Here is a 72,089-nt window from a genome sequence, read left to right as displayed (position 1 = left end):
TTGATAGTAGCAACCGTCTTTTGTCCTGGGTTATTTTGCATCCAAGGTAGATGAATTCGTTAACTTCGTCTACCCTGTGATCACCAATTTCGATAAGTTTTTGGCTATTTACTCGACATCCACATTCAGTTATTTTCAAACAACGGATTCTGTCATTCGTCTTTAACTTCCCTGAGAATAGAAATGTCACCAGAGAATTTTAACCATTTTTGTTGAATGTTCATCCCCCATTTGATTTATTTTATACACACATCAAAAAATGTTTTGCATCACCTCGGTTCCGAGAGTTCCGAACCGGTACAGAAAACTGGAATATAGGTGAACATAAACGTCATTTCCGCCCTTTTTATTTCTCATGAAAACCACACATTTGCATGTTGTATCGACATAAAGCGAGACCATCATAGGTGCTGGTCCAGATTGCTGTACACACCGGTACCTCTAATGCACATTAGCACGCGCTCTTGCATTGATGTATGCCTGTATTCGTCGTGGCATATTATCCACATGCTCTTCAACGGCGATTCGACGTACATTCCTCAGAGTGATTGGTGAGTCATGTCGTCCATAAATAGCCCTTTTCAATCTATCCCAGGCATGTTCGATAGGGTTATTGTCTGGAGAACTTGCTGGCCACTCTAGTCGAGCGATGTCGTTTCCTGAAGGAAGTCATTCACAAGATGTGCACATGGAGCGCAAATTGCGTTCATGAATGCCTTGCCAAAAAGTGGCCAATGTGGTTGCACTATCGGTCGGAAGATGGTGTTCACGTATCGTACAGCCGTTACGGCGCCTTCCATGACTACCAGCGGCGCAGGTCGGCCCTACATAATGCCACCCCAAAACCGCACGGAATCTCCACCTTGCTGCACTCACTGGACAGTGTGTTCAGTGTGATCGGGATGTCTCCAAACACGTTTACGACGATTGTCTGGTGAAAGCATATGCAACACTCATCGGTGCAGAGACCGTCATGCCAATCCTGAGCGGTCCATTCGGCATGTTTTTGGGAACATCTGTACCGCGCTGCATTGTGTCGTGGTTTCAGAGATTGACCTCAACAAGGACGTCCAGAGTGATGTTCGTTATCATGCAGGCTATTGCGCACAGTTTGGCTGCACGAAAGCATTATTGTACATGGTGGTGTTGCTGTCAGGGTTCCTCCGAACCATAATCCTTAGGTAGCGCTCATCCACTGCAGTAGTAGCCCTTGGCCGGCCTGAGAGAAGCATGTCATCAACTTCCTGTCGCTCTGTATCTCCTCCATGTCCGAACAACATCGCTTTGATCCTCTCCAAGACCCCTGGACACGACCTTTGTTGAGAACCCTTCTTGCACAAAGTAACAACGCGGACGCGATCGAACCGCGGTATTGACCGTCTATTCATGGTTGAATTGCAGACAACACGAGCCGTGTACCTCCTTTCTGGTGGAATGACTGGAACTGATCGGCTGTTGGACCCCCTCCGTCTAATAAACGCTGCTCATGCATGGTTGTTTACATCTTTGGGCGGCTTTAGTGGCATCTCTTAACAGTCAGACTATGTCTGTGTTACAATATCCACAGTCAACGTCTATCTTTAGGAGTTCTGGGAACCGCAGTGATAAAAACTTTTTTTGATGTGTGTATATATCCTGCAGTTATATTCCCAGAAATACCTCTTTCCTTTGTTACCTAAAATATGTTTGTAGTAAAGCGTATCTCACCATTATTCTATCTCCTATTTAGCAGTTAGATTACTTTGTTTTAAAATACATTTTTTGGAGGTGTCACAGGTAAACTGTGCTTTCTATGAAAATAGAATATTGACATGCTAAAAGCTCTAAAAATTGAAAGATGCTCTAGGAACCTCGCATGGTTTTAAGACTTTCATTTTAGTTTGAAATAGTATAGATTTTAATTGTAAATCACACAGCCTGTATTACCAAACAAAGGTTTCAGTCAAAGATGTAAAGCAGTTCTCCATATTTTATCACATGTATGTCGTGATGTATTACGAGAACGGCATGCCCACTTTAACTCAGGTAGTGTCACAGAGGCACTATTTTATACTGCCTCTCGTACACAAACAATGTCAAACTTTCAATCGAAAAAGACACTGACCACAACTAGAAATTTATTATTTGTGTAGTGTATAAAGAGCATGACCTAATAACATTAAAACAAAATTTTAATGTTCAATTGCAATTAGGGTGAAATACCACGAGCGATAAAAGTTGTTACTATTAACGAAATATCAGAAGATTTAAAGAATTTTAACTATCTAATATGCCACTTGTATGTGAACGCGATAGAGGTGTAGACAAGAAATTACCGAAATTTTTACATATACTTATGCAGCCCTTGCGACATCCGTCGTCAGCTATTTACTGGATGTATCCCAATCACTTTCTCCCTATACCGTTTTTACCCTCTATAGCTTCCTCCAAGTGCCATGGCAGTTGTCCCTGATATCTTAACATGTTTCCTACAATCCTTTTCCTCCTTCTTGTCAGTCATTTCCATTTATTCTTTTCCTCGTCAATTCTCAAGAGAACTTCCTCATTCATTACCGTATCAGTTCACCTAATTTTCAAAACTGTTCTGAAACACCAAAGCTCAAATGATTCACTTCTCCTCTTTTCTGGTTACCCCACAGTCCATGTCTGACTACATTACAATACTGTGCCCCAAACGTACTTTCTCAGAAATTTATTCCTGAGATTGACTCCTATGTTTGGACAGGAATACAATTTTTGCCTGTGTTGGTCTACTTTTGATGTCCTCCTTCCTCTGTCCTTCACTGGCTATTTTCTGCCCATGAGGCAGAATTCCTTAACTTCATCTACTTCGTGAACATCGATCCTGATGATACGTTTCTCACTGTTCTCATTTTTGCTACTTCTCATTACTTTCGTTTTACTTCGATTTACTCGCAATCCATATTCTGTACTCATTGGACTGTTCATTTCACTCAGCAGATCATGCAGTTCTTCTTCACTTTCACTCAGGATAGCAATGTCATCTGCGAATGATATCATTGATATCCTTTCGCCATGAATATTAATTCCACTCCTGAACCTCTCTTTCTTTTATTTCCGTCATTGCTTCTTCGATGTACAGGCTGAACAGTAGAGGCGAAAGACTACATCCCTGCCTTATCCCATTTTAATCCGAGCTGTTATGGCCGTCTGCTACTTGTTACGACTTCTGCACCACTTGTTAGCAGCAGACACAGTGGCTGCGCCAAAGACTGAGACGGCGTGGAGTTTTACAATTATTTATTGAACTTTCTTTACAATGTCTCCCTCGTCGTCGCTGCCCAGCCCTGCGGATCCCTCCGCCTGGCTGCTGCTGTGTAAATTCTCCGACAATGCGCGCAACGAGCGCCGCTGATCGCACTCGGTAGCATTAGGCTACTGGTGCTCCGCTGAAGCCAGGATGCCCTGTGGTTGAGATGAACTCGTCGCCGCTCGGCTCCCTGCTGCACCGGCGGCTGAGAAGCCGTCAGTCGCGATGTCCGCGAGCTCCCATCATGGACGGACAATGTGCCGTGGGGCCGGGTTGCCGTGGAGTCCGGGCGTCAGTGCCCGGAGACGCCTGTGACCAAGACCACGCTGCGGCCGGTCCTGCGGGAAGTTCTCGCTATAGTTAGTCAGCCATGGTGCCGACCGAACTAACTCGGGCCGACTTCCAGAGCTGAAGTTGACATCTGGCGGCGAACGGATGACTCCTGAGAGCTGGAACAGACTTTCGGAATCGCCACCTACGAAGATTGAATATTCGGACACGGACCACGTCCGTCCTCAGATCCGAACTGCTTCCGAATGGCTTCTGTCAGTTGCTGCCTGCGCTCCACTATTTATATCCGACAGGAGGACGTTTTTTGCGCTCGGTGGCAGCTTCTTGTTATTACTCCCGCAGTATATATTGCAGCGTAACTTAGCGTGCTGGCCTCACTTCTCCTTACTCAGCACTCTCCAGGCTTCGCTATGCGCTCGGTCTGTGTGCGTCCTTGCGACACCTTGTTGGTAGTCTGCAACTGTCAGCAAGGCTATGTGTGCCGCGCTTACTTCGCAACGCCTCGATCGCCGGCTGCCTCTGTTTTGCCATTCTCCACTGCATGAATCAACGCTTACTACATTTGCCCGCAACACTGCTTCCTCCTAAAATTTAAATTCGTCCCTGGATTTACCATATGCGTTAACTCTAGTTCTATCCTATATTCTGCTTCTTCCCGTCCAGGTAGCCCTGACTCATGCCCTACTGGTAATCCATTCTACAGGAATCTCATGGAGCGGTCTTGCATTAACATGCTGAATCCTCTGTTTTAATAAGAGATATATCACAACGATAAATACAATCAACACGTAAATAGTACTGGTTGAGATACCAGTGGTCACTATGCTACGTTTCCGCCTGGTATCGTACACCTCCACATTCGTTAATAATTGCTGAATTGAAATTTGACCTTTCTCCGAATCTCCTAGTTTATCTATCCAAGGTGTTAATATACGTCAAATTTTCTCCTGCAGCGATGTTGAATGACGCATCTGGCCAGTAAAACGTCAGATGAGTATCTGTAACCTTGGTGACTCCCGTGACTGTCGCTGGTAAGCTGATACGATCCCCTACTATTTCACAATTTGTCCTGTTGATTAGAAAACTACCGTCCCGTAATTCCATCTCCGTAGTTGCTGTCCAATTCCCATTGTCATAACACTTGGCTGATACCCTCTCTGTAGCGAATACAGAATACAACCAATGCCTCCCAACTTGATGAAAATGTGGCGTAGGCTCCACTATTATTCTCCGAAACTCCAAAGCTTCTGCTTCTGCCCTAAATAACTGGATCTCACATAACCCCTTGTCTGTGAAAACAACTTGTGATGGACAAATGGAAACTGACTCCGTTAGACATCTAAACTCTATACTCGACATAGAAGTATGAGTATCCCCCTCCTTAGAAATTAATAAAACCTCCTGTGTCCTGAACTGTACGCCCTTCCCCATGCGCTCCCATCTGACCGGATAAGGATGCACTGTGTAACAATGATACTGTCTCCCCACACTAGTTACTGGAAATCTAATCTCTATATACATCTTAACTAGATGCGTTGTTACCTTAATCCTAGACATATGATAAAAAAGTTACATACTACACTATCGGCACTACGTGCTCTACCCCCTCTGGAAACTCTCCCTGTGCCTGCTTCAGACTCCGTCTGAATTTTTCTGGTGACATCAACGTCACACTCACCTGCCCGTGCAATGCATAATGTACTGCCTCTTGCAATTCATCCATTCTCACTCGTGCATCACCAATGCCGTTAACCAGTTCCCGCAGCAATTTACCCATTTCCAGCTTCCTTTCCACTATATCCAATCGAGTTTGTACCTGTTCCAGATCCGTATCCAATAATTTCTGTGTTTGTTGTATATAGCTCGTAACCCTGAAGCCATCCCACACACCACGCGTGTCACATTCAACATCTCTGTACCTAATCCCCGTATCTCTGTTGTGTGTATATCCACTAACTTCCCTATGCTTTCCTCCCTGTCGCGAATAACTGTTAAAGAATTATTCAAACCCTGAATATCGTCTCAATCCGCTGTTCCAAAAAATTGTTTTCAGCAACTTCCCACCTGCATTCAACCAACCCCTCTTTACTCTCTTTCCCCTCCCTGGAATCATGCTCACGACTTGGCGCAGTTGTTCCCTTATTTCCCTACATGACCTATCCAAAGCCTCGTACTCTTCTTGCACGTCCCGTAATATTCCGTTCTTAGATGCAATCGTTTCCACACTCGATACCACCTCCTGTAGCTGCCGCATCTCGTTTCTTACCTGCAGGGTATTGAGTGCCAGCCGAAGCGTCCACTCGTGACTCGTGAGGACCACATCCGGTTGTTTTCCGAACAACACCCCACTTCGCAACGGCATATCCTGTACCTGGCCAGCTTGTGTCAGCTGCCAGAAGACTACGCCCCATACTATCCACTTGTACCCCATCCTGCGTCACCTACAGAATGGAGAGAGAAGGAAAAAACTCCCATCAATACCCCTTGATACCAATAAAATAACGTTAGTCCGTGCACGAAAATAATACACACATGATAATTTCTGCTAACTACACATCCCTCGACCGCAACTTATACTTAATACCCGGTTTACTTCTGCTTCTGGCGCTTCTTTTCGCTTTCTGCCAGAAGGAGAAGTACATATACACGTATGTACTATCCCCTGGAACTGCTTAACTGTACTAACGTGAACCACCGTCGTCTTTGTAGGCAATTGTAATTTTACATTGACAGCTGATGTCATTTCCACTACCTGGTACGGTCCCTGGAACTTGTTTGTGAACTTCTTGGTTCTCCCTTTTGGAACATAGGGATTAGCTAGTAGCACCCATTGGCCTACTGTGTACTGTGGCAACTTCCTCGTCGTACCTCCCATCCGTTGTTGTCGTTCCAACGCTTTCGTGTTAGCTCGTGTAACTCTCTGCCATACTTCCTTAATGGTTTTCGCAAATCGACTTACCTGCTCGCGCTCCGCTCCCAGCCTTGGACGAAGCATGTCAAAAGGTGATGGCATCTTCCGCCCATGCACCACTTCGTACGGCGACAATCCTGTCGACGTATGTACCTTATTATTATATGCACTGGTTACGAATTGCAAGTACACATCCCAGTCGGTGCGTTGACTATTTACATAGTGACTCAACATCTTAGCCATCGTGCGATGCACTCTCACCGTTCGTCCGTTTGCTTGCGGATGGAATGGACCGGTCCGTAGTTTCTTTACCTTCAGTAACTTACACAGTTGCTTCATCAGATCAGACGTGCAATTAGTACCTTGATCCGAGATTAAGGACTGAGGTATCCCATATCCGAGTAACCGATTATTGACTAAAGCTTGTGCCACCGTACTTGCTTTCTCATCTGGTAATGCGACCATGACTAAATACCTATAAAAGTGGTCAATCACTGTTAACACATACTTACTCCCTGCTGCACTCCTATTTAATGGCCCTAATACATCAATTACGATTTGTTGGAAAGGTCTGTCTGCCTCTGGTAATCTTTGAAGCTGAATCTTTTGATGGCTCAAGTCCGAACGCTGTGAGCATGGCACACAATTCCTGACGTACTCGTCCACGTCTTGACGTCGTGTCCTCCACCAAAACACCTCCGCTATCTGCCTGTCCGTAGCTCCTCTCCCGCCATGTCCTGAAAGAAAATGGTCATGCGCCTGTTGCAAAACTTCAGATCTTAACGCTGTTGGTACGACGACGCGCGGGCCGCATTTCGTCGACCTGCAAAGTAACCCGTCCAGTACTAGGAACTGCGGTTGCTTTCTGAACAACCACTTGGCAATCACTATCCACGGCTTGTGCCCTTCCGTCACCCCTGTTACTTGTAATACTGCCACTTTCCTGCTCAATGCGTCAGCATTGGCATGTTTCACACCTGGTTTGTGTGTTACCTCATAATCGAACTCACTGAGTTTCAGCGCCCCTCTCACTTGCCTACTCGCTGAGTCTTTCAGACCCAATAACCATTTCAGAGCTGAATGATCCGTTACAACCTTAAATCTTCTACCGTACAGACAGCATCGAAAGTACGAAATCCCGTAAATTACCGCTAACAATTCCTTCTCCGTCGTGGAGTAATTTTGTTCCGCCTTGTTAAGTTGACGAGACGCGAACGCAATCGGATGTTCTTTGCCATCAATTTCTTGCCAAAGTGCAACCCCAAGAGCGTGATTGGACGCGTCACATTTTAGTTTAAGTTCCTTCGAAAAGTCTGGAAACTTCAAAACTGGATCTGATGTCAGTATCCGTTTCAATTCTTGAAATGATTTCTTGCGCTCTGACGTCCATTGGAAGGTAACACCTTTTCTTAGCAACTTAGTAAGTGGCCTCGCTATTTCTGCAAACCCCTGTACGAATTTTGGATAATAGCTCGCAAGACCAATATACGATTGCAGTTGTTTAACCGTTTGCGGAACCGGAAAATGTCATACTGCAGAAGTGAGACGAGGATATGTCCGTACTCCCTCCTGACTGGTAACATGCCCGAGATAATTTACTTGTGCTTGTGCAAAATTGGATTAATGTTAGCCGTGCTGCCTCTAATCTTTTAAATACCTCCTCCAACCGTTCCACATGCTGCTCTGTATCTCTTCAAAAGACTATAATGTCATCCATATACACCATGCATTTTTTCTGTTTCAACCCGCGAAGGACTGCATCCAACAACCTCTGAAACGTTGCTGGAGCGTTTTTTTTTTTTTTTTTTTTTTTTTTTTTTGTCCAAACGGCATTCTTTTAGACTCGAAGTGACCACAATGCGTCGTAAATGTTGTTTTTGGGCTGTCCTCCGGACATACTTCAATCTGGTGATAACCGCTTCACAAATCCATAGTGGAGAAATATTTACACTGCCCTAGGTCGTATAACGTTTCTGTGATATTCGGAATCGGATATACGTCCGCCACTGTCCGTTCATTCAAATGTCTGTAATCGCAACAGAAGCGAAATTTTTTCGACCCGTCCGTTGTCTTCTTCGGAACTGGGACCACGATACTAGACCAACGACTATTGCTGTGCGGGATTATCCCATCTTCCAGTTGCTGCTCTATTAATTGCTCTACTACTGGTTGTAATTGTTTCGGTAGTCTATATGGCTTACGATACACCGGAGGGTGATTCCCTGCCGGAATACGATGCTGTGTTATCGGTGTAGCTGGTAACGTAGCCTGTGCTTCAAACAATGCTTTATACTTTAGTAATTATGCTTCCATACCCGAACGATCATTTCCTCTCAAATGTTTTACCTTGTTACGAAGTGCGAACGTGCTGACGGTTTGCTTTACATCATAGTCTAGCCTCGAACTATCAATGTCCTCTTCTCCATTAACTCTACTGTGGCTATTACTAATCCCTTCGGCAGATCAACATCATCCCCCCCCGAAGTTATCTAAACTCACCGGAACAATAAACCACCCGTCTCTGTCAGTTACCCGTGATACACTCCTACGAATAAAGCAATGCTTTTTTTCTAAAACCTCATTACTCAGTAGTGGATCTACCAAGAATAACCCCTGCTGTGGCACATCGACATCCACCTGTACCTAGATCAACTTCCTGTACCTCTCCGTACTTTGTCACACGAAATCACCTTTAATGCACTTGTACGCGGTATAGTTGGTATCACCTTAGCTATCGGTGCACCTTGCGACACTGAAACATTTGCAACGGCTGTACTCATTGAGAATAAGTTTCCATCGAGTTCCAGCGTACGTTGCGAAAGGTCAATTTTGGCGTGATTTTCAATCAGAAAGTCCAATCCAAGTATCGCTGAAAATCCTTGTCAAGTACCTCCATTTGCTCCCGGAAACACACGTTCTCTATCTTAAACTTGAGCTGTGCTGTCCCTAGTGCATCTATTTTTGTATGACCTACAGCGCGCAGTCTGTATATCGGAAGTTCCAATCCTTTCTTGCCCACGAGGTCCACACTGACAACTGATACATGCGCTCCAGTATCCACCAAAACTCTTCGTCACTTATCTATTATCCAAACCATCAAACTACAATCCGCCTCTTCGTGCACTCACTGAGTACCTCTTTTTACTGTGAATGCCTCCCGACGGCAGGAACACTCCCTTTTCCGTTTAACAGTTTTTTACCTGCTGTATCATTAACCCGTTTTTTGGCTTTACACTGCCATGCATTATGCCCTGTTTTCTGACAATTGAAACACTGTGGTTCCCAACATTGTCCCTTATAATGACCTTGATTCCCACAACGGTAACAATCTTTGGAAGACGAAAAATTTTTCTTGTCATTGCGTCTTCTAGTGGCGCTATCCACGTCCTGCAAATGTGTAGCTACGCGCAACGCCCCTGCTAAGTCACTTGGATTTTCCATCCGTATCCGGCGTGAAAAATCCGGCGAGACCCCTCGCAAATATGCGTCTAAATCTCTATTCTCCGCTTCTTTCAATAGAACTTCATTTGCACTCGCATCTTGCGTTAACTCATATGTGTGCACATTCGTTCTCCTAATTCTGTCAGAAAATTCTTCTACCGTTTCAACCGTTTTTTTCATCATCCTCCCCAATTTTTCTCTAAAAAATCTGGCACTGTTTTGTTTCCTAAGCCTTTGCAATAATCCCTCAGCCAACTCCGTGAACTTAGTAGCTTCCTTTAACTCTTCGTGGTATGCCACATAAGTCCTTGCGTCACCTACTAACCGTAACTTCTCCTTTTGCAAACACATTTCATCCAACCAGTCACACAGCCTAGCCGTACTACGTACGTCACCAATGAAAACATTCACATCCTCTGATGTTTTATCCAAGAAGGAAGGTATCAAATTACCCGCTGAACAATCTGCCACACCGGTAAAGACAGTACCATGGCATTCTACACTATCGATTCCTGAGCCTGATTGAGTATTTTGCAGCAATTGTTGCTCCATCCCCTGCATTTGCCATTTTTGCAACTTATTTTCTTCAATCAGTTTCTTAACTTGCTCTGTCAATGCGACTATGGCGTCACTTGTCCCGGCTGCACGTGTCTCTGGCATTTTCCGTGTGGTATACCTCACCCCACAAAAATAAAATTATATTACCCAGAAGCAAGTTAATTCCTAGCACGTCTAAAGGCAAGCAATCTAGACTTACCACATTGCCCCGTTACATGACCGTAGGAGCCACACACATCACAAGTGCTTGGTACAAATTTCTCGCAAGGAGCGATGTGACCTGTTAATCCACACACTACACATTCAGATGGTACTAAGTTAACGTGACTATCATTCCCGCGAAACTGCGATATGTCTGCAGGGCTGCTAGGCCTTTCAAATTACATTCTCACATCCCTTAACGTTACCCTCGACAAGTCTAGCTACACAGAAGGCAGTTGCTGGACACCCTTTCGGTGTTTCTCGGTTTCTCCGCACGGTGCTAGTCAAAGTCGTGGCGTGGGTGCGCCTGACACCACTTGTTATTACAGATGGCCACTTCTTAGCAGCAGACACAGTGGTTGCGTCAAAGACTGAGAGGGCGTGGAGTTTTACAATTATTTATTGAACTTTCTTTACAATTCCTCCCTCGTCATCGCTGCCCAGCCCTGCGGATCCCTCCGCCTGGTTGCTGCTGTGTAGATTCTCCGACAATGCGCCGCTGATCGCACTCACAAGGGAACCTCCCCTTCGCACCCCCCTCAGATTTAGTTATAAGTTGGCAGAGTGGATAGGCCTTGAAAAAGTGAACACAGATCAATCGAGAAAACAGGAAGAAGTTGTGTGGAACTATGAAAAAAATTAGCAAAATATACGAACTGAGTAGTCCACGTGCCATATGCAACTTTAAGGGCAATATACAGTCAGGAGCGCCGTGCTCCTGTGGTTAGCGTGAGCAGCTGTGCAGTGAGTGGTCCTTGGTTCAAATCTTCCCTCGACTAAAAATTTTAATTTTTTGTTTTCAGACAATTATTATCTGTCCGTCTGTCCGTCCGATGCGATCACTTTTTTGGGAGTGATAATCACATCCACAAGAAAACAGAATCGGGCAAGGTAGAAGAATCTTTTTACCCATTCGCCAATTGTACGAGTTAGGTGGGTCGACAACATATTACTGTCATGTGACGCACATGCCGTCAACAGTATCGTATAGAATATATCAGACGTGTTTTACTGTGGAGGAATCGGTTGACCAATGACCTTGCGATCAAATGTTTTCTGTTCCCATTGGAGAGGCACGTCCTTTCGTCTACTAATCACACGGTTTTGCGGTGCGGTCGCAAAACACAGACACTAAACTTATTACAGTGAACAGAGACGTCAACGAACTAACGGACAGATCATAACTTTGCGAAAATGAAGAAAGTAAGTCCTTTGCTCGGGGCAGGACTTGAACCATGGACCTCTCATTCCGCAGCTGCTCACGCTAACCACAGGACCACGGCGAGCCTGACTGCTCAATCCCCTATAAGTTACATATGTTGCATGTGGACTACTCAGTTCGTATATATTGCTAATTTTTTTCGTAGTTCCACACAACTTCCTGTTTTCTCGATTGATCTGTGTTAAGTTTTTCAAGGCCTATCCACTGTTCCAACTTATAGCTAAATCTGAGGGGGGTGCGATGGGGAGGTTCCCTTGTCAGTAACCTTAGGGCACTGGTGCTCCGCTGAAGCCAGGATGCCCTGTGGTTGAGATGAACTCGTCGCCGCTCGGCTCTCCAGTACGTGATGTCAGCTGCCTATGCCTGCTACACCGGCGGCTTGGGAAGCCGTTAGTCGCGATGTCCGCGAGCTCCCGTCATGGACGGACCTCGTGCCGTGGGGCCGGGTTGCCGTGGAGTCCGGGCGTCAGTGCCCGGAGACGCCTGTGTCCAAGACCGCGCTGCGGCCGGTCCTGCTGGAAGTTCTCGCTGTAGTTAGTCAGCCACGGTCCCGACCGAACTCGGGCCGACTTCCAAAGCTGAGGTTGACATCTGGTGGCGAATGAATGACTCCTGCGAGCTGGAACAAACTTTCGGAATCGTCACCTACGAAGATTGAACATTCGGACACGGACCACGTCCGTCCTGAGATCCGAATTGCTTCCTAATGGCTTCTGTCAGTTTCTGCCTGCGCTCCACTATTTATATCCGTTAGGAGGACTGTTTTTACCCTCGGTGGTAGCTTCTTGTTATTACTCCCGCAGTATATTGCAGCGTAACTTAGCGTGCTGGCCTCACTTCTCCTTGTTCAGCACTCTCCAGGCTTCGCTCGGCTCTCAGACTGTGTGCGTCCTTGCGTCAGCTTGTTGGTAGACTGCAACTGTCAGCAAGGCTATCTGTGCCGCGCTTACTTCGCAACGACTCGATCGCCGGCTGCCTCTGTTTTGCCATTCTCCACTGCGTGAAGCAACGCTTACTACATGTGGCCGCAACAGAGCACTTCGTTCTTGGTCGTCCACTGGTATTATTCCCTCTCGTCTCTTTTACATATTGTATATCATATTACAAGATCCTAGTCTTTCTCAGAAATTCTAACATTTTGCACCACTTCACCTTGTCAAACGCTTTTTTCAGGTCGACAAATTCTATCAACGTGTATTGATTTTTCTTTAGTCTCGCTTCAATCGTAACGTCAGAGTTGCCTTTCTGGTGCCTTTACGTTTCCTAAGGCCAAACTGATTGTCATCTAACACATCCTCAATTTTCTTTTCCATTCTTCTGCATATTATTCTTGTCAGAATGTTGGATGCATGAGCTGTTAAGCTGCTTGTACGATATTTTTCGCACCTGTCGACTCTTGCAGTCTTCGGAATATTGCGGATCATATTTTCCCGAAAGTCAGATGGTATGTCGCCAGACTCACACATTCTAGGCAGCAACGTGAGTCATCGTTTTGTTGTAACTTCCCCCAACAACTGCAGAAATTCTGATTGAATGTAACTATCCATTCTGCCTCATTTCATCTTAAGTCCTCCAAAGCTCTCTGAAATTTATATCCTAATACTGGATCCCCTATTTCTTCTAAATCGACTCCTGTTTCTTCTTCTATCACAAGAGACAAATCTTCCCCCTCATAGAGGCCTTCAGTGTACTCTTTCCACCTATCCACACCTATCATCTGTCTGCTATGCATTTAACAGTGGGATTCTCGTTGCGCTCTTAATATTACCAGCCTTTCCCTTAATTTTACCGAAGGTTATTTTGACATTCCTATATGCTCAATAAGTCCTTCCGACACTCATTTCTTTTTAGATTTCCTCTCATTTTTCATTCAGCCGTTTTACAGTTGCTTCCCTGCACTTCCCATCGATTTTACTTTCTAAGTAACTTATATTTCCGTATTCCTGAATTTCCCTGAACATTTTTCTAGTTCCTTCTTTCATCGGTCAGCTGAAGCGTGTTTTTTTATTTTTTTCATTATATTTTTTTATGCACGGTTCCTTTTCAGTTAACCTCCTTGTACCTGTATTTCTCTTTCCAATTTCCATTACTACTGTTCTCAGATATGTCCATTCCTCCTCAAATGAACCGCCTGCTGAGCTATTCCTTATCGCAGTATTTATAGCGTACCTCCTTATTCCTTAGTACTTTCGTATCCCACTACTTTACGTATTGATTACTCCTGACTATTCGCTCAAACTCATCACTACGAAACTGCGATGTGAGTTTATATGTGCTCCCGTGTACACCTTCAATCCAGTCTCTCATTTCTGCCTGACTATGATGTAATCTAACGGAAATCTTCGAATACCTCCCAGCCGTTTCGAACTATAAGTCCTCCTCTTGTGATTTTTCAGCAGATTATTCGCAATTACTGGCTAAATATTATTTCAGAATTCAATTAGTCTTTTTCCCCTCTCATTTCTAGTATCAAGCTCATATCTTCCCGCAACCCTTTCTTCCACTCCTTCCTCTGGAACCCCATTCCAATCCGCCATGACTGTTAGATTTTCATCTTTTTAGGTAGTGAACTACCCGTTCAATATGTTCGAATGCATTCTCTATCTCTTCTTCTTCGGCTTCCAACATCCCCATGTATACTTGAATTATCGTTGTAGGTGTTGGTTTCCTGCCGATTCTAATAAGGACATTCTTGTCACTGTACTGTTGACGGTTGCTCCTTCTCTGTCTTACCTTGCTATTCACAACAAATCCTACTCAAAGTGTTTTCTGCTGTCGTTGATACAAGCTGTACTATTCTGACCTCTTTGCATTTCAGTTCCCTGACCCTCACTGCATCTAGACTTAGTCTTAGCATTTTCCTTTTCAGATCGTTGCATATATACAGCAATTTACAATAAATAGATGATTGAAAACGAAACCACGATAAGAGACTCAACTGAAATCATCGAAACCTGTGGACGTTCGTAATTTTTTTGTATGCTTAAGTTAGTCGTAGTTCAAGAGACAAGAGAGCAGAATAAAGGGAAGGGAAATTCGATTTTTCAGAGACGTAGAAGGATGTAGTAGACTATACATAATTAAGAAAGACGACATTGGGAATGGATTGAATATCTATAAATTACGAAATAAAATCCATTACAAAGGAACAAAACTTAATTAACACAGCAAGATGTCGAGTAGCCGAAGATTACCTCTGAAAACCATATGATAGAAATATAATCATCAAAGAATTCAAGGAAGACCAAGAAAAATTTGTTTATGGTAACAGGCGTATACCTATCGCTTGAGATGTAGAAGACGATGAAAAGGAATTCCATTGAACATGTTTGACGACTGTAAAAATATTAGCTACCAATTTCTCTTTAGTGTTGCGTTCCAGTCCTGCTGCCTGGTCCCACTGTTTATATTTCTTACTCCAAAATACAACATGTGACACATGCAGCACTGAAAGAAAAGGGAGGCAATAATATCGACGAGAAAGTAGGTGACTGAGAAACATAACTGCTAGTGAAAGTGAAGAACCGCGTAAAGATTTGACTCGGAAGGCCTTGACACTGCTGAGCGAGACACAGATAAGGGTAGTGTGTGTGTGTGTGTGTGTGTGTGTGTGTGTGTGTGTGTGTGCGGGGGGGTGGGGTGGGGGGGAGAAGGGCGTTGGACTAGCCTCGGAAGGGGGAACGGGGCGCTAGTGATGCCGCCTCCGACGCCGAGGGCTTGGTGGCGCTTAGCGCCTGGGGGCGGCGTCGGATGTGATTTGCCTAATTCGCAGGCGACAGCGGCGTCGGCGAACTGCGCCATGACAGTTTTAGTGCTTCTGGTGCGGCCCCCACAGGAGGCGCCGGCGCCGGGCGCAATCAGATTGCGGCGTCGACGTCGGCGGTGGATGCCGGAACGGTGGCGGTGAGTCGCAGCGTGGTTTGTGCTGCAGACCGAGGCGTTGGCAGACACATCGACTCCACTAGTATATGTCAGTTTCCTCCCTCTCTTCGTCCCCTAAGTTAATGTACAGTAAAATGCAACTAATTTGGAATTCACGGCCGGCCGAAGTGGCCGTGCGGTTAAAGGCGTTGCAGTCTGGAACCGGAAGACCGCTACGGTCGCAGGTTCGAATCCTGCCTCGGGCGTGGATGTTTGTGATGTGCTTAGGTTAGTTAGGTTTAACTAGTTCTAAGTTCTAGGGGACTAATGACCTCAGCAGTTGAGTCCCATAGTGCTCAGAGCCATTTGAACCATTTTGGAATTCACGATAACTAGGACTTTTCTTTTATCATTAATTGGAAACCGCCTTACTGTACTGCACATTATTCACACGAAACTAAGAAAAAAATCTTCTCGATAGAAAAATAGCCCACAGTTGAATTAAATTATGTTTATTTTAAACCCTGACCATGGTTTCAGCTATAATAATATAGCCTTCTTAAGAAGTCCTAAAAATGATCAAAATAACATCTAGACAAGTGTTACAATCTACACATAAACATCAAAATTACGTAAGTGATAACTTTTGTGTTGGCAGAAGAGCAAACACCGTGTTACCAGTGGAGGCCGAAATGCACGCGTTTTAGCGCACGCAGGCTGGCGTGAGGAGGGAAGAACTATATTGACGTGAGGTCTGGAACATAACAGGGAATGAGAATTCAGAAAGCGGACGTAATTAGTTTCATACCGAACTTTAATCCATTAATGATGAACGTCGTTCTTGACGGTACAAGATTCACAATATTATCTGTTCAGAATACATTCTTCAAGTAATTTTAGTAACTGAATATGGCGCCTTGCTAGGTCGTAGCAAATGACGTAGCTGAAGGCTATGCTAAACTGTCTTCTCTGCAAATGAGAGCGTATGTAGACAGGGAACCATCGCTAGCAAAGTCGGCTGTACAACTGGGGCGAGTGCTAGGGAGTCTCTCTAGACTAGACCTGCCGTGTGGCGGCGCTCGGTCTGCAATCACTGATAGTGGCGACACGCGGGTCCGACGTATACTAACGGACCGCGACCGATTTAAGGGCTACCACCTATCAAGTGTGGTGTCTAACGGTGACACCAAAATAACATATTACTTACGTACACACTAATAAATGAAAAATGTCTTAGCCCAGCGGCTGCGTCAAGACCAATAAAATAACTTCAACAGACATAAGCCTGTTTCGAACAGAAGTAAAATTACATATGGCACCGTATGTCCACCGCCACTACCCCTGTCAAATGTGCTGCACCCAGCGCACCATAGGTGAGCTACATCGCGCAGTTTATCAGGCAACTGGTCAATATATACGACAATAAATTAATAACAAACCTAAATGTTCAAATAAAGGACCATACACTTATTAATACGAATGTCCAACAGATGAAATACTGTTGCATACTATCATTAGAGCGGTAGAACATTAAAAATTCCATGTAACGAAGTTTTTCGTATCACTATTTGATGCATGATTCAGAAATGAGGCTCTCATATGCAAATATAATTCCACCTTATATTATACGCTCTAATAGATTATAGGGCTAATTCTACCAGCCGACCGTAGTTGTTGTACATAGCCATACTACCAGTGATTGACATTAGTTCTACGACTAGCACCCTAGTGGTTGAGTGCGGTAACGTGGTAGAAGATTACAAAGGGCACATTACATATCTGTCTCAACACAATTCACTGTCAGCATAAAAGCCCGTAATGGGCGTAGCAGATAGGCATTAGTAGTTACTCTACTGTGCCATATGATTGTGTGATTATCTTTTGAGATAAACTAATATTTTACGACAATGCTCCAGTAGGAATTTGTCACAAAGAGTCGTGAGCTGCTTTTATGTTATACCGCTCTATTGATCGTATGCAACAGTATTTCATCTGTTAGAAATTCGTATTAATGACTGTGTCGTCCTTCATTAGCACATGTAGGCTTGTTGTTAATTTGTTATCGTATATATTGACTAGTTGCCTGATAAACGGATCGATGTAGCTCACTGTGGTGAGCGCCACCTATGGTGAGCTGGGTGCAGCACATTTTGACGACCGTGCGCCCAGTATAACGGGCGGGCGGGTAGTGGCGGAGGACATACTGTGCAATACGTAATTTTACTTACGTTCGAAACAGGCTTACGTCTGTTGAAGTTATTTGATTGGTATTGACGCAGCCGCTGGGCTAAGACTTTCTCATTTATTAGTGTGTATGTAAGTAATAAGTTATCACTTACGTAACTTTGAAGTTTATGTGCAGATTGTATCACTTGTCTAGATGTTATTTTGAAAATTTTTAGGACTTCTTAAGAATGCTATATTATTATAGCTGAAACCATGGTCAAGGTTTAAAATAAACATAATTTAGTGCAACTGTAGGCCGTTTTTCATTCGAGTCATATTCGTAGCGGTTGCTGTTGTCGCTGCCACGATGAAAATAAAGAAAAGAATCGTGTGGCCATAAATTATGGTACAGTCGTACGAAGAACTGCCACGAACAACATACCAAGTATCACCACCGATGGAGTGTGAACACAGTACTCAAGGTTTGGGGGGCTTTAAAGATAGTTCTTTACGTTTTTCATCAGTGAAAATGTTTACTCGTACAAAATTTTGCCTCTTTAAGTGTACTGCGAAATAGGTCCCATACGTTTCTTTCTCCAGGACTAATATTCTCCGCGTTGCACGACACAGAAAATAGCAGATTATTAAAAGTAGGGTTTCAGTCTTACAAAATTCTTGTTCATTGTAAATGAAATTGGCTGATAACAAATATGTAATGTGTATTTCATGTCTAAGAGCAGTAAAGCAGTAATAGGGGATAAATTGTGTTCAGGGTTGTGTAACAAATTGGAAGGGCAGAGGGGGTGGGCGTCGTCACCGGATTCTGGACATGCAATTCCGCCCTTCATAGATCTGCAAACTGTAGAGCTAGCAGGTGATTCCCCACTGTATATACCACACTATATCTCAAGAAGCAACTACAGGGTATTTCACGAAGTTATACTGACACTCCGCTGCATACCTTACGGATCACTGGTTACATAGTGTGCAGACGTGCCTGGGGAATGTTTATTTTCTACAAAGTGAGAAATGTATGGGTTACTAATAACAGCAACACAAGAAACGCACATATATCTCAGAATACTGTTTGTAGTCTTTGAGGGTAAGGCAGCTGTAGCGCTTTTCCAGTGAATGCAACTTCCCATACTACAAACGCTGTTCGCTTTCCAGTTTACATCCAACTATACGTCCCTGGCATTTTCTGTCCAGTCCTCTTATGTAAGATGACAAAATAGCTTCACTTAGCTTGCGTTTATGTAAAGGAGTTGTTTCCAGTTTATTAAGTGAGTAAATCTGTGCAGTTGTTAAGAGAGCTTTTACGAAAGCACCTGCCTATGAACAAAGGGTGAGATGTGTATAATTTCAGTTATGTCGTCAGTAGTGTTGATGGGAAAGGGCTGTTATCATCGAGAGCGTATTTTAGTCACTTACGTGTGAAGTTACTGAACTTCTTTTACTATTAATTGTGTTCCTGGCAGACTGCACACATCTCTTCCACTAAAGAATTGCCAGCATATGCAGAGCAGGCTGCACTGAGTTGAGCCACCAGGTATGCGCGGTGATGAAATTCTATCTGGGATTAACGCACTTCGTGGAAAGTACCCACACCCCGGGGCAAGTGTCACAAGTGATTCATAAGGCATGCTGTGGAGGGTCGGTATAATTTTGTGAAGACCCCAGTAGTTGCTTCTTGTGACGTAGTGGGTTTGATGGAGTGGGGAAACACCTCATCGCTCAACAGTTTGCAAAAAAATGTTCAAATATGTGTGAAATCTTATGGGGCTTAACTGCTAAGGTCACCAGTCCCTAAGCTTACACACTACTTAACCTAAATTATCCTAAGGACAAACACACACATCCATGTCCGAGGGAGGACTCGAACCTCCGCCGGGATCAGCTTCACAGTCCATGATTGCAGCGCCCTAGACCGCTCGGCTAATCACGAGTGGCCACAGTTTGCAGATCGGTAAGGTAGGGTAGTACGTGGCTTTTCTTCCCTCACGCAGCTACTTGCTACCCCGCACCTTTCACCCTGTTACACCCCCAGAACACAATTGATACCTTAATAGTACTCTATGGCACTTAGAAGAGGCACACACATTTAACCTACTTCGTCTAACGCATGCAAATATGGTAATACTAAAAATATTTTAATTATCTTCATTTTTCCACCCCGCGCAGAGCGTTAATTGGTCATCCTAGAAAAAAATTAATGTCACGAGGTTTGTAGGAAAATCAGTGTATTTAAATGTTCCATTGGGAATCATTTTTGCTAGGAGCTGCGGTTAGTTACCCAAGAAAAACTTAAAGAAACAACCCTTAAAGGTCCCTTCCTCCCAAGCTCAATCCCCATCGGTGTGGATTCTTAGTATTCTGTTCGTGACGCTCCCTCCTACCACTGCACAAAATATTGTTACTATGTGTTTTTTCCCCTTTCGACATTTCTTATCCTTCATTGACAGGGATAGTAATACTGTGTTGTCAGCAGAGAAGCAGTAACACGAGAATGAGTCGGTCAGTATAGCTCTGTGTCCTCGAATGCCCAGTTTTCATTCGATGTCACCTGAGTGACCAAACCGTCTGCGTTATTTCATCACTTCCAAAAGTGGCAAGTCGACTGTTGGCGAAGTGACTGTGAAGTGGAAACTGGAAGGGATGATTACAGCTGAACCAATATCAGGAAGACCTCATGTACTGACGAACAGGAATCATCAAAAATTGGGAAGTATGTCGGAAAACGTTACATGAAATCAGCGGAAGGGGTCACTTGTGAGTATCAAAGTACTACAGTGACTCCAGCTAGCACACTGACTGTTCATAGGAAGTTAAAAATGTAAACTCACTACTCAAATTTTAAAGTCTTTTTTGTGGACCTCATTGAGAAATGTAGCAGCAGCTACTGAGGCACGGTATGGCTACAAGCGGGTTATAACAACACTTATGCTAAAGGATTTTCAGGCGGACCATCAGAGCTTGGAGACAGCTGCACTGTGCAGCGGTAAAAAACTGAAGATCCATGTTGTGTGCTATGTGACAAGGGCGACTAACAACAATGCATCAGCGCGTGTAACATTTTTCTGGGGTGGAATCCACCCGCCTGCGAGCCGGGCAGGTTTGAAAGAGTAGGGTTTCTGCCTCACATTCCTAACCATGTGAAGTACACTGAAGTGCCAAAGAAACTGACACACCTGCCTAATATCGTGTAGGGCAACGCGAGGACGCAGAAATGCCACAACACGACGTGGCCTGGACTCGACTAATGTCTGAACTAGTGCTGGAGGGAAATGACACCATGAATCCTCCAGGGCTGCACAAAAATTCGCAAGAGTACGAGGGGGCATCCCAGATATGTTCAACAATGTTCATGTCTGGGGAGTTTGGTTCGCCAGCAGATGTGTTTAATCTGAGAAGAGTGTTTCTGTAGTCATTCTGTAGCATTTATGGACCTATGGGGTATCGCATTGTCTTACTGGAATTCTCCAAGACCGTCGGAATGCACAATGGACATGACAGGATGCTTACGTACGTGCCACCTGTCAGAGTCGTATCCAAACGTATCAGGGGTCCCATATCGTTGCAACTGCACCCTCTCCACACCATTACAGAGCCTCCACCAGCTTGAACAGTGCCTTGCTGACATTCAGGGTCAATGGATTCATGGGTTGTCACCATACAAGTACATGTCCATCCGCTCGATACAATTTGATACGAGACTCGTCCGACCAGGGAACATGTTTCCAATCATCAACAGTCTATGTCTGTGTTGACGGCCCAGGCTAGGCGTGCAGCTTTATGTCGTGCAGTCATCAGGGGTACAAGAAAGGGCCTTCGGCTCTGAAAGCCCATATCGATGATGTTTCGAGGATGGTTCGAACGCTGACACTTGTCGATGGTCCAGCATTGAAATCTGCAGCAAGTTTGCGAAAGGGTTACACTTCTGTCACGTTGAATGGTTCTCCTCAGTCGTCGTTGGTCCAGTTCTTGCAGGATCTTTTTCCAGCCGCAGCGATGTCAGAGATGTTCGTGGTACACTCGTGAAATGGTAGTACGGGAAAATCCCCACTTCACCGCTACCTCGAAGATGCTGTGTCCCATCGCTCGTGTGTCGACTATACCAGCACGCTCAAACTTACATAAATCTCGATAAACTACCATTTAGCAGTAGCAACCAAACTAACAACTGCTCCAGACACTTGTCTTAACATAGGCGTTGCCGACTTCATCTCCGTATTCTGCCGGTCTACATATCATTGTATTTGGATACGCATGCCTGTACCAGTTTCTTAAGCGTTTCAGTGTATATCTGAAGTTGGATAAAGCATTTCTGTCGGCCACCTGAGTGTTATTTGGCCCACAAGTCCACCACTCCACAATTCACCCTACCGACTGCCGTCTCACTTCAACAGACAGACTCATATCCAGTGTTAGACAGCTCCTCAGCAGCCACACACTTCTCTGCAGTCAGCGATATGTTACCCTTGGTGTATAAAGAGCGAAGCCACTGGAGAGTGGACGACTGGAAACAAGTGATTTAGAGTGATGAATCACGCTATGCCCTATAGCATGTGACGGAGGTTTTTGTGTTTGGCGAATGATGTGTAGTGCCAACAGTGAAGTACAGAGAAGAGACTTTTACACTGTGGGAGTGGTTTTCATGGTTAGAATGTGGTCCTTTATTGCTCTTAAGAAATTCTAAATGCGGAAGTTTATGAACATATTTTACCGCACTAAGTACTGTGTACTGCACAGGTACAATTGAGAGATGATAATTCTAGCCGGATGTGAATACAATAATGTGACCAAACAGCATCAGTGAAGCAAAGGTTTTAGAACTGAACTTCCCTACCTAAACCCCGAACTGAATCCAATGGAACAATTTTGAGAACGTCGAACTACTTCCAGACTCTACAGCACAACAACATTACTCTCACTGGCTCCGTGTCTTGAGACAAATGGGCTACCATTCTTTCTGTATCACTGCTACCACTTTTTGGGCATTACTGCAGTAACTAGCAGCTCAGCTGCAGCACTTGAAGGATCGATAAGCAGCCAATGAAAGCTAAGGTTTCGGCGTGCTGCCTCCAGCAGTAGAGATGTTTGTACATTTTGAGGCGAGCAGTAAAACGGAGGTCTGATAGCCCAATTCGTGAGAGTAAAGTGTTTATTAACTTTGACTGTGCGTTTTCTAAAACCACAATTTTATCACCAGCTGATGACACTTCATAGTCTGTCTTGCACTTTGTAAGCTGTTGTGGATACACATCTGTGTTCTTTCCTAACACCAGGTACGCAGCTAAACAATACTACACCTGATGGAGACAAGGTGTCAGACACCGAAATACATTGTGCCAAAATTAATAAGTGTCTGATGGGGAAAACGAGTTTGTTTGCGTGGCAATGCTCCGCAGAAGGCACAGAAAAATTCTCTTCGTCAATAAAAAAAAAAGTTTTCTCTTGCTGCACTGTATTTTATTTTCCCAGACGCGTTTCGCCTTTCTCACTTTAAGACATCAACAGTGGCATCTATAATGGTACAGTTATGATACACTTTTATTTTAATATGTATTATTCGTAAATCTGTCATTAATTATGGTTCTTCCGGTTTTTCGTTGGTATCAGTGTTTCCTCTCATCTATTTTCGAAAAACATATATTTTTATGTTTTGAATATTTTTCGTCCCACTTTTCATTTTGTTTGCACTTGTTGTTAGGACACACTGACGGCCTTCTGTCATTAATATGGACATAAAACTAATACAGACATAACTACTTTGTGTTCACTGTGTATCTCATCATGTTTGGTTTGTTTATGTACAGTCTTAGACGTAAAAAGTGACCGCCAGCCGGCCGCCACAGAGACGAAGTCCGACTCGTTCACTTAGGTGGTCAATAAAACTGACCGTCTGTGACATCTACACAATCTGGCAACACTGTAAGGTGCGAAAGTGTCAGAAGGAAGTGTTGTCTACTTCTGAAAAGTTGTCGGACTGTGTGAGCCCATGGTCTAGTGGTAGCCGGCACGGTAACTCAGCGTGTTCGGTCAGACGGTTAGCTGCCCTCTGTAATATAAAAAAACTGAGGTAATGGATCAACCACGAACTGAATCGGGTGTCTTCCGACGTCTACCCCGAGCAGATACAACGAACGAAACCGAACAAAATGAGACGAAAAAAAAGTGGTAATCGTCGTGCATTCAAACCTTATAGTCACCTGTTCGCGTCCAACTGTATGTATATATTTTTTTTCTTTTTCCCACATATCGGCGCTCTTCAAAAGTTATTAGTTTCATTGAACATCGAAGATAGTTCACTTCACATTCTCCCCACCAGCAATTACAAGTACTTTCAGAAACAATGCCGCAGGACAGCTCCTGGCTGCGTCGCAATCACAACAGCCTACGCTCGAGCGTTTCCTCGCGCTGCAGCGGCTACCAGCCACCGGCCAGACGCCACCCGCCGCCTGAAATCCGGCGCCGCCCGGTGAACGCGGCTCGATGCTGTCCGTGTATGTATCAAATGTCATTTTCGAATTTGAAGTTCCAGTTATCATCTTCCAGTTAATGAATGGATTTTGCATACTTGAAAATCATGAACTACGGTTAAATGTTGTAAAATTGAGTCGCAAGTGGAAAAGGTATCACATCTGCATCACAGTATTTACTTTTGGTATAAAAGAGGGGTGAATGCAGAGGAGGCAGCTAGAAAGACTTGAAATGTGTGTAGAGCGAGTGCTTTTGGGAAAAATACGCCAGAAAAAGATATTCTTGTTTCAACAAAGATCGTTCTGGCATCACTGGTTTTCCACATTAAGGACATCTCGACTACTAATATATATGATGGATTACCATTTAACCGTCATGCGACATTTGCATCCAACGGACAAAGTTCAGAATTATGGTGTAGGAGCACTGCATGCTCTAATTCGAAACAACAAAAATCAACAGAGTGACTATTATTTAACGTCATCAGGTCGCTCAATGAGCATTCCTATGCAGTACTGTTACTAGTGACGAGTTATGACTCCTTTATCGATAACTTCCTAAGAATAAATGATAGGCTCAGCCCCACCAAAAGACATAAACTCGAGCAAAGAGAAGTGCGAACATAATATTTTACATCTGATATCTCCAAAAATTTGTTTTGGGCTGCGAATTCTACCCAAAGGGGTGTATGCATCACAGCTGGAAGTTGTTGCCAAATACTGAAACACATTTCGATCGCACTGTAAGAAAATCGACCGACAAAATTACATCACGTGTGGTAAGGCACTCTGTTGATCTGAGAAACAAAACTGTCCAGGAGACTGATAGGAAAGTCATCTCTCAGGCACTTGTATTGATAGGGAAGTCCTCTCTCAAACAATTGTCCCTCTCATCATATACTCGCAAAATTTTACTGTTCCCACTCTTGATCGATCATACGTCAGGACAATTCATTTCTAGACGAAAATACGCTTCAAATTACACCGGTTTAATGACACCGTTAGAACCAGTAGGTATCTACGGGTGTAGAATTTGTAAACAACTTTAGCACTGTCAGATTGTTTTAGATATCGCGAAAGAATATCCTGCTGTTCATTAATTTCTCTTTGATGATTACTGTTGCGTTCAGTAAACTAATGGAAAACGCAGTTAAAATATTCACTGTAGTAATACATATTAAATTCAGCTTACTACAGAAACATCACGGCGACAGTCTATCTTAATAAAGCATTAAGTATCTGTAAGACGATTGAGCCTATTTTAACACGATTTAGTAGGACATTACCGACTTTTGACTTCGAAAATGTCTGTATTATAAAAATGTCGCAGTTCATAGATAAAATTATGTATTAACAACAACAAAAAATATGTCGGAAGAAAACAAGAGTGGCATTGTGAATTTTGCAGTACCGTAAAGTTTTCGCTCAGACTGTAAGGGGTAATAAAAGTAACAAGACGAATTTAGCTCGAGCATTGTATTACGATTCCCTTCTTGAGTTTATATGTACCTACTTGTAGCTCTGCTACAAAAGGATTAAAAATCTGGCTTCCAGCGAGTTTCGAAAGGTTAACATAGGCAACGCGCACCTGAGAGGCAAGCACATTACCTTTTTTTTTGGTTTCATTTTGTTCGTTGTTGATCATTGTGTTTCGTCGTTGCGGACGTCACATGACGTCCGTTAAAGTTCGTTTGTTGATCCTTCCACTCAGTTTTTAAAACAGAGGCCAACCAGCTTTCTGACCGAACACGGTGAGCTACCGTGCCGGCTTTACCCCGGAGCTCGCGAATAGGCGCGGTGGCTTTGACTTACTTACTGGCCCAGTAGCCGCGATGGCAGATAAATAGCATCATAAGAGACGAGAGTAGCTGTATTTCCCGTGTGGAACGACTTTCGTAGATTGAAAAGGATTAACTGATATCATTATGTCACTTCTCGAGAGAAAATCACTCACATTATTCAATTGAAATGACACGTTAGTATCAAGTGAATTTAGCAGGATAGTTCTGTGCACTGTTGCCAAGTTTTAGTTATACTGCCAGGAAGGATACCAGCTGATGTGTTCCGTGAGTGATCTCGGAAGTGACTACAGCTTCTTCTCAAAGTTGCGGGTGTTAAGAGCTGCTATGTCCTCATTATATGTCAATGAGCCTTATTCGCATTTTTGTAAATAGGTTTATGGGCTGGAGTGTAATTACTTGTAATACGTCGATGCACTGAGTGCAAACTAAATGTCATAAATTAATAACTTCGACAATTATTTGTGTTTTACTGTCTTAATCGGACTGAAACCTAGAAAGCGTATTCACCAGACGCGATTAACAATTCTGAAGCTTATCCAGTGGTTGAGTTGGCAACGTATCTTTGCTGTACAATATTGTTATTGAGATCACTGTCATTGGCACATCCGTCAGAAGACAGGCATGGCCTAGCTTCCTGTTGTCATCTTTCCTGATGGATATTCTGGCTTTGTTCGAAATGTGAAGACTTAAGATGATTTCAAATATTCCATATGGTGAAAATCTGATGTTTCTATTCTTTCAGCTCTAACATTCAAAAAACAGTTACAATAAGCGGCAGAAAAGCGCCTGTGAACCAACAATTAATAATGCGGTCATAAGTAGTGGAATCTGACAAATTCCATCTGTCATCTGATAATTGTGAAAAACTAATTTTTTCACCAGCACAGGACTGCAGTATAAACCCAAGGGTTTCGTAGGATTCCTATACTTAATTTCGTTGTGACCGTTTTCAATGACAGTGGGGGAGGAGTAAAACCATCTGACTTGAAACATACTTTTCCAGCAGGATATGAATCTTTGGTTACAGTACAGTAGCACGTCCAGTAAGGTATCAAGAGTGTGAGCAATCACTCATTACTTAGTATAGGCTAGGGCAGAAAGAAGCAGGTTTCCGCCAAAGCAAACGATGAGAGACAATGTCTCTGTTACTTACTAAACAGGAATTGTTTACAAAATTACAACTATATCTAGTGAAATGAGCAGGTTGGTGCAGCTCCAGTCCGACACTATCACCGAGTTGCCAAACATTTTCCGAATAGCACTTAAGATAAAAATGTGTGTGTGTGTGTGTGTGTGTGTTCTTTCGGACATTCCCGAAAGAACGGACACTCTGAATCGAAATAGACAGCCTTGTTAATCAATTAAATATCGAAGGATAGATGTCCAGGCTGACATGGTCGTTGAAATAGAGCAACGGCGTCAGATGAAAATTTGTGCCTGACCAGGTTCGAACCCGGATTCGTAGTGTCTTTTCTTTCGGACATGTCCGAAAGAACAGATACCACACATACACTCCTGGAAATGGAAAAAAGAACACATTGACACCGCTGTGTCAGACCCACCATACTTGCTCCGGACACTGCGAGAGGGCTGTACAAGCAATGATCACGCGCACGGCACAGCGGACACACCAGGAGCCGCGGTGTTGGCCGTCGAATGGCGCTAGCTGCGCAGCATTTGTGCACCGCCGGCGTCAGTGTCAGCCAGTTTGCCGTGGCATACAGAGCTCCGTCGCAGTCTTTAACACTGGTAGCATGCCGCGACAGCGTGGACGTGAACCGTATGTGCAGTTGACGGACTTTGAGCGAGGGCGTATAGTGGGCATGCGGGAGGCCAGGTGGACGTACCGCCCAATTGCTCAACACGTGGGGCGTGAGGTCTCCACAGTACATCGATGTTGTCGCCAGTGGTCGGCGGAAGGTGCACGTGCCCGTCGACCTGGGACCGGACCGCAGCGACGCACGGATGCACGCCAAGACCGTAGGATCCTACGCAGTGCCGTAGGGGACCGCACCGCCACTTCCCAGCAAATTAGGGACACTGTTGCTCCTGGGGTATCGGCGAAGACCATTCGCAACCGTCTCCATGAAGCTGGGCTACGGTCCCACACACCGTTAGGCCGTCTTCCGCTCACGCCCCAACATCGTGCAGCCCACCTCCAGTGGTGTCGCGACAGGCGTGAATGGAGGGACGAATGGAGACGTGTCGTCTTCAGTGATGAGAGTCGCTTCTGCGTTGGTGCCAATGATGGTCGTATGCGTGTTTGGCGCCGTGCAGGTGAGCGCCACAATCAGGACTGCATACGACCGAGGCACACAGGGCCAACACCCGGTATCATGGTGTGGGGAGCGATCTCCTACACTGGCCGTACACCACTGGTGATCGTCGAGGGGACACTGAATAGTGCACGGTACATCCAAACCGTCATCGAACCCATCGTTCTACCATTCCTAGACCGGCAAGGGAACTTGCTGTTCCTACAGGACAATGCACGTCCGCATGTATCCCGTGCCACCCAACGTGCTCTAGAAGGTGTAAGTCAACTACCCTGGCCAGCAAGATCTCCGGATCTGTCCCCCATTGAGCATGTTTGGGACTGGATGAAGCCTCGTCTCACGCGGTCTGCACGTCCAGCATGAACGCCGGTCCAACTGAGGCGCCAGGTGGAAATGGCATGACAAGCCGTTCCACAGGACTACATCCAGCATCTCTACGATCGTCTCCATGGGAGAATAGCAGCCTGCATTGCTGCGAAAGGTGGATATACACTGTACTAGTGCCGAGATTGTGCATGCTCTGTTGCCTGTGTCTATGTGCCTGTGGTTCTGTCAGTGTGATCATGTGATGTATCTGACCCCAGGAATGTGTCAATAAAGTTTCCCCTTCCTGGGACAATGAATTCACGGTGTTCTTATTTCTATTTCCAGGAGTGTATATCCATGTACAAGGTGTTTCAGGAGAAATGGTAGATATTTTAGCAGGTGGTAGTACATACGAATTGCATAAAAAAAATTCCATATAAATGCGTCCACTTTTTATTTAGTACAGAGATACAGCTGTTAGGCTGAGGGCTGCACTATTCATAATCCGAGCGATCAAATCGGCTCTTGGGTTTACTTTTTCTTTGTAGACTTCGCCTTTCACCATCCCCGCAGGAAAAAATCCAAAGAGATAAGGTCCGGGGACCTTGGTGGCCAAGAAAAGTGCCCATATCTATTGATCCATCTTCTGGGAGATTTTAGGTTTGGATGATGTGTCACCTGACGACTAGAATGTGCAGGAGCCCCGTCATGCTGGACGACCATACGCATTCTTGTAGCCAAAGGAACCTGTTCCAATAACGCTGGAGGCTTATTTTCAAGGAAGTGTAGACAACTGGGTCCTTGGGTCCTGTAAGGACCAACATACGAAAAGAAAATGCATTGAACCCAGCTATATGCACTCAATAAAAATTGGACATATGTTATGTGGAACTTTTTCTGTAATTTGTCTATACTACCATCTCCTACAATACTTACTATTACTCCTGAAACATCCTGTATAATTACTCAGGTCTCGATGGGTCCTCGAATGTTTTCGGTGCTAGAAGCACGTCATCGTCCGGGAAACCTCGCGGGAATACGGTGCAGCCGCGAGCGAGTGGAATATAGGTCGGGGGGGGGGGGGGGGGTTAATTCGCGTGTTGTCCATAGCGTAAGTTAATTTGTTAGATTAAGTAGTGTGTAAGCTTAGGGACCGATGGCCTAAGCAGCTTGGTCCCATAAGATCTTACCACAAATTTACAAAATTTTAAATCCAAAATACTGTATCTCGGTTTTTACAATAGTGCAATAGGTGTGCACTGGTTAGATGTAACTGAAGAGAGACTACAAATCAGATTGTGGTTAAGGGCGAATCCCAAGCGCATGGCTACGAACAATTGGGAGCGGAAACGTAATGTTATCAGAGCCTTGTTGAAGGAACATGACATGTGATCGTTAGACCGACTGCAGAAAGTTCAGTTTATAAAAACATACATACTTAGCAAAATATATAATTTCGCAGCAGTCTTACCGATACCGCAGGTCACCGCACATAAAATATTTGCTGCAGCGTGTTGGTATGTGTGGAAACAAAATATCTTCAAAGTATATTTCCACACGGTGACTTTGCAGATGCAAAACGGAGATCTTGGAATCAAAGACGTTAAATCTAGATGTGACGCACTGTTTCTAATTCGTGCTTTTAAACTAATACAAGCCACAAAGACAGGCATCACGAAACTTCTGTTCCTCTCATTAGATCCTGGAGAAAGGATCGCTCCTGTTAATGTAGCACATATAGATGCCAGCCTAGATTACGTCAGAATGTACTATGTCGTTTGGATCTGTATTTGAGTTCCACCAGCCCAAACCAAAACTAGAACCGTCTATGATTTTGTTACCAGACATCGTCTTCACAATCCAATTCAGGTAAATTAAACTATTGAAAGCTGGATGAACGTCTGGGAAAATATCAATAAAAAATTCTACCAACTAGAGTCAGTGCCGAATGATAAGACGTTGTAAACGAAACCATACCCACAGCGGAACGATTATGGAAAATAAAATTGAGACAATCTCCATACTGCGACAATTGTCGGCTTGTAGAAACTGTAGCGCACATGTTCTTACGTGAAAAACAGAATCAGTATTTGGAACTGGACTAGGATGAAATTAGCACTTATCAACAGAACCGCATAAAGTCATATACCGATATCTGAAGCTTTACAACCGGACATGAAATGTTACCCGTCCGCAAAGAATAACAGTTATTCGTGGTTTCTGGAACAGTTTGTGTTTTACGTGTTAACAAACAAAACTTCGAACTTAGAAGAGCACATGTTTTGTATTGCAGAAGAACATTTTAAGTTGAAGAAGAATAACTTTATTATCTATTGCTTTATGTGGGCTGCAAGGAGGTGTACAGTTTTATTGATGAGAAGAAGATTACTATTCTTTCATTTATTTTCATTTCTGGAATCTTCTTTTATGTTGCTTCTACAATCAGAACTGCTCTAATTTGGCAAAACCCCTCCGGCTCCGAAATTTCTTTCATTTGTTGAAAAATATATGGCTTCATTACAGACCTCATATGCATCCAGTGCATAATAATTTAAATTGTGAATATGTTTCTGAATGAATGTTATGTATTTTTCCATCACCCTTTTGCTGTTATGAGTTATGTTCTACTAGTAACGCACGCCATAGGAAGCTTCAATCTGTAATTTATTTCACCTTAATTACTACTTCAATTTTGTTCTACAATGTAAGGCATATATGGGAACAAACATGGAATACGTGGGAATTATGCAACTACTCAGTGACAGGTGTGGGCGAGGCATTGTGCCCAGGCCTCGGATCTTCGACTCCTGCCCTCTTTGCCTCCGCCTAATTGGTGCTGGAAGCCTTCTCAAACTTTTTAAAACACAATAGTGCAGTGGTCAGCACGTCTGCCTAGTAAGCGGGAGCTCCAGGTTCGAAGCCCTGTCGGTCACAAATTTTCATCTGCCGTCGTTGCTGTATTTCAACGCGCTGTGGCAGTGCGGATGTCGGTCCTTCGATTTTTAAGATGCAATTTTTTTTGAGGCAATAGAGGTGATTTGCGGACATTTGTCTTGCCGTCAATGTAACAGGACTTCAACGGCGTCCAACCCGTAGTCATTGCTTTATGACGGCGCTAACCCATGTCATATATACGCGAATCAGATTGTAGCGCATATTTAGTCAAATAACGAATAGTCAGTATAGAAGTATTTACGAACAGTAGAAGCAGGATTGCAGCGAACTGATCACTTAACCAAGTGCAGCATAAAGTACCTGTGTTATGAGTCGTTCTAACTGCATAGCTGAGGGTAATATTTGTTAAGCAATTCACTGCAGAATTAATGTAAGACCCGCACGATGATCTCTGTAGTCATACCGTATTATTAGCAGCTCGCGGATGGAGTAGTATTTTTGTTAAATCGGATTACTCAAGCTGATGCCAAATAAAGAGAAGCGACGACGCCACCACACTATCTTTTCTGATGTAGTTAGTCAGCAGTAAATTATGTGCGCCACCATTAACGTTACTGTAAACAGTTTGACAGCATAACACCACCACACCCACTGAAAACCTATACAATTATCATCACACTGTTTTAACTCGCAGTGATTACAAGTTTCTGATGTTTGTCAAGAATAGCGGAAAGCTCCTCATGAATATGAAGTTCCATTTTCATGACGCTTTGGACGGAGAGAATCATAAATAACAGTAATAGGTTACCCAGCGAAGAGAAGAGTCCACGTATTGTCTCAAGCTCTTGCAGTTTGATATTAATGCAGTTCCCGATGGTTTCACACTAACGGGTTCTTTTGGCTGCCGGAATACTCATATGGGAATTATCAAAGTGTAATTGCTAGAACGCTCAACTGCCTTAATAATACCTCATTCTGGATTGAATACGACTTAGAAAGCGACGTTAATTTGACGTTGCCGTCCATCTCCTGACATCTTACTGAATGATGTCAGAAGTGCACGCACAGTTGTGTTGCCTGTCGCATGGATTCTGTGAAGTGTTGTGACAGCTGGCAGTCATTGCTGATTACAGACATGTGCAAATATCCTCACTGCCCTAGGGGAACTCTTCTTTGTTGTATTTTTTCCATACCGTAATTAGCACAAAAACATAAGGCTTATTCTGCTGAAGAACTTGATGCCCGCAAGTCCTTAAATAAGAATCTTCGAGCGGTAGTAATGCATGAAAGGAAACAGACTGTTGGACAAAAGAATGAACAGCTCCTTACTTTTTGCTTCTCCGATAGCGCCAACGATAAGAATTTGGTGTCATATTATGCTTCAGAATCCTAGACTGTTTATTTTTTTACTTCATACTAAAACAAAAGCTATGGTATGAGAATAGGAAATGACTTATATGCTTCACCGGAACTTCAATTCTTAATGTTTATTTTCTCACTTCATACTAAAACAAGGGCGTTGATATGAGAAGAGGACATGAAATATACGCTTCCATGACATAATATTTCTTTGTGTGCTACTAATGCGTGCATGAATGCTCTGCAGTTAATTTTTTTATGTTGGATAAATTTTGATATCACCTCACATTGCTTAGTGAGAAAGTTCCAATTTTTTTGGGTTTCAAATAGAGTGGGCAGGTCATCACTGGTGAATACTCTGATAACCAATCACATGATATACGTTCCAATTCCGCTATGGCACCTGTGAGTAGAGTCTCACGTTGGTTACTGTAAGAACATGCAGGCAGTGACGTCCGCTCACTGGTGAGCCAAGGTGATTTCTCTCTGTTTATGGCGAAGCGTCTGCTGCACTGTCGACGTTCAGCCAACATAAACAAATCGAGGCGGCTTTGGGCACTGCTAATCGCTGCACTTGTCGCGAGCCGCGACAACAAGAGCGCACTGTTTCTCCTAACGATATTATGGAGTTAATACATCTTACTTACTTAACGTGATATGCAGAACGTGGGTTGGGTAGAAATTCAGTTTGTAACTTCCCATGCATTAAGATACTTCACAGTCATATTTGATGCAATTTTACTGTTGGTTGTCTCTCTAATGTTGATATTATTGATTCGGATAGTGCGTGAACACGAAAACACACACACACAAGCTTGACCGATTATCAGATAATTGTCCACATGGGTTTTGCGGACAAGAATACTTTTAGTAACCAACCCACCCACCATCATTACATAAGATTTCTCAAAGGCGTAGGGGCATCGATTTCATTAAGTCGTCGATAGTGTAGCGTGATGGTTTACTTCCCACTATACGTTTTCTATATTCGTCCAAAGGTCGCGCATTTGTAGGTCCACATGGCAATGGCCTTGTTACCGTTGCCCATATATTTTCTATCTGGTTGATGTTCGGTGATTGTGGAACAAACGGCAACAGCTTCATCCTCTCTTGGCCCTGAAACCAACCTTGCACTGCTCTGCTTCGATGGATGCGGCTCTGCTCCTGTAAATAAACTGTTATCTCCTACTTCATATATTTATATTTAAGTAACGTGTTTGCAATAAGCACATTGAATTAGTATTTTCCATAGTGTTTAAGAATTCAGGCCCTGTCATAGATAAGTGATCCAGATTCAACAGTCCGATTAAGAATGTGGTTTACCCAGTCTATCATATGATGAGAGCCGGAGTCGGATATCCACATTAAGACTGACTAACTCAAACCGATTAGAAGGATCTGGTTTCGAAATGAAATTACAGAAATAGGATAACTTGAATGTCTGTATTGCAACAATGCTACGTACATAAATTCCTTTGATTGAGTAACAGATAGCAACTGTCTAACAAAAAGTGAGAAAGGTGTCAACTAGAAGGAATGAAACGTAATTGTAACCCATATTTATGTGATAGGATTACTGAATCGAACAATACACATCTATTTCAGTGCTGGGAAAATACACCATATCGGATATGCTGGTGACGTAGTAGTAGTAGTAGTAGTAGTAGTAGTAGTAATAATAATCCCATCTGGCGGATAGGGGAAAGCCGCCCATAAATGGGTGCTACCGAGGAAATCAAATACTTGAGGTGGACCAAATACTAACACAATCCTGAACGGCTACTCAACCCGTTGAACCCAAAATCCGGACACCCCTGACTGAAAATCACCGGTACTCTCGTCACCCTCTGTTAGTGAGCTCGGCTGAAAATATTTGCTTCCAAAGGCTTCAACACCCTCTGGTCTTGTCCGGTCCTGGTATCACCCAGGCCAAACCAATGAAACACAAGGAAACATGAACTGTACAAGCAAAGTCAACTTTACCCCAGGTGGTGCACAACCCGCTCGTCGACAGAGGGCAGCTGGATTTTCGGATTCTGGTCAGTCCAGGGTAGCACCGCAGAGAATATCTGAGATCTCTGGTCAATTTCCCTACAAGTAGAAAACATGCATTTGAAAACTAAACATCGATACATTGATTCAAACACGAAAACTAAATAATCTCACATAAGAAATCGACCGACAAAAATTCTCATCAACGAAAGTCGTTCCACGCGGGAAATCCCGCTACTCTCGTCTCTTATACTGCGATTTATTTGCCATCGCGGCTACTGGGCCAGCAAGTAAGTCAAAGCCACCGCGCCTATTCGCTAGTTTCGAGCTAATGTGCTTGCCTCTCAGGTGCGCGTTGCCTTTGTTCGCCTTTAGAAACTCGCTGAAAGCCAGATTTTTAATTCTTTTATAGCAGAGCTACAACCAGGCAGATTTAAACTAATGAAGGGAATCGTAAGACAACGCTCGAGCTAAATTAGTGTTGCTACCTGTATTACCCCTTAAAGTCAGAGCGAAAACTTTACGTTACTGCAATTTTCATAATGCCACTATTGTTTTCTTCCGACATATTTTTTGTTGTTGAGAATACATAATTTTATCTATGAACTGCCACATTTTTATAATACTTGCGAATGATACAAGACATGAAGTAAATACAGACATTATCGAAGTCAAAAGTTGGTAATGTCCTACTAAATCGTATTAAAATAGGCTCAATCGTCTTATAGATACTTAATGCTTTATTAAGATAGTCTGTCGCCGTGATGTTTCTGTAGTAAGCTGAATTTCATTTGTATTACTACAGTGAATATTTTAACTGCGTTTTCCATTAGTTTACTGAACGCAACAGTAATCATCAAAGAGAAATTAATGAACAGCAGGATCTTCTTTCACGATATCTAAAAAAATCTGACAGTGCTAAAGTTGTTTACAAATTCTACACCAGTAGAAACCTACTAGTTCTAACGATGTCATTAAACCAGTGTAATTTGAAGCGTATTTTCGTCCAGAAATGAATTGTCTTGATGGATGATCGATCAAGAGTGGGAACAGTAAAATTTTGCGAGTATATGATGAGAGGGACAAGTGCTTGAGCGAGGACTTTTATATCAATACAAGTGCCTGACAGATGGCTTTCCTATCAATCTCCTGGACAGTTTTGTTTCTCAAATTAACAGAGTGCCTTACGTAATTTTGTCGGTCGATTTTCTTACAGTGCTACCGAAATGTGTTTCAGTTGTTGGCAACAAATTCCAGCTGTGATGCACACACCCCATGGGGTAGAATTCGCTGCCCAAAACACATTTTTGGAGATATCTGATGTAAAATATTATGTTCGCACTACTCTTTACTCGAGTTTATGTCTTTTGGTGGGGCTGAGCCTTTCATCTATTCTTAGGAAGTTATCGATAAAGTCATCATAACTCGTCACTAGTAACAGTACTGCATAGGAATGCTCATTGAGCGACCTGATGACGTTAAATAATAGTCACTCTGTTGATTTTTGTTCTTCCGAAATAGAGCATGCAGTGCTCCTACACCAGAATTCTGAACTTTGTCCGTTGAATGCAAATGTCGCATGAAGATTAAATAGTAATCCATCACATATATTAGTAGTCGAGACTTCCTTAATGTGGAAAACCATTGATGCCAGAACGATCATTGTTGAAACAAGAATATCTTTATCTGGCGTATTTTTCCCAAAAGCACTCGCTCCACACACAGTTCAAATCTTTCTAGCTGCCTCCTCTGCGTTCACCCTCTTTTATACCAAAAGTAATACTGTGTTGCAGTTGTGACAACTTTTTCCACTTGCGACTCAATTTTACAACATTTAACCGTAGTTCATGATTTTCCAGTATGCAAAATCCAACGCTTAACCGCAAGATGATAACTAGAACTTCTAATTCGAAAATGAGAGCTGATACATACACAGCGTCGGCCTGCTTTCACCTGGGCAGCGCCCGATTACGGGCGGCGGGTGGCGTCTGGCCGGTGGCCGGTAGCCGCTGCAGCGCGTGGAAACACTTGAGCGTAGGCTGTTGTGATTGCGACGCAGCCAAGAGCTGTCCTGCGGAATTTTTTCAGGAGGTACATGTTATTGCTGGTGGGTAGAATGTTATGCGAACTATCTTCGATGTTTAATGATACTCATAACTTTTGAAGAAGGCCGATATGTGGTAGAAAATAAATATGCGTACAGTTGGACGTGAACAGTCGACTATAAGGTTTGAATTCGCGACCACGAGCTCATACAATCCGACAACCTTTCATAAGTAGACAACACTTCCGCATCTTACAGTATTGCCAGATTGTGCCGATGGCAGGACTGAAGAGTTGTCACGGACGGTCAGTTTTATTGGCCACCTTAAGTGAACGACTCGACCTTCATCTCTGTGGTGTCCGGCCTGCGGTCAATTTTTATGTCTAAGACTGTACGTGTACATGTTGCGGACGTAGCCAAGTATATGTTGAGCCCTAAGTCTATTAATTTCTGTTATGTCTACATCTATGTGTGTGTGTGTGTGTGTGTGTGTGTGTGTGTGTGTGTGTACGGGTGTGAGCGAGAGGGAGGGAGAGAGAGAGAGAGAGAGAGAGAGAGGGAGGGAGAGAGAGAGAGAGCACATACATGCTTGGACTTCTTTTTTCCATTGGATTTGAATTTTTATTTACATGATTTATGGAAAGGATCATGGGCAAATGATTGGAAAGGCGATTGGTGGTTATTGTTATTATTATTATGAAAATGATAATAGTCCTTTGTTGTAGTGTCTATTATTTTTTTCTGTTTGTGTAAACAATGAGTTATTTACTATATGTACTTGACCATTCAACAGGGTATAGTTTTCTGCTTTGGTTTTCAGTATGTGGTAACATTCTTCCAGGTTTAGGTGTTTTCACTGTTGATTCTAAATATTCTCGTGTCTTCTTGTGTAGTGGTTCGTTTGTGATGGTGTCCGCTTAGGTGCTCTGCAAATGTGGAGTGGTTTGCCCATACTTCCTGGCTCTCTTGTGTTCTTTGTATCTGATATCTAATGTTCTGCCGGTTTGTCCAATGTATCTGCCATCACGAGTGTTACACTGAAATTGGTATATATCTCCGTTCTTTGTCATTTTTTGGGTGTAGTTTTCGATAAATTGTCTGTTGTTTATGCTATGTTCATTCCCTGTCTTTTCAAAATGTTGGTGATTTTATGTGTATGTCATTGTGTGCCATCTTATGTTTTCTGTTATGTTTTCCTTATTATTTTGTCTAGTTGTTATGGTACTGAGTGATTGTGATTGTGCTTAGTTCTGTTGTGATAGTACCTATGGTTTTGTGCTTTGTGATTTTTGCTTTTATTTTACTTTTAATTTTGTTGTTTATCTTTGTTTCAATGTTACTGTTGTACCACTCGTTTTGGGCAGTTTATATTATTAAGTCCATATCTTTTTGAAAGTTTTCTTTGTTGAGTGACACTGTGTTGAGTCTATAGAGCTTGTGATGCAGTGCTGCTTGTGTGTGGGTGATCGAGAATTTGAGGGATCTCATCCATATACCGGAACCATAATAGTACAGTGTATTCTTTTGCTGCTGTTTCTGTGAAAATGATTTGATAATTGTGGTTTATAAATATATTTTCCAAGGCTCCTGACCCTGGAAACCCCATTAGTTGTCAATTTTCTTGTATATAAAATTCATTATTGAGTTGTAAATCATTTTGGTCGGTTATGAGTGTTATTAATGTGAGTATTTACTTAATCTGTTCATCAGGCAGTTGACTACGTGTTTTCACGTTCCTGTCTATGATTTCTATTGTATCTGGAACTGGTATGTTGGAATACATGCTTTCTACATCAAACGAAACGAGTGTTCGTATGGCTGGAATTTTTGTATCTTTTATTTGTTAAATTAGTTGCGCAGTATTGTTAATGGATCTGTCTTCTTCTACTTTGAAAATTTCAGTCGGCAATTTGAACATGTATCCTGCAAGCTTATAATTGGGAAAGTCTCTGAAATCCAATAGTAATCTCACAGAAGGATTTGGTTTGTGGATCTTTGGTTGGCTTCAGAGGACAGGCGCAATAGAATTAATCTGTGTCAACTTTCTTTCATCTGTGTTATCCAGTGTGATGGCTATATATTTCAGTGTTTTTTTTTTTACTTTTGTCTGGAATGTGTTTGTTGGGTCTGATTTCAATTTTGGATTGTTATTTTGTGAGACGAGTTCTTGTGGTTTTACATTTAATTATTCTTTGTCTATAAATACTAATGTGTTTCTCTTGCCCTCTTTTGAGTGTTATAGCTTCTGTGTTAGTGTTGTTTTGGAGTTGTTTTCATATTGGTTATTATATTATGGATTTCGGTTTTTACTACTACTCTTCTTAATCCAGTGTTGACACTACTGTTTTCTCTCCTATTTCCCTTGTCAAAACCCTTTCTGTTCTGTTATTAGATTTTCTTCATCTGTTTCTGGATTTACATTCTATTTTAATCCTTTCTCCAACCACTGTCTTTCTTTACTGTTTATTTGTGTGTCCGCAAAGTTCGCGAATCTTGAGTACAATTTGTGTGTATGTTTTGTTGATTGTGTATAAAGCTGTTATGTTGTGTGAGCCGGCCGCAGTGGTCTAGCGGTTCTAGGCGCTCAGTCCGGAACCGCGCGACTGCTACGGTCGCAGGTTCGAATCCTGCCTCGGGCATGGATGTTTGTGATGTCCTTAGGTTACTTAGGTTTAAGTAGTTCTAAGTTCTAGGGGACTGATGACCACAGATGTTAAGTCCCATAGTGCTCCGAGCCATTTTTTTGTTATGTTGTGAATGAAGTTTTTTGAGTCGATTAATCTTTCTTCTATGAACTGTTTCCATTTTTTGTATGCATTTTTTGTGTGACTTTCTGTCTTGTTAACCAGATGGGAGAAAACTGCCATATTATTTGCAAGCTGTAAATGTGTCGTATGTAACTTAAAATTTAGCTCTTTGGAATTGAACCACATTTTCTGAGCACCATTCATTGCTTTTTGAGCACTGGGCCACCTACTTTTAATTTTTATTTCGATATTTTTAGGTACAAGGTCATTACATTTGTATATGGCGTTGAAGTTTATGTTTTATATGGTTTTATGAACATTCAGGTGAAGTATTCTGAATTTCTGGTAGAAACCGTACGGAAATGCCTGGTATGGTGTGAATAACGAGCTTGTTTGCGTGGACATCCTCTGAAGCAAGCACAGAAGTATTTGTTTTGTAAAGGAAAGAAAACTTCTCTTGCTGCATTGAATTTTATTTTCCCAGGTGCGTTCGCATTTTTCACTTCAAGGTATCATGAGGGGACCTGTAAAGGTACATTTATGATACAATTTTGTTTTAGTAAGTGTTATTCGTAGATTATGTAAATGAGTGATAACTTAGTATTCTTTCTGTTTTTAGTTAGCATCGGTGTTTCCTCTCATCTGGTCAAATGGATGTCGCACTACCGCTCTATTTTCCAAGCATAAGCATGTTTTTGCGGTTCGAACATCTTTCTTCCCACTTTTCATTTTGTTTATATTTCGTATTATGACGCAGTGTGTGTGTGTGTGTGTGTGTGTGTGTGTGTGTGTGTGTGTGTGTGTGTGTTTTTGCGCGCGCGCATGTGTGCGAACGTCCCAACCTACTTTCCGTTGTCGTGTCTATGAACCTTTCCACAAAACATTTAAACCAAAACTGAAATCAAATCAAAACGATCTATACATGCACACAGTGTCTCTCTCGCTGACGCACACACACACACACACACACACACACTCACACACACACACACACACTCACTCACACACACATACACACAGATATAAACATAACAGAAATGAATAGACGTTATTTTTCAGCATATACTTCATTAGGTTGGCAACATGTACATGTATGTAAACAAACCAAACAGAATGAGATACACAGTGAACTCAGAGTGGTTATGACCATATTAGTGTTGGCCTATATTAGCGACAGAAGACCGACAGTGCATCATAGCAACAAGTGCAAACAAAATGAAATGTGGGAAGAAAAATGTTAGAAACACAAAAACGTGCTTATGTTTCGAAAATAGAGCGGTAGTATGACCTCCATGTGATCAGATGAGAGCAAAAACACTGATGCCAACTAAGAACAGGAGGATCTGTAAGTAGTCACTTATTTACATAATATTCGAGACGTTAACTGCTTTATTATCTACGAATAATACACACAAAAACAAAAATTGATCATAGCTAAACCATTATAGAGAGCCTTAAACAGAAAAAGGGCCAAATGGGCCTGGGAAAATAAACAGAGTCTGGGAAGAGAATATGTTTTTATTTGTAATACAAATGTTTTTGCTTAAATTTGTCAACAATTACAGACCTCATTAAGGCGTTCTCTGTTGAGAAAATATTGATGGGTAAGGGGCTACAATTGTTTCTGGATATTTCCAATTAGTACAGGAAATATTTGAAGAGTTTAGAGATTTTTTACGGCCACTCACACAACTATCAGAAACAAGCATGAAATTTTAGGGCATTAGAGGGCTTGAAGAAAACCAAAATTTCGATTTCCCACGCTATCATAAGACTTTTATGCTGTCTTGTGACATTTTCAGTCAGACATTAGCGTATGTTTTAAGTCAGATAGTAAACATCCTGTGGTTTATGCTTTGTGGCAGCTGCGTGAGGCTGAAAATGACTAATCCAAAACACTGACAGTAATACTCAACGTCATGTACAGAATAATGTATTATTGGAGCTTTTTGTATGGGAAGACATTTTTTGGAGATAACTTGTAATGCAGCTCTAAAATTGTTATTAGGATTGATGGATCCTTCTAGCAGGCTCAAGTTGATCGGTTTTTGATTATGAAGTTGTACATGAGCATGGCAAGAAGCATGTTAACACGGTTAGTTTGAGTAGGAAGGTGGTAGTAATACCGGAACGGGGCCACAGTCGTTATGAGTGGAAGGCAGTGCAACCTGCAGACACAGACTGGAAGCTGTACGCCACGCAACCACTGTTCAGTATGTCTTAAAGGCTGTTATATAAGTCAACTGGGACGGGTTTAAACATGATAGTACCAGATAAACTCAAAGAAGAAGTGTTAAGGGAGACACATGGCCAGATTCTATCTGGTTATGAAGGTCTGATGGTAATAAACTGGAGGGTGACAGGATGGTGCATATGGAAAAGGAGAGAGGAGGGAGCATAAAGAACTGTAGACAGTGTCAACAGCGTGCAGACATTGACCATAAGCAAGTATTATTACAAAAGTTAGCACAGGCAACTGAACCATTTGAAATAATAAGGATGGATATATTATGTATATTGAATTAGACTCCAGTGGAAAACAACTTCGTGTTAACGATTATCGACCACCTTCATCATATGTGGAAATCATGACTATCCCGAATCGGCAAGCAACTACAGTTGTGCAAGCCATGGTCAACGACAAGCGTTATTCATGGATAATCCTTTATTTACAGTACTAATCCTAATTAATATATGATTAAAAGCGCCATTCACAATTATATTTATTCGAGCAAATGTAACTTAGTTTCGGTGTACCGGAGATGTCAACTTCAGATCAAGTAACAAATTTAATATTTGCTACTGTTTCCAAAACTAAGAACTAGTCTGCTGCACCCACAAGCTAATGGTTTACAAAATTAATAACTAGTCTGCTGCACCATCAAGCTAATAGCACAGTGGAGTGTGTGCACTAAGATCGTACCATAATGGTTGGGATACGTGCTTGTCAGTTGTTTTGGCAGCTTACATCTCGAAGGTTCCCACTACCACCGTCATATCTCCTTATTAGGTGGTGTATGGAAGGAACACGTCTTCACCGTTTGACATGGTCAGACCGAAAATAGGTGGGCACAGAGAGCCGGTTACCGAGGTGTGGAGAGTAAATATCGAAGCATATCTCCTTATAAGGTGGTGTATGGGAGGAACACGTCTTCACCGTTTGACATGGTCAGACCGAAAATAGATGGGCACAGAGAGCCGGTTACCGAGGTGTGGAGAGTAAATATCGAAGCACTTGGGCAGCAAGAGACGTTGGGGAAACACAAAGGGAAGTTACCACGTTATAGGGTATGAAACAGGTAACGTTGTGAAGCCTTTACACGCCACAGGGTGAACAATATATTTTGTGACAAGGTACCAGGGACCATACCAAGCAGTAGAGACAATGTCACCAGCGAACCTCAAGCTTCAGGTGCCAACTAGAGCTACAACAGTTCATGTTGAATGCCCACAGTCATTTCAGTTCAATCCATTTTCATGGGCACTAGTATCAACACCCACAGTGAAGAAAAAGGGGAAAGGAATTGAGAAAAACTGAAGGCTCGAAGCTGTTGTGTGACCCTTGTGGGAAATACCGTACCCATTAAGGTCGAGGAAATGCGGAGTAATATTGTTTGTAATTACTGTTGAGTAATGGCTTGCATCAAAATCAGTACTGAAGAAAATGAAGAAAAGCCCTGAGGAAAACTGTGGGGTCAAAGCTGCTGTTTGACTCATGTGAGAAGTACCATGTGGATTAAGGTAGAGGAAATGTGGAGTAATTTTGTGAGTGCAGTGAATTACGTCAAAAATTCGTGCCAAAATAAAGAGTTATCCGACAGTGTACCATTGAAACAAATGAAGCTGCGTGAATCCAAACCCGCGAGCGAACAACCGTCGCATAAAAAAAAAGTTGTCACACAATTTCCGTACATAACTAATGATGAAAAACTATCTGCATTCGACACAGGCAGTGGTGCCAATTATAATAAACAACGAGAGACAGGTCCACTCCAGCGGAAGACATTACTGAACGTCAATTTCTGGCCAACGGCTGGGACCCACCCCTCCATATAAACCAACAGACATTCAGAAATCGGAAAGAAACCTAAAATTCAATGTTAATTTAGACCATTTGTGATGAAGTGACAATTTCGTGTATGCATACAAGCATTAAGATGTGCAGAAAATGCTCGAAACGCTTTGCGATACGTTAAATTAAACATAAAATAAATAAAAGTAACTGGTAGAGGAAAATACAAATAAATAATTATTCCACACATTCACGATTCCAATAACGTAGCCAGTATAGCCACGACTAATCTGTCGAATCTTAAAGGTATCTCATCTGGTCATAATGCCTCCCACTGCTAAGCGATGGTAGTTGCTTTTCTCCTCAACGATCGATTATCTCAATACCTGCCATTTGACTTTCGTACGATGAATTAAAGGAGGGACCGTTTTACGATCTTCCGTGGTGAAACAAATTCGGAAGGCCGTATTCTGTATTTCTGCATTCTCTCTGCTACCTTCCGTTTTGGTGCCATCATGGACATTCAGTGACTGAACAGATGTTTCTGAACCGCTTCGAGTTTTTGGTCAGATCGTTTGACAAGTCAACGTCAATGATCGATTCTCTCATTGCTCTCCTTACCCTCATTTTTGCTTCGTTCAGCTTTTATATGTCAGCTATGTTCTGACTACACTGGAATCTATGATGAAGCTCTCTTTGTTTCTAAATGTTCAAATGTGTGTGTGGATTCCTAAGGGACCAAACTGCTGAGGTCATCGGTCCCTAGACTTACACACTACTGAAACTAACTTATCGCTAAGGACAACAGTCACACCCATGCCCGAGGGAGGACTAGAACCTCCGGCTACAGGGGCCGCACGATTAGTGACATGGCGTCTCTAATTGCGTGGACACTCCGCGCCGCTCTCTTTGTTTACGTACCTGATTTTTAATGTTGTTGTTGTTGTGGTCTTCAGTCCTGAGACTGGTTTGATGCAGCTCTCCATGCTACTCTATCCTGTGCAAGCTGTTTCATCTCCCAGTACCTACTGCAACCTACATCCTTCTGAATCTGCTTAGTGTATTCATCTCTTGGTCTCCCCCTACGATTTTTACCCTCCACGCTGCCCTCCAATACTAAATTGGTGATCCCTTGATGTCTCAGAACATGTCCTACCAACCGATCCCTTCTTCTGGTCAAGTTGTGCCACAAACTTCGCTTCTCCCCAATCCTATTCAATACTTCCTCATTAGTTATGTGATCTACCCATCTAATCTTCAGCATTCTTCTGTAGCACCACATTTCGAAAGCTTCTATTCTCTTCTTGTCCAAACTATTTATCGTCCATGTTTCACTTCCATACATGGCTACACTCCACACGAATACTTTCAGAAATGACTTCCTGACACTTAAATCAATACTGGATGTTAACAAATTTCTCTTCTTCAGAAACGCTTTCCTTGCCATTGCCAGCCTACATTTTATATCCTCTCTACTTCGACCATCATCAGTTATTTTTCTCCCCAAATAGCAAAACTCCCTTACTACTTTAAGTGCCTCATTTCCTAATCTAATTCCCTCAGCATCACCCGACTTAATTAGACTACATTCCATTATCCTTGTTTTGCTTTTGTTGATGTTCATCTTATATCCTCCTTTCAAGACACTGTCCATTCCGTTCAACTGCTCTTCCAAGTCCTTTGCTGTCTCTGACAGAATTACAATGTCATCGGCGAACCTCAAAGTTTTTATTAATTCTCCATGAATTTTAATACCTACTCCGAATTTTTCTTTTGTTTCCTTTACTGCTTGCTCAATATACAGATTGAACAACATCGGGGAGAGGCTGCAACCCTGTCTTACTCCCTTCCCAACCACTGCTTCCCTTTCATGTCCCTCGACTCTTATAACTGCCATCTGGTTTCTGTACAAATTGTAAATAGCCTTTCGCTCCCTGTATTTTACCCCTGCCACCTTTAGAATTTGAAAGAGAGTATTCCAGTCAACATTGTCAAAAGCTTTCTCTAAGTCTACAAATGCTAGAAATGTAGGTTTGCCTTTCCTTAATCTTTCTTCTAAGATAAGTCGTAAGGTCAGTATTGCCTCACGTGTTCCAGTGTTTCTACGGAATCCAAACTGATCTTCCCCGAGGTTGGCTTCTACTAGTTTTTCCATTCGTCTGTAAAGAATTCGTGTTAGTGTTTTGCAGCTGTGACTTATTAAGCTGATAGTTCGGTAATTTTCACATCTGTCAACACCTGCTTTCTTTGGGATTGGAATTATTATATTCTTCTTGAAGTCTGAGGGTATTTCGCCTGTTTCATACATCTTGCTCACCAGATGGTAGAGTTTTGTCAGGACTGGCTCTCACACGGCCGTCAGTAGTTCCAATGGAATATTGTCTACTCCGGGGGCCTTGTTTCGACTCAGGTCTTTCAGTGCTCTGTCAAACTCTTCACGCAGTATCGTATCTCCCATTTCATCTTCATCTATATGATTTTTAATATGGCAATTTAATTACATTCGGTCTTCTAAGATCTTGCTGGGAACGTACTTATCTAAAGCATATTGAATGGTGCTTTGCAATATTTCCATTTGTGCTGCACATCTAAGTTTCAGCACTGAATATTTGCTAGCGAAGCTAAAATACATTCCTACCTTTCTTAGCATTAGTTGCAATAACTCTAGTCGTAGGTGTTATCACAGTCTTATGCTCACTGGTACCTTACTCCACGTTAACTGATTCGAAAAGTTCAGGTCTGTTTGTTGTTAGGAGGCCTGAGATATTACTTTCACAAATTGGTTCTCTAATTATCTGCTAGAAGTAATTTCGAGGCAAGACTTTCTGAATAACGTCACACGAGTCCCTGGTTGTGGCACCACTTTTTGTCGTATGAGTCATCCACTCTAATGTTGACAACCGAAGTAACCTTATTACAACGGCATGAACAGGAAGCCATTATTATTCTGCATGTTGTCTCTGATGACAGATTAATTCATTTGGAATCGGTGTTAATGTCGCTTGATATTAATGAATTTTTTACTGCAATAAATACGCCGCTACCATTGCCGATTTAACTATCCTTAAGATGAATTATCAAGTCTGAACTGAGTATTTCATGGCTATTCTCTTCAACAAATACTATCTGGGCATTATAACTTTCAATTGTTTGTGTTGTTGTGGTCTTCAGTCCTGAGACTGGTTTGATGCAGCTCTCCACGCTACTCTATACTGCGCAAGCTTCTTCATCTCCCAGTACCTACTGCAACCTACATCCTTCTGAATCTGCTTAGTGTATTCATCTCTTGGTCTCCCTCTATGATTTTTACCCAATACTAAATTTGCGATCCCTTGATGCCTCAGAACATGTCCTACCAACCGATCCCTTCTTATAGTCAAGTTGTGCCACAAACTCCTCCCCAATCCTATTCAGTACCTCCGCATTCGTTATGTGATCTACCCATCTAATCTTCAGCATTCTTCTGTAATACCACATTTCGAAAGCTTCTAATCTCTTCTTGTCCAAACTATTTATCGTCTATGTTTCACTTCCATACATGGCTACACTCCATACATATACTTTCAGAAACGGCCTCCTGACACTTAAATCTATACTCGATGTTAACAAATTTCTCTTCTTCAGAAACGATTTCCTTGCCATTGCCAGTCTACATTTGATATCCTCTCTACTTCGACCACCATCAGTTATTTTGCTCCCCAAATACAAAACTCCTTTACTGCTTTAAGTGTCTCATTTCCTAATCTAATTCCCTCAGCATCACCCGACTTAATTCGACTACATTCCATTATCCTCGTTTTGCTTTTTTTGATGTTCATCTTATATCCTCCTTTCAAGACACTGTCCATTCCGTTCAACTGTTCTTCCAAGTCCTTTGCTGTCTCTGACAGAATTACAATGTCATCGGCGAACCTCAACGTTTTTATTTCTTCACCATGGATTTTAATACCTACTCCGAATTTTTCTGTTGTTTCCTTTACTGCTTGCTCAATATACAGATTGAATAACATCGGGGAGAGGCTACAACCATGTCTCACTCCCTTCCCAACCACTGCTTCCCTTTCATGTCCCTCGATTCTTGTAACTGCCATCTGGTTTCTGTACAAATTGTAAATAGCCTTTCGCTCCCTGTATTTTACCCCTGCCACCTTCAGAATTTGAAAGAGAGTATTCCAGTCAACATTGTCAAAAGCTTTCTCTAAGTTTACAAATGCTAGAAACGTAGGTTAGCCTTTTCTTAATCTAGGTTCTAAAATAAGTTGTAGGGTCAGTATTGCCTCACGTGTCCCCATATTTCTACGGAATCCAAACTGATCTTCCCCAAGGTCAGCTTCTACCAGTTTTTTCATTCGTCTGTAAAGAATTCGAGTTATTATTTTGCAGCTGTGACTTATTAAACTGATTGTCCGGTAATTTTCACATCTGTCAACGCCTGCTTTCTTTGGGATTGGAATTATTATATTCTTCTTGAAGTCTGAGGGCATTTCGCCTGTCTCATACATTTTGCTCACCAGATGGTAGAGTTTTTGCAGGACTGGCTCTCCCAAGACCGTCAATAGTTCTAATAGAATGTTGTCTACTCCCGGGGCCTTGTTTCAACTCAAGTCGTTCAGTGCTCTGTTAACTCTTCACGCAATATCATATTTCCCATATCATCTTCATCTAGATCCTCTTCCATTTCCATAATATTGTCCTCAAGTACATCGCCCTTGTATAGACCCTCTATATACTCTTTCCACCTTTCTGCTTTCCCTTATTTGCTTAGAACTGGGTTTCCATCAAAGCTCTTGATGTTCATGCAAGTCGTTCTCTTTTCTCCAAAGGTCTCTTTAATTTTCCTGTAGGCAGTGTCTGTCTTACCTCTAGTGAGATAAGCCTCTATATCCTTACATTTGTCCTCTAGCCATGCCTGCTTAGCCATTTTGCACTTCCTGTCGATCTCATTTTTGAGACGTTTGTATCCATTTTTGCCTGATTCATTTATTGCATTTTTATATTTTCTCCTTTCGTCAATTAAATTCAATATTTCTTCTGTCACCCAAGAATTTCTATTAGCCCTCGTCTTTTTACCTACTTGATCCTCTGCTGCCTTCACTACTTCATCCCTCAAAGCTACCCATTCTTTTTCTACTGTATATCTTTCCCCCATTCTTGTCAATTGTTCCCTTATGTTCTCCCTGAAACTTTGTACAAACTCTGGTTTAGTCAGTTTATCCAGGTCCCAGCTCCTTAAATTCCCACCTTTTTGCAGTTCCTTCAGTTTTAATCTACAGGTCGTAACCAATAGATTGTAGTCAGAGTCCACATCTGCTCCTGGAAATGTCTTACAATTTAAAACTTGGTTCCTAAATCTCTGTCTTACCATTATGTAATCTATCTGATACCTTCAATAAGCGATATTATGTCTGTGACCGCCCGCTGGTTGCTCCTACAGGTTACTAATACCATATTAACGTCCCATATTTCCTATCTGGGAGGACGGGAATTCTCTGAAATCATTATTGCCGATGTATCTTCAAATCTAGCAGTAAATTCGTCTATGATCCAAAAGGACGGTGAAATTCCCAGAAGTACGCCACACATACTCCGCTACCCGAGTAGTCACCCCCTTTGGGTAGTACACGCCAGACATATGAAGGAGAACGCTACAGTTCTCAAACCATTAGTGTAAGTTAAGATATACGCATCTGATACCATGACATAAACGTCTGAGTGTCTGATTTCGACCTTCCACTCTGCTCTAAAGCAGAGGAATGGGATGGACCATATGTAAAAGGCTACAAATAGTGAACTTAGCCAGATCTCCGGATGCGATTCTAGCTGCCTTCACCATATACACCATCTGACGAAAGGATCTGAAAATATGTTCAGAACCCAAGTGGCAGGGTCATTCGTGACGATATTTGTTACTATTTGCAGCCAGTTACACACAGTGCGCGCGATAGCTGCCGGTAGAGGCTCTTTCGCGTCTTGAACGAGACATCTCCGGCAAACGTAGTGCAGACTGGCATTCTTTCCCTCCTTGCATGCTGTTCCCGTGATGGTCTCCATTACTCGCCTAACGTTGGAGTTCCCTATCATTAGCATACCAGCCCTTTGCATCTGTCCAGACTAGGTAGGAGAATAGGCTGCTGGCCCAACAGGAGAGGCAGCCCCTTCCAGCCGAAAAGTGTTATCTAATGTGGGTAGCTCCTCGAACGTATTACTTAGATGTAAGGAACCAGCTGCGCCGCCCATTCCCTCTTCAGCCTTCCACCCAGTGACATGGGAACCCACCACTGTCCTCCGCTCACTTCAGAGTGAAGACGGGCCACACAGATGGGCATTTCGGAAGACGAAGTGACGGCCAGGTGAGCAGCGGATATCAACGCCACCAAAGGTGTCGCAGGCGTCGTCACCGGCGCGCTCAAGTCACTACACTTTGAGTAATAGCCAGAAGGCTCTCGATAGTGCCGAACGCAGCTCCCAGCTGTTTCCAGTCAGCAAACAACTTTCCCTGCGTCTGCTCACAACAAGCCCTATCCTCACTTTTTTTTTTTTTTTTTTTTTTTTTTTTTTTTTTTTTTTTTTTTTTTTTTTTGTCATCAATCAGTCTACTGACTGCTTCGATGCAGCCCGCCACGAATTCCTTTCCTGTGCTAACCTCTTCATCTCAGAGTAGCAATTATTTGCTTGACGTATTCCAATCTCTATCTTCCTCTATAGTTTTTGCCCTCTACAGCTCCGTCTAGAACCATGGAAGTCATTCCCTCATGTCTTAGCAGATTTCCTATCATCCTGTCCCTTCTCCTTATCAGTGTTTTCCACATATTCCTTTCCTCTCCGATTCTGCGTAGAATCCTCATACCTTACCTTATCAGTCCATTTAATTTTCAACATTCGTCTATAGAACCATATCTCAAATGCTTCGATTGTCTTCTGTTCCGGTTTTCCCACAGTCCATGTTTCACTACCATACAATGCTAGTATTCCAGACGTACATCCTCAGAAATTTCTTCGTCAAATTAAGGCCGGTATTTGATATTAGTAGACTTCTCTTGGCCAGAAATGCCTTTTTTGCCATAGCGAGTCTGCTTTTGATGTCCACCTTGCTCCGTCCCTCATTGGTTATTTTACTGCCTAGGTAGCAGAATTCCTTAACTTCATTGACTTCGTGACCATCAATCCTGATGTTAAGTTTCTCGCTGTTCTCATTTCTACTACTTCTCAGTAGTTTCGCCTTTCTCCGATTTACTCTCAAACCATACTGTGTACTAATTAGACTGTTCATTCCATTCAGCAGATCATTTAACTCTTCTTCACTTTCACTCAGGATAGCAATGTCATCAGCGAATCGTATCATTGATATCCTTTCACCTTGTATTTTAATTCCACTCCTGAACCTTTCTTTTATTTCCGTCATTGCTTCTTCGATGTACAGATTGAAGAGTAGGGGCGAAAGGCTACAGCCTTGTCTTACACCCTTCTTAATGCGAGCACTTCGTTCTTGATCGTCCACTCTTATTATTCCCTCTTGGTTGTTGTACATATTGTATACGACCCGTCTCTCCCTATAGCTTGCCCCTACTTTTTTCAGAATCTCGAACAGCTTGCACCATTTTATATTGTCGAACGCTTTTTCCAGGTCGACAAATCCTATGAAAGTGTCTTGATTTTTCTTTAGCCTTGCTTCCATTATTAGCCGTAACGTCAGAATTGCCTCTCTCGTCCCTTTACTTTTCCTAAAGCCAAACTGATCGTCACCTAGGGCATTCTCAATTTTCTTTTCCATTCTTCTGTATATTATTCTTGTAAGCAGCTTCGATGCATGAGCTGTTAAGCTGTTTGTGTGATAATTCTCGCACTTGTCAGCTCTTGCCGTCTTCGGAATTGTGTGGATGATGCTTTTCCGAAAGTCTGATGGTATATCGCCAGACTCATATATTCTACACACCAACGTGAATAGTCGTTTTGTTGCCACTTCCCCCCAATGATTTTAGAAATTCTAATGGAATGTTATCTATCCCCTCTGCCTTATTTGACCGTAAGCCCTCCAAAGCTCTTTTAAATGCCGATTCTAATACTGGATCCCCTATCTCTTCTAAATCGACTCCTGTTTCTTCTTCTATCACATCAGACAAATCTTCACCCTCATAGAGGCTTTCAATGTATTCTTTCCACCTATCTGGTCTCTCCTCTGCATTTAACAGTGGAATTCCCGTTGCACTCTTAATGTTACCACCGTTGCTCTTAATGTCACCAAATGTTGTTTAGACTTTCCTGTATGCTGAGTCTGTCCTTCCGACAATCATACCTTTTTGGATGTCTTCACATTTTTCCTGCAGCCATTTCGTCTTAGCTTCCCTGCACTTCCTATTTATTTGATTCCTCAGCGACTTGTATTTCTGTATTCCTAATTTTCCCGGAACATGTTTGTACTTCCTCCTTTCATCAGTCAACTGAAGTATATCTTCTGTTACCCATGGTTTCTGCGCAGCTACCTTCTTTGTACCTATGGTTTCCTTCCCAACTTCTGTGATGGCCCTTTTTAGAGATGTCCATTCCTCTTCAACTGTATTGCCTACTGCGCTATTCCTTATTGCTGTATCTATAGCGTTAGAGAACTTCAAACTTATCACGTCATTCCTTAGTACTTCCGTATCCCACTTCTTTGCGTATTGATTCTTCCTGACTAATGTCTTGAACTTCAGCCTACTCTTCATCACTACTATATTGTGATCTGGGGCTATATCTGCTCCTGGATACGCCTTACAATCCAGTATCTGATTTCGGAATCTCTGTCTGACCATGATGTAATCTAATTGAAATCTTCCCGTATCTCCCGGCCTTTTCCAAGTATACCTCCTCCTCTTGTGATTCTTGAACAGGGTATTCGCTATTACTAGCTGAAACTTGTTACAGAACTCAATTAGTCTTTCACCTCTTTCATTCCTTGTCCCAAGCCCATATTCTCCTGTAACCTTTTCTTCTACTCCTTCCCCTACAACTGCATTCCAGTCGCCCATGACTATTAGATTTTCGTCCCCCTTTACATACTGCATTACCCTTTCTATATCCTCATTCACTTTCTCTATCTGTTCATCTTCAGCTTGCGACGTCGGCATGTATACCTGAACTATCGTTGTCGGTGTTGGTCTGCTGTCGATTCTGATAAGAACAACCCGGTCACTGAACTGTTCACAGTAACACACCCTCTGCCCTACCTTCCTATTCATAACGAATCCTACACCTGTTATATCATTTTCTGCTGCTGTTTATATTACCCAATACTCATCTGACCAGAAATCCTTGTCTTCCTTCCACTTCACTTCACTGACCCCTACTATATCTAGATTGAGCCTTTGAATTTCCCTTTTCAGATTTTTTAGTTTCCCTACCACGTTCAAGCTTCTGACATTCCACGCCCCGACTCGTAGAACGATATCCTTTCGTTGATTATTCAATCTTTTTCTCATGGTAACCTCCCCCTTGGCAGTCCCGTCCCAGAGATCCGAATGGGGGACTATTCCGGAATCTTTTGCCAATGTAGAGATCATCATGACACTTCTTCAAATACAGGCCACATGTCCTGCGGATACACGTTACGTGTCTTTAATGCAGTGGTTTCCATTGCCTTCTGCATCCTCATGTCGTTGATCATTGCTGATTCTTCTGCCTTTAGGGTAATTTCCCAACCCTAGGACAACAGAGTGCCGTGAACCCCTACCCGCTCCGCCTCCCTCTTTGACAAGGCCGTTGGCAGAATGAGGCTGACTTCTTATGCCGAAAGTCTTCGGCCGTCAATGCTGATTATTTATCAAAATTTAGGCAGTGGCGGGGATCAAACCCGGGACCGAAGACGTCTTGATTATGAATCAAAGACGCTACCCCTTTTTTATTTTTTTTTTATTCGTTTTCGTTCGTTGTATCTGATCGCGGCGGACGTCGTAAGACACCCTTTTAAGTTCGTTGTTGATTTATTAACTCAGTTTTTTTTTTATTACAGAGGGCGGCTAGCCAACTGACCAAACACGCTGAGCTACCGTGCCGGCCTTTTTTATTTTGATCGCTTTTGATCGTTACATCTGCTCGGGGCGGACGTCGTAAGACATCCGTTGTAGTTCGTTGTTGATCGATTAGCTCAGTTATTTTATTACAGAGGCCTGCTAACCCTCTGACCGAACACGCTGTGCTACCGTGCCGGCACTAGACCACGGGTATCAGTCTATCCTCAGCTGTGTCATGGTAATTAAACATCAGCGTATGTTCTGAGAACACAGAAACATGGCAGTCAGGAGTAATTGAGAAAGTACAAAAAAGACCCCTCCCCTCAAAAAAAGAGAGAAAATTGCCGAGCTGTACCGCTGCTGAGGTTGAAATGTTACCAAAATACATGCGTGGAGAATAAATTGACACTTAAATTCACTCTACAGAGATCTCACTACAGCCTAAGACTGCAAGATATGCTCTTAAAACAAAAATAAACTTCTCTACTGAAAATGAATATAGCACGAGTTACTTTCTCCTATGATCTCTGCTTACGCTACTGAAACAACGATACATACAAAAATATAAAGAAGAAAACAAAAACTAGTTGATCTGACTTTTAGCTGTCGCTGAAGGCGATACTATGAGGGTTGACTGAAAAGTAATGCCACCACCTCCGTAACTCTTCAACAGTTGGCAGCATTGGAGTGCGGCAGGTACTGGCTTGTTCCGTAGCCTCTTCCCTACAGCTCCAGTTGGCGGGAAGTCTTAGCACTGAACGGTTGTGTTGTTACAGGGTAAACTATGAAACCCACCGCAAACGGTCGGTCAATGCGATTTAAGCAACGTGCAGTCGCTGAACTCTTGACAGCAGAAGGTGTCACCCCAAACGAGATTCATCAGAGAATGGAAGCAGTTTATGGTGACTGTGTTGATGTGAGTACTGTGAGTCGTTAGGCGAGTAAGTTTAAAGATGCTGAAGCGGGAACATCTGACCTGTGTCACAAACAAAGAGTTGGATGTCCTGTAACAGCAACTGCCGAGTTTCATTGATCATGGAATAACAATATATTCAGAACGTTACATCACAACGCAGCGAACTCTGAAACGACGGCTAACAAGGGTCCAAAAGGAAAAGGGAAATGTTTTCCTGCAGCACGACAATGCCAAACCAAACACTTCACTTGCCTCCACAGCATAACTTCAGAGACTGAATCTCACTACTGTACGGCATCTTCCATGCAGTCCAGAATTAGCACAGCCTTACTTCCATTTATTCCCGATAATGAAAGACGATCTGCGGGGACATCATTATGCTTCTGACGAAGATTGAGAGAACTGTGAGACTGGTTGGGGGAACAGAGTGTCGACTTCTTCCGTGACGGCTTCAGGAAACTTGTTCATCGTTGGCACAAATGTATCCAGTTGGCTGGTGATTATGTGGAAAAGTGAATATTAGTAACTAAATATCACATTCTACGGATTGTTTCTGCGTTTGATCTGTTAAAATATACCCATCCACACCCAAATAACGAAGGCGGAGGCATTACTTTCATTTAACCCTCGTAATAAAAGAAGTCACAAAAAGTGAAATGATGATAAGGAACTGATGGCTGGGAGGTCCCATACGGGGAAGTTCGGCCGCAGGTTGCAAGTCTTATTGCAGGTGGACGCCACATTGGGCGACTTGCGCGACAATGATGATGAGGACAACACAACACCCAGTCCACGTGCGGAGAAATTCTCCAACCCGGCCGGGAATCGAACCGGGGCCCGAGGCATAGTAGGCAAGCACGTACCTCTCAGCTACGGAGGGGGACAAAAAGGTCACAAAATGAAAGGGACAAATTGCTACATGCATGCAGGACAAAGAAATTAGATCAAGAATAAATTCTGGAAGGACGACAATCTCTTTATTGAATGGAATTCTCTGGGACAAACACGTAACAACTGATAACAAAATAAGGATCTTTAAAACAATAGTTAGGAGCATTATTACATATGGTTCAGAAGTGTGGACAACAAAATGGCAACTGAAATCAAAATTATTAGCCACAGAAATGGATTTCTGGAGACGTTCAGCAAGAATATCAAGACGAGAAAGAATAAGAAATGAAGTAATCAGAGACAAGATGAAATGTAAAAATTCAATTATTGATTTCATCGAGCACAAACAACTTAAATGGTATGGACACATCAGACGAATGGAACAGGAAAGGCTACCAAAATGCATAATCGACTGGATACCAATTGGAAGAAGAAAAAGGGGACGACCACCTGATACATGGATACAGGGAGTTCAGTCAGTAATGAGGAAGAACAACATTCCTGAAGATTTATGGACAAATAGAGAAGAGTGGAGAACAATACTTACTGTAATCTAGAATAGGTGCTGGAAAAATGTACTCACATTGTAAATCCAGAATAATAATAATAATAATACTAGCTCAGTGAACACAGCACAAATCCGACGGCCAGACAACAGACATTGTCAACTGCAGTCGTAATGGATCACGTCGTTGGGTCAGTACGGGAAAACGCGAGGGTATTCTTTTGCAGAGGCCCATGTTGAACAATGTGAGCTGAACGATGTATTCTGAGACACGTGTCTGCAGAAGCACTGTACTCTCTCGTCAGAGTAGTCTCACTTCACAGGATGTTCTGCACTATAAAGAGGGCAAGACTCCAGACATCAGAGTCTCTGATGGGACCTGGACAACTAAAATATTACCTCCTACGAACGTCACCGTCCGTCTGTTACTTTTCATGGATGCTCACGATAGTATCACACGACCAACCGATCAGCTACACCGTTTCTAGGATACTTATTCTCACACTCCGGTCCATAGAAGCCTGCCTTCATTAATGTCGCTTTTGTAGGTGAACTTCTACGTTGGTATCCTGCATCGTCGTTAGTAAGAATAAGCAGATATATTTTTGTAACATGTCCACTTTGTCTTCAAGTGGAATTGTCAAGTGAAATTATCGATACAGTAGTCGAATGAAAAATTCCTGAAATAATCAGAATGTTTGCAACACATATTTATCTATTTATTGAGAAGTTTCTCCATGCCATTATTGTGTTTCTTAGCCTCTGTTACCGCACTAATGCACTGTAAGGCACAACTGGCCAAGATTTCGGCTCGCGGCCCGTGCCAGAGCCCGAGTGCCAAAGTGCTCAGTCTTGCTGCGCATTTCCTCCATCGCCACTCCACGCTGTCTGATCGCGAGCAGGAGGAAAGAGGGAAAACTGTGAACGCTCCACATTTAAACGGCAAAGCAGTGGTATTGCATACTATTTGGTTTTATTCACATTTCTCAATAACATAGATCACAAATGAAACATTTTCATCATTAATTAATTACATTTGATGTGCCGAAGACATAGTACCACCTTTCGGCTTACGGGCAGCTGCAGACAATTTCAGATACTTTCGCTTTCTGACTACGATTTAATCGTGACTTGTTTAGTTTCATAATCGACAATTGTCTTTCACGCAAATATGTCGATGGAAATAATGAAGCACTTTTGAAACCCATTATGGAAACTTGGAAATTGTACCTGGGGAAAGCGATGTAGACGCCTTACACAATTTTAAGGTACAAATATTTGTCATTAACACTGCAATTACCATGCACGTCAGTTACATGCACAGGGGCCCTTTAAACTCAAAAGACAAAAGGTCACAAAAATAGATGTAAGACTGACATTCTTCTCAAAACCTTTAAAGTAACCCTTTAAATCTCTCAAGACCATAATGAATTCTTCAAATTTCCCGTTTTCTTTAACGGCATTGAGCTTAACAGAGAAAGTGTCCCTGTTACCAAAGCGCCAAACAAATTGTTATAGGCATGCGTATTCAGAGATTGTAAACAGACACAATACGGCGCTGCGGTCGACAACACCTATATGAGATAACAAGTGTCTGGCGCAGTTCTTAGATCGGTTACTGCTGCAAAAATGGCAGGTTTTCAAGATTTACGTGACTTTGAACATGGTGTTTCGCACAAGCGAAAGGACACAGCATCTCCGAGGTAGCGATGAAGTGGGTATTTTCCCTTACGACGATTTCACGAGGGTGCCTTGAATATCAGGATTCCGGAAAAACATCAAATATCGCACATCGCTGCGGCAGGAGAAAGATCCTGCAACAACGAGACCAACGACGACTAAAGAAAATCGTTCAATGTGACAGAAGTGCAACCCTTCCGCAAATTGCTACAGAATTCAGTGCTGGGCCGTCAACAAATACCAGTGTGCGAACCATTCAACGGAACATCATGGGTATGAAGCCGAAGGCCCACTCGTGTACACTTGATGACTGCGCGACACAATGCCTTATACCTCACCTGGGCCCGTAAACACTGATATGGGATTGTTGATGACTGGAAACATGATACGTGATCGGACAGGTCTCGTTTAAAATTGTATCGAGCGGATGGTAGTGTACGGGTATGGAGACAACCTCATGAGCCCACGGACCCTGCATTTCGGCAGGGGACTGTTCAAGCTGGTGGAGGCACGGTAATGGTGTGGGGTGTGTGCAGCTGGAGTGATATGGGACCTCTGATATGTCTAGATACAACTCTGAGAGGTGAGACGTACGTAAGCATTCTCTCTTATCAGCTGAATCCATTAGTGTCCACTGTGCATTGCGGCAAACTTGGGCAATTCCAGCAGGACAATGCGATATCCCACACGTCAGAGAAAGTGGCTCCAGAAACACTTTTCTAAGTTTAAACACTTCCGCTGGCCACCAGAGTCGCCGGACATGAATATTATTGAGCATGTCTGGGATGGCTTGCAACGTGCTGTTCAGATCTCCCCCTCCTCATACTCTTACGGATTTAAGGACAGCCATGTAGGACTGATGGTGTCAGTTTCCCCCAGCACTACTTCCGACATTAGTCGAGTCCATGCCACGACGTGTTGCAGCGCTTCTGCGTGTTCGAGGATGCCTTGCACGATATTAGGCAGGTGTACCAGTTTCTGTAGCTCTTCAGTGTATACCGCGACTTTATTTTTAAATGCATCCTCATCAAATCAAAAAGAAGCTGTTTCTCACCTTGGAGTTTCTTACTCTGGCCACTGTACAGTCAAGTGAGGTCTGCAACCCATTCTGGATGTTTTACTTTTCGTTCCTGCCTTCCTTTTTTTTCCTTTAAAATTTCAACAATTGTGTGTTTTAAATCGAAAAGTCATTACACGTACGTACTTTTCTGTAATATCTAAAGTTTCCACCCTCTCCGTTCAGTTCCATCAACAAGTGTTGCAAATGACAGTAGAATAATGCATGCAACTTCACAAATTTTACTATACATACCGTCAATTTCTTCAGGTGTGTGTCCGCAGCTCGTGGTCGTGCGGTAGCGTTCTCGCTTCCCACGCCCTGGTTCCCGGGTTCGATTCCCGGCGGGGACAGGGATTTTCTCTGCCTCGTGATGACTGGGTGTTGTGTGATGTCCTTAGGTTAGTTAGGTTTAAGTAGTTCTAAGTTCTAGGGGACTGATGACCATCGATGTTAAGTCCCATAGTGCTCAGAGCCATTTTTTTCTTCAGGTGTGGGTGCATGAAAATAAAATACCAAGTGCTTCTTGAATGAAAATTTTACTCAGCAGCGGAGTGGATGCTGATATGAAATTTCCTGGCATATTAAAACTCTATACCGTACCAAGACTCGAAATCGTGACCTCAGTTTATCGCGAGCAAGTGCTCTACCCTCTGAGCTACCCAAGCACGACCCACGATCCGGCCACGCAGCCTTAATTCCGCAGTTCATCGTCTCCTACCTTCCGAACTTCGCAGAAACTCTGCTGCAGACCTTGCAGAACTTTCACTCCTGGAAGAAAGTTCCATATCACCGCCCATGTTGCTGTAGAGTGAAAATTTCGTTCTGGAACATCCCCCAGGCTGTGGCTAAGCCATGTGTCCGCAATATCCTTTCTTCCAGGAGTGCTACTTCTGTAAGGTCTGCAGGAGAGCTTCTGCGAAGTTCGGAAGGTAGGAGACGAGGTACCGTCGGAATTGCCGCTCTGAGGAGTGTCGTGGGTTGTACTTCGGTAACTCATATGGTAGAGAACTTGTCCGCTAAAGGCAACGGTCCCGTGTTAGAGTCTCGGTCAGCCACACAGTTGTAATCTGTCAGGAAGTTTCAAGTGATTCTTGATGTACCGAACAATGAAACCTGTCTGTCGATCGTTGTAATTTTATGCTCTTTCATTGTCAGCTACAACTTTTAATATTTTGTGTATGGTATTGCAATACAGTTTCATATCACTTTGCAGTACCTTCTGCAAGGCAACATAATAGATATTGAGAACTGTCATCCCTCTCTTCTGTGATTTCCATTCCAGCTTAAAGGCTTGTGACGATAGATTGCTAGACCTCCTCTTTTTGTGTGAACATCCACTCGACCTGTCAACGTCCATCACAGCATGAGCAAATAGCGATAGGTAAACAGCGCTGATACCACGATTCTGCCCAACAGATGAGGAGTTGTACCGACCAAAAACGCCACACCACAATACTGAATGCAATGTCGCGCTGTACCGAGTACTCCCGGGAACGAACGAGCAGAGTCGGGAAAGCCGAGCCGTGGCACGCCTGTGCCCAAACATTCGGCTCGCGTGAAGTTTGGAAGGCCATGGCTGGACCTCCTGCTCTAAGACAAAATAAAAGAAAGGTGGTCGTGATGTACACGCGAACAAGTGAAGTTATAATCTTCTTGATTATTAGGCCGCGTCATATTTCCTATAAAATATTTATTTTTAGAGGAAATACGACGCTGCCTAATAACCCAGAAGATTTTACCTTTAGTGACAACTGCCCCAAAAGCCTGCAGACATAAATAAAACGCAAATGAATGTTTACTATTTCAGAAAAATCTAGTGTTTTATTGAAGAGAAAGTGCTTCACAATAGTGAACGGTCAATTACGTCTTGGTACACCTCTGGCCTTTCGGCAAGCTATTATTCGAGTTTTCATTTATTGCCAGACTTGTTGAATGTTCTGAGGGATATGGAGCCAAATTCAGTCCAACTGATGCTTTAAATCGTAAAAATCCCTGGATGGTTTGAGGGCAATGCCAATAATGCTCCAAAGGTTCTCAGTAGAGAAGAGACCGCCGATCTTGCTGGCCAAAGTAGTATTTAGCAAGCACGAAGACAAGCAGTAAAAACATTCGCCGCGTGAGGGCGAGCGTTATCTTGCTGAAAGATAAGCCGAAGACGGCTTAACCTGAAGGGCAACAAAACGGAGCGCAGTATGTCGTCGACGTACCGCTGTGCAGTAAGTAACATGGATGACAACCAACAAACTAAATGTCGTGGACTCTGGTTGACTGGAGCAGAATTGTCTCGAATGACGAGTCCCACTTCGAACTCAGCCCCGACGACGTGAATGTAGACACCCCAGAGAGTGATGGGATACCAACCTGACTGTCACCCTCCACACGGCCCGACAACCAGCAGAGATGGTCACGGGTGCCATTTCTTGTCGTAGTAGGACTCCAAGTAAGGTTGACATCAGAACCACCTTTACGGCACAGCCGTATGTCGAAGATATCCTACTCCCCGATTTGTAGCCCTTCTTGGCAAACCTTCCTGGGCTAGCGTTTCAGCAAGATATTGTCCGTTCGGTGAGGGATTCTAGTGCTTGTCTTCGTGCTTACAGAACATTATCTTCGCCAGTGTTGTTGTTGGATTGACAGCTATTGTAGCATTGTGGGCAGGGCCGTCCAACCATCTCGGGATTCTGAACATCTTAAGTGCCAGTTGCAACAGAATTTGGCGCAATATCCTTCTGGAGGACATCCAATAACTCTGTCAATCAATGACAAACAGAACAACCCGCTTGTATAAGGGCCAGAGGTAGACCAGAGCGTTAACGGCTTGCCCAATTTCTAAAGCTCTTTCTCTTTGAATCATTCAACTTTTCTAAATTGTAATCATTTGTTTGTATATGTCCGTCATTCGGAAAATTCCTTCGTGATGCGTCTTTTCTTTTTTTCTTTTCGTGGACGTCACCAAAGTCCCCACCTAGTGAGTGCAAGAAACCCGCTAGTTACATTACTTCTATACACGTATTCATTATAAATGAGATAACGAAATAACTTTGTAATCTACTGTTTTTTAATTACATTGTGAACTGTGACATCAAATAGCTACGTTAAGTGTCTCACCAGTGATACCAAATCGTTAAGCTGACTGTATCGTCCGTCAGTCACATTTTTTTGGTGACAAGTAGCCTATCACGAAGTTAACATTTACCCACAATAAATGAACCATCTTCTACCAAAGAGGAGGCACCATTTACAGTCACTAGGCTCGTGTTACAGGGAAAACAGCAATGTATGCCAGCCGGTATAATGCGTAGGATTACCGCTTTAAAATACTGCCTAAGCAAGACCAACTTAATATAGATGGACCACAGAAGGAAAAACTGGGTACGTTTTTCTAGGGGGAATATCTGCAACGGTATCCTATGGAGAATTAACTACAAAACTTGCTAGTTCAGTCTCATACATTATATTAGACACAACATGATCACAACGTCTTAAATTGCTTGTGGTGGTCAGCTTCGGTATTCGTGAAGGATGAAAAGTGTAAGACACACAGCATGGCGGACGATAACACTAGTTTTTAGAATGTCTGAAAAAGAAGTCTGACGAAAACTCGAAAAATAAAAAGAAATAAAAAGTACAAAATGTATGGTAACAGCCGTCTTGGTGATTTGGCATTTAACGCAATTTTCCGTAGGTTCATAATCTGCATTCTTATGACTATACTCTTTTGTTATGAACCTTTTTAAATTATTATCTTATGTCGTTTATTAACTATTAACACTTTTGCGACAATAATCTATGTTTCCTGATCTCAAGTGATCTCTTGGGATCCCAGATACAGTATATTAAAATTCTACTTGGGGCACTGTCAATATTTTCAGTGTCCATATTTTAACAGATATTAACTGTATTACAAATGCTACTTTTCGTCGTGTCTTGATCAGAAGCCAGTATTTTAATTAGGGATTGCTTAAAATGGAAGCCAAAATGCATTGAATGAAATGTGGTTCACAATGTATGAAAAAGTGTAATTCTATCCTGAAGAGTTATGAGTTATTTTATACGAGGTCCGTTCCAGCTCACAACTCAACTAACGAAGCTACTTGATACATTTGATTTTCGGTATCTGATGAATTTATCTTCATGGAAACGAAGGAACATGACAGACTTAGTAATTTTTATCCCTGCAAGAAAGAAAAAGTAATTATGATGAGAACAAAGAAGGTACTGGATAATTAAAACATCTTGCCTTCATTTCGTTAAAATATTATTACGTAATTACAAATCTGATAAGCCCCAATCTACTTTATAGCTTTAATAAACAGCAGGACAAAGGGTTTTGAAATACTGAGGCAAGGAAATTGCTTCTCAGAATTAATTAAAGTACAAAATTAAGACAAGAATCAGTTTCATTTTCTCTTACTTCACACCGCCATAAGTAAAGACGAAAGAGACAACGAGAAGTCCAGAGAAAGATAAAAAGCTATGAAAGCAGCTACAGTGGCAATAAAATAGGTAGAATAATTCCGGTATGCAAGGTATGCCAAAGATCTCGAGAACAGTAACATAAGATAAATATTTATTTATTTATGTGTAAGTGCAATGATGCTGTAATGTATGTGTGTACATACGACTGTACCTGACTGTTGTAAATGAAATATGAAAGATTTTAGCAATAAAAGTGGCTTAAAATTACTACTCTAATTCAGAAGTGGCTAGTAAGGACAGGTGACGTTTGGCGCGATGGAGTTTCACTTATATCTAGACTCAGCGAGTTTCCATTCTTGTTACGAACAGTTAAGTTCAATTTCCTTAGTTTTCGTAGTCATTACATACGGACGTTCTGAGGTATCTTCAACGTAGTGCCAACAACTTCCTTCCTTTATTCTCATTGTAAATAACCGCCTTGCTTGTAACAAAATCTGTCGACTTCCCTTTTATGGTAACTGCTTTGTTTCAAACGCTGCGTTCCACTTATTTCGACAAGAGCACAAGAGCTATTTCTTTCCATCGAGACCTTTACGTGTTTCGTATGAAATTTATCAGATATACTTTTTAACTGTGTAGAAGCTTTATTCCTTAGCAAAGACTCTTGTCTACGGTTTTACATTTGGCAATAGCTTTTTTCTTAAAATGTGAATTCCCACCTCTAAGAATATCGGCAAAGAAAGTCCAATGAAAGTAGAACAGAATGTATTGTTAATGTACCTCAGCATTATCATCCTGAAACACTTTTATCGCAGAATGATGATGGCTTCTCAAGCCGCGTGTCGAGGCTTGCCGCACTTGTCTCGAGGTTATTCACGTAATCTTGGTTCTCCTCTTCTCTCTAGGGAGTCTTTGGATGTCCCTGTCCCATAGATCTGGTGGCCTCCCTCTGTGTCTTCTGTTTCTACATTGGTTCGACTGCACTGAAACACCAGTTATCTCCACCTGTCGTCCTGGACTCTGGCCACCTGAAGCTGCCTATCCCAGGATAACGGGCGAGGTGTCGCAGTGGTTAGCATGCTGGATTCGCGTCGGGATGATGACAGTTCATATCCGTGTCAGGCCACCCAGATTTAGGTTTTATGTGATTTCCCTAAATCGCTCCAAACAGAGGTCGGCGTGGTTCCTTTGAAAGGTTACATCCGATTTCCTTCGCCATCCTTGAAAGGGGCAGAGCTTGTGCTCCAATGAAACCGATGTCGAAAGGGCGTTAAATGTTAACATTTTTTCCTTCCTGTTCCAGGATGTTAATGGCATTAGTAACAGGTCGTGAGTCACATGACCTATCTTGTTTTGGTTTGGGTTTTTCAAGCCTAATGTGGACCACCTCAGAGTCTCTTGGCCGGTTTTGAGGTTTCGTTTGGCGTCTTCATCCAATATATAAATGTCGGTGCCATAAATTAGTCTGGATGGACGTACTGCTCATAAACACATAATCCTAGCCTTCAAATGTACTTTCGTATTTGGTCTACAGACATATGAATTTTTCATAAACTTCTCAGTGTTAATTAATATGATGAAATGTTTTAGATCTTACATCACCCTTCCCGTTAACGAGCTGGCCGATACAGATCGACATTCTTCGGAGGGATACTCCTAAGGAAAGCATTACATGTTATGACCTATATGTTGGGAATTAATTTGCTTTTTCAGGGGTTCTCTAGAGGACAAATAGATTAAATTTGATAGCTTAACGAGTAAACCAGTATTAACCCTCCTGAAAGTCGTTCGTTAATGATACAATACCCTTGAGCATTGGTAGTAGATGTGCCGTGCTGTGTATCTTTTTCATAATTTGCTTCCCCCCTTGTATGGGCAGATGAGGAAAGCTTGACTCTTCTTCCTAAGTGAAAATTTGTTGTCCGTTCTCCAAGACTTGCAAACTATGAGGATGCGGAAATGATATGTCGCACTCGCATATATTGTTCTGCCTGCCAAACCTGCAGCACCACAAAGCCTACATACAACAAACGTCAAACCGGCATGAAGACTACTACATAGTAGGGTATTCAAGTGATTAATTTTCCGGCGCACCCACAGAAAGTAAGTGAACTTAATGGCATATACATTCTGTATCTAAACGAAGATGACTTATTGAGTTTTCCATTCAGAAATTGTACTTGAATATTGTTGTTTCGGTGATGATCGTATTATATTTCATATAAGGAGGAGAAAAACGTAGTTGGAATTCACTAATAGCAGGATTGTGATCTAACGAGATTGCATTTCATCGTTCCACGACAATGCGGCTGGCATTGTCGCAGTCCCGTGACCGTCAAGCGAATATATAATAATTGGGTTCAGGAGAGCCTTTCTTAACGTGATGCAGGATCTCAACTGCCACACGCGACTACCGACAGAGAGGACATAACCTTTTCGCTGGGCCATGATGGAGAGTACGCTTACGTCCATTACTTCAAGATATGACCTTCTTCGCTGAAAGACAAGTATCCACACGAACGTTTCAAAAATATCTGGAGTTCCACAGATTGGCATTGTGGCAAACAACGCTGCAACTTCTTCCGAACGGCAATAGAGAGCGCGCGAGAGAGAGAGACAGAGAGAGACAGAGAGAGAGAGAGAGAGACGTAGCGACAGTGGTGCGCCCAATGGATTCAGGAGCGTCACCTGTTGTTTTCGAAATGAGGCTTCATTCTGGATGTAGTATTATGGAGGACGTATATGTGCGGTGGCTCGACGTGGTCGGATCTGACAGCATCTGTCACCGTTGTATATGTCAGCATCTTTTGTGATGCATTTCGTGCCGTTCGACACATCACACACACACACACACACACACACACACACACACACACACAGAACACGATCAGTTCTGATTCACTATAGTCTTGAGAGATTCATCAACTGTGTAGATGTTTGAGGTAATTCTCATTTATTGTTCCGTCTCACCTTGCAACTTTCTGAATTATAATTGCGTAGGCTTCCGCGACCAGAGTCAGTCGACATAAAAGTTTTCTGGGTTTGGTACCGCGTCATAATGTAAAAAAACTACTGCTGCTGGAGAAAAACCTATGTTTCGGCCACGATTGCAGCGGCCTTGTTCTGGGTCTCCAGCAGTAGTTTTTTACATTACGACGCGGTACCAAACCCAGAAAACTTTTATGTCGACTTTCTTAATTAGAATACATGTTTCGATCATCATCTTCACATTTAAGTAGTTGCGTTAGCAACTGTCTTACCTAATCAGAACCACATATCAAAGTACCTCTGATATGTTGCTCTAAGTAGACAAGACGAGGTGCTGATGCAATTGCGTAGATCTGATTATGATCCAGAGTGATCGAAATATCTTGCCTAATTAAAAAAAAATGTGCAACTGAGACGTAACAATAAATGAGGATTATCTTAAGCTTCTGATTCACATAGCTGGTAATTAGGACACCGGCCGTTACACTGCTGGCGTCTCAAGGCCGCAGGATGTGTCGTATCTTCACAGTGTTGGTAACTTTATTATTCTATAGGACAACGTAAGACCTCAGTTTGCCTCTGATCATCTGACCTTACCTGCACTACCACGAAACAGAGCATGTTGGGCTGCTGCCTTGTCCAGGACTTACTCCTGACCTCCCGCCCGCTGGAAATATCTGATCATGGGTGGATGCGAGTCACTCAGACTGATAAACTCAGGCATAGAATAAACGTGGTGTGACGTATCCGTATCCGTCATCCAGATAAATTCGACTCGATGTCCAGCAGTGCTAGAACCACTGTGTGCTAAATTTCACTCACGGTGTAACTCCAAATCACCTGCTAATGTGATCATATATGCCTACCTATTACACTTGCGTGTACAAAAGAAGTTCACTTTTCTTACTCCTTCCTTTTGTTCCAGTTTCAATGGCCAGATGTGTATTAAGTTTCAACACACTGCTCCACTACGATTTGTATAAGCGCCACGTAACATAGTAAATCTACCAGAAAACAGACGAATTTGATTTTGTATGTGTGTGTGTGTGTGTGTGTGTGTGTGTGTGTGTGTGTGTGTGTGTGTTTGTGTGTGTGTGCATGTCTGTCAAAAATGCATAATAACGGAGAAGAAATTTGAAGCTAGCCAATGTTTCATTCTGTGGAAGACAGAAAGTGAGTAGCAAGGCCAAGTGAAAGGAATAGAGAGGGTCTTTATAAAAAGTTATGAGACGAACTACAGCAAAAACAAACCAAAGACAATGAAGTATAGTCGAATTAAATTAGGCGTCAGTAAGGCGACGTATTATGGAATGAGACACTAAAAAAAGGTAGATTCAGTATTGCTATATGGGCAGCAAAATAACCATTTCTGCCTGAATTAGAAACGGTATAAAACTAAGATTAGTAACAGCACGAAAAGCGTATATGGAAAAGAGATGCTCTTTAACATTTAGTACGACCTTGGGTTTTATAAAGTCATTTTCTGAAAATGACTGACTGGACTGGACGGGACTGAAACTTCGGCAACTCACAGTACGGTGAAGAGAAGAAAGGAAACATTTGAAATGTGGTGTTGCAGAAGAATAATGAAGATTAGATGGGTAGATCTGATAACTGATGAAAAGGAATTGAATCTAATTGGAGAGAAAATAAATTAACGGCATAACTTAACTATAAGTAAGTATTGATTGGTAGAACACACTCTGAGGAGCCATAGAGAAAATTTTGTAATGAAAAGAAGTGCACTGGGTATAATTTAAAGATGGAGATCAAGGCATCACTACATCAGATAGTTTCAATTGTGTATACGCTGCATTAGTTACAGATGAAGAGGTTTGTATAACATAGACAAACGTTGAGAGCTTCATCGAACCAGTATTCGTACCTCAGTGAAAACTATTTAATTTTGAAAGTGAGAACAAAAAACCGTAACAGATGATTCCCGTGTTGTATCTTTTACTCTCAATACCATTATCGTAACGTACCTGAAGAATTGAAACCGCCATGTTTAGAACATTGACTTACACAGGGTGGAAGTTAATAAAACCGACAAACTGCAGGGACGGGTATGGAAGAAAAAAGGTCCTATGAGCGTATGTCCGGAAATGGACGGTGTGCGTCCAACGACAACAAATCGTTGCGGAATACACTACAGAGCTGTATCGTATCCACATCACAACAGATTTTCAAAGTGGCCTCCATGGGATTGCAGGTGACTGGGATAGTAACGGTTGTAATGAAGGATACACGTAATCGTATTTCAGCTTACAGCCATTTGCCTAGAGCTTGTTCTACATCTACATCTACATCTACATCAATACTCCGTAAGCCACATGACGATGTGTGGCGAAGGGTACTTTGAGTACCTCTATCGGTTCTCCCTTCTATTCCAGTCTCGTTCGTGGAAAGAAAGATTGTCGGTATGCCTCTGTGTGGGCTCTAATCTCTCTGATTTTATCCTCATGGTCTCTTCGCGAGATATACATAGGAGGGAGAAATATACCGCTTGACTCCTCGGTGAAGGTATGTTCTCGAAACTTCAACAAAAGCTCGTACCGAGCTACTGAGCGTCTCTCCTGCAAAGTCTTCCACTAGAGTTTATCTATCATCTCCGTAAAGCATTCGCGATTACTACATGATCCGGTAACGAATCGCGCTGCTCTCTGTTGGATGTTCTCTATCTCTTCTATCAACTCTATCTGATACGGATCCCACACTGGTGAGCAATATTCAAGCATTGGGCGAACAAGTGTACTGTAACCTACTTCCTTTGTTTTCGGCTTGCATTTTCTTAGGATTCTTCCAATGAATCTCAGTCTGGCATCTGCTTTAACGACGATCAACTTTATATGATCATTCCATTATAAATCACTCCTAATGCCTACTCCCAGATAATTTATGGAATTAACTGCTTCCAGTTGCTGAACTGCTATACTGTAGCTAAATCATGAAGGATCTTTCTTTCAATGTATTTGCAGCACATTACACTTGTCTACATCGATAATCAATTGCCATTCCCTGCACCATGCGTCAATTCGTTGCAGATCCTCCTGCATTTCGGTACAATTTTCCATTGTTACAACCCTTCGATATACCACAGCATCATCCGCAAAAAGCCTCAGTGAACTTCCGATGTTATCCACAAGGTCATTTATGTATATTGTGAATAGCAACGGTCCTACGACACTCCCCTGCGGCACACCTGAAATCACTCTTACTTCGGAAAACTTCTCTCCATTGAGAATGACATGTTGCGTTCTGTTATCTAGGAACTCTTCAATCCAATCACACAATTGGTCTGATAGTCCATATGCTCTTACTTTGTTCATTAACCGACTGTGGGGAACTGTATCGAACTCCTTACGTAAGTCAAGAAACATGGCATCTACCTGGGAACCCGTGTCTATGGCCCTCTGAGTCTCGTGGACGAAAAGCGCGAGCTGGGTTTCACACGATCGTCTTTTTCGAAACCCATGCTGATTTCTACAGAGTACATTTCCAGTCTCCAGAAAATTCATTATACTCGAACATATTACGTATTCCAAAATTCTACAACTGATCGACGTTAGGGATATAGGTCTATAATTCTGCACATCTGTTCGACGTCCCTTCTTAAAAACGGGGATGACCTGTGACCTTTTCCATTCCTTTGGAACGCTTCGCTCTTCTAGAGGCCTACGGTACACCGCTGCAAGAAGGGGGGCAAGTTCCTTCAAGGTTTGGCCTCAATATCCTGTAGAAGCCAGACCTCTAAATCTGGTGTATGCACAGTTCCCCAATCCCCTGTACGTTCATCCGTTTGATGGGACCCACGATCACACAAACTACCGAAAAAGGGCTTGAAATGAGGTGTGATGCAGTTGGTGCTTTGAGGGTACTTGTTTTGGAGTAGCTGTGCTGCCTCTCGACAACTTCTATATGCTTGGTTGTAGACGAACTCCATCTAGGCATGTTCCGGACATGAACACCGAACCGTTCTGCTGCTTACATCACGCTACCTCAGTCACACAGCCTTCAGTACACAAGAAACACACTGCCCGTGGTCAACGGAACTGTCATTCGCCATTCAATCAACACATTTCCGGACACATGTTCATATCCGCCACTGAAATTTCTCGGCTTTATTAATGTTTACTTCGTTTGACACGTAGAACTCAGCAGCCAGAGACAGTGGTGATGTTTGTGTGAGTTGTTTTTGAGTGAATGTGTCTATGTTGTCTACTAGAGAAAAAGGCCTTTTGGCCATAAGCGTACTAGTTCAGTAGTCTTATTGTTGGCCTGTGGCAACTTAATATCCTCACTATATTGTGAGTAACAAACTGTCTCTTTCATAATATAGTTATTACCTTTGAGGGCAGGTCGATTTGATACTCATTTTAAGTATCACTATCAGTCAAAATAAACGAAGAAAGTAATATAATAGTGATTATTGTCCCGTGTGGTGTATAAATACAAACGTACAATCAGCTGTCCGTTATTAATTCATATATGGCTTCTCTGTGAACGTAAGAGGTACACTACTGGCCATTAAAATTGCTACACCACGAAGATGACGTGCTACAGACGCGAAATTTAACCGAGAGGAAGAAGATGCTGTGATACGCAAATGATTAGCTTCTCAGAGCATTCACACAAGGTTGGCGCCGGTGGCGACACCTACAACGTGCTGACACGAGGAAATTTTCCAACCGATTTCCCATACATAAACAGCAGTTGACCGGCATTGCCTGGTGAAACGTTGTTGTGATGCCTCGTGTAAGGAGGAGAAATGCGTACCATCACGTTTCCGGCTTTGATAAAGGTCGGATTGTAGCCTATCGCGATTGCGGTTAATCGTATCGCGACATTGCTGTTCACGTTGGTCGAGATACAATGACTTAGCAGAATATAGAATCAGTGGGTTCAGGAGGGTAATACGGAACGCCGTGCTGGATCCCAACGGCTTCGTATCACTAGCAGTCGAGATGACAGGCATCTTATCCGCATCTTTGTAACGGATCGTGCAGCCACGTCTCGATCTGTGAGTCAACAGATGGGGACGTTTGCATGACAACAACCGTCTTCAAGAACGGTTCAAAGACCTTTGCAGCAGCATGGACTATCAGCTCGGAGACCGTGGCTTCGTTTATCCTTGACGCTGCACCACAGACAGGAGAGCCTGCGATGGTGTACTCAACGACGAAGCTGGATGCATGAATGGCCAAACATCATTTTTTCGGATGAATTCAGGTTCTCTTAACAGCATCATGATGGTCGCTTCCGTGTTTGGAGACATCGCGGTGAACGCACATTCGAAGCGTGTATTCGTCATCGCCATACTGGCGCATCCCCCGGCGTGAAGGTATGAGGTACCATTGGTTACACGTCACGGACACCTCTTGTTCGCGTTGACGGCACTTTGAACAGTGGACGTTACATTTCACATGTGTTACGACCCGTGGCTCTACCCGTCATTCGATCCCTGCAGGATAATGAACGACGGCATGTTGCAGGTCCTGTGCGGACCTTTCTGGATACAGAAAATGTTGGACTGCTGCCTTGGCCAGCACATTCTCCAGAGCTCTCACCAATTGGAAACGTCTGGTCAATGGTGGCCGAGCAGCTGGCTCGTCACAATACGCCAGTCACTGCTCTTGAACTATTGTATCGTGTTGAAGCGGTACCTGTACACGCCATCCAAGCTCTGTTTGACTCAATGCCCAGGCGTATCAAGGCCGTTATTACGGCCAGAGGTGGTTGTTCTGGGTACTGATTTCTCAGAATCTATACACCCAAATTGCCTGAAAATGTAATCACATGTCAGTTCCAGT

Source organism: Schistocerca piceifrons, chromosome 4 (assembly GCF_021461385.2).
Source record: "Schistocerca piceifrons isolate TAMUIC-IGC-003096 chromosome 4, iqSchPice1.1, whole genome shotgun sequence".
In the NCBI taxonomy this organism is placed as follows: domain Eukaryota; kingdom Metazoa; phylum Arthropoda; class Insecta; order Orthoptera; family Acrididae; genus Schistocerca; species Schistocerca piceifrons.
The sequence above is the reverse complement of the archived record's forward strand: the minus strand, read 5'-3'. Positions refer to the sequence as shown.